Source organism: Stegastes partitus, unplaced genomic scaffold (genome assembly GCF_000690725.1).
Source record: "Stegastes partitus isolate 25-593 unplaced genomic scaffold, Stegastes_partitus-1.0.2 Scaffold568, whole genome shotgun sequence".
Lineage (NCBI taxonomy): Eukaryota > Metazoa > Chordata > Actinopteri > Pomacentridae > Stegastes > Stegastes partitus.
This window is the reverse complement of record NW_007578299.1, coordinates 1-58,175: the sequence shown is the minus strand read 5'-3', so window position 1 is coordinate 58,175 and position 58,175 is coordinate 1. Positions and strand designations below refer to the sequence as shown.

At 40.3% G+C, this 58,175-nt stretch overlaps 5 protein-coding genes across 6 annotated transcripts; 2 read left to right on the top strand and 3 right to left on the bottom strand.

Annotated features, from left to right (window-relative positions):
* Window positions 1–1,065: 1,065 nt before the first annotated feature.
* On the top strand, window positions 1,066–24,672 carry antxr1a (ANTXR cell adhesion molecule 1a). The gene is made up of 18 exons (XM_008288632.1): window positions 1,066–1,555; window positions 4,678–4,749; window positions 4,855–4,926; window positions 5,491–5,572; window positions 5,748–5,781; window positions 6,398–6,477; window positions 7,147–7,215; window positions 7,839–7,919; window positions 8,760–8,820; window positions 10,454–10,552; window positions 13,583–13,652; window positions 13,742–13,820; window positions 14,110–14,205; window positions 15,851–15,892; window positions 16,865–16,960; window positions 17,164–17,331; window positions 18,178–18,258; window positions 22,777–24,672. Exons 1-18 carry the CDS (start codon window positions 1,398–1,400, stop codon window positions 23,200–23,202), a joined length of 1,866 nt encoding a protein of 621 aa, XP_008286854.1. The 5' UTR covers window positions 1,066–1,397; the 3' UTR covers window positions 23,203–24,672.
* A 3,593-nt stretch (window positions 24,673–28,265) lies between these two features.
* On the bottom strand, window positions 28,266–42,809 carry gfpt1 (glutamine--fructose-6-phosphate transaminase 1). The gene is made up of 19 exons (XM_008288631.1): window positions 42,746–42,809; window positions 40,633–40,740; window positions 40,121–40,228; window positions 39,876–40,001; window positions 39,687–39,745; window positions 39,472–39,606; window positions 39,322–39,383; window positions 38,945–39,024; window positions 38,752–38,860; window positions 38,437–38,600; window positions 36,622–36,717; window positions 36,042–36,139; window positions 35,717–35,837; window positions 35,151–35,308; window positions 32,656–32,770; window positions 31,999–32,126; window positions 31,436–31,603; window positions 30,636–30,797; window positions 28,266–29,482 (listed from the first exon to the last, which is right to left on the bottom strand). Exons 1-19 carry the CDS (start codon window positions 42,750–42,752, stop codon window positions 29,438–29,440), a joined length of 2,049 nt encoding a protein of 682 aa, XP_008286853.1. The 5' UTR covers window positions 42,753–42,809; the 3' UTR covers window positions 28,266–29,437.
* A 777-nt stretch (window positions 42,810–43,586) lies between these two features.
* Window positions 43,587–49,794, bottom strand: nfu1 (NFU1 iron-sulfur cluster scaffold homolog (S. cerevisiae)). The gene is made up of 8 exons (XM_008288630.1): window positions 49,704–49,794; window positions 47,724–47,824; window positions 47,002–47,137; window positions 46,329–46,395; window positions 46,121–46,238; window positions 45,950–46,013; window positions 45,685–45,859; window positions 43,587–44,090 (listed from the first exon to the last, which is right to left on the bottom strand). The coding sequence occupies exons 1-8, from the start codon at window positions 49,760–49,762 to the stop codon at window positions 44,055–44,057; spliced, it is 756 nt and encodes a 251-aa protein (XP_008286852.1). The 5' UTR covers window positions 49,763–49,794; the 3' UTR covers window positions 43,587–44,054.
* A 33-nt stretch (window positions 49,795–49,827) lies between these two features.
* Window positions 49,828–53,179, top strand: cunh9orf78 (chromosome unknown C9orf78 homolog). Its single transcript, XM_008288629.1, has 9 exons — window positions 49,828–50,010; window positions 50,189–50,248; window positions 50,369–50,420; window positions 50,729–50,799; window positions 50,927–51,004; window positions 51,305–51,502; window positions 51,664–51,800; window positions 51,908–52,012; window positions 52,145–53,179. The coding sequence occupies exons 1-9, from the start codon at window positions 49,934–49,936 to the stop codon at window positions 52,240–52,242; spliced, it is 876 nt and encodes a 291-aa protein (XP_008286851.1). The 5' UTR covers window positions 49,828–49,933; the 3' UTR covers window positions 52,243–53,179.
* Window position 53,180: 1 nt separating this feature from the next.
* On the bottom strand, window positions 53,181–56,945 carry med22 (mediator complex subunit 22). Of its 2 annotated transcripts, XM_008288627.1 has the most exons (5): window positions 56,854–56,945; window positions 56,478–56,630; window positions 56,216–56,296; window positions 55,424–55,632; window positions 53,181–53,934 (listed from the first exon to the last, which is right to left on the bottom strand). In XM_008288627.1, exons 2-5 carry the CDS (start codon window positions 56,598–56,600, stop codon window positions 53,742–53,744), a joined length of 606 nt encoding a protein of 201 aa, XP_008286849.1. In that variant the 5' UTR covers window positions 56,601–56,630; window positions 56,854–56,945; the 3' UTR covers window positions 53,181–53,741. The 2 variants fall into 2 exon arrangements, with proteins under 2 accessions (XP_008286849.1, XP_008286850.1); XM_008288628.1 differs by lacking the exon at window positions 53,181–53,934 and having other exon boundaries at window positions 54,315–55,632.
* Between the last annotated feature and the right edge of the window lie 1,230 nt (window positions 56,946–58,175).

The following is a 58,175-nucleotide window of genomic DNA, read 5'->3' as shown; positions in this document are numbered from 1 at the left end:
GATACTTTTTCCATTGTTGTGTGATTACATATACATTACCTCTAAATCATATCCTAAAAGTATATATAATGTGCACAAAAAAGACTACGCCTTCATACTGTTGCTAACTTGCAAGAGAAATGAAGAAGGCTTTGTTGTCTCATATAGCTTAAAATATAACCACCTGCCACTGTTCTAGGCAAGACTGGAAAACGCTGATTTCTGATTAAAGCCTATTGAGTCTTTCCACTGATCTCTATAATACCAGTTGTCCTTTTAGAGAAGAGCAACCGAGTATGATGAAGTTGTTTTGAAGCTATTTCTAGTCGACACTTTTCCACATACAGAATTTGAAATTGTTGCTTGATTAACTAATTGCACTGATTTATTATTTACTTTTTCTCATTCTTGCATAACTGTAAATATATTGCGGATACACAAAACTTCTAAACCTGAACATGATCACATGATAAATGGACTGATCAGGTTTGTCAACACAGAGTTTTTTTTACTGTACAAAAACTGAATCCGATATTACTGACAAGTGACCATATTCTACTCATATTTTGATGATACAGATTATTTGAATGGCGCCCCAATAAATAGTCATATTTATAACACAGTGTTGGTGGCAAATAACTAAGACTATTGCTAATCAACAGATAGTCTTTCCCTTCCTTGTTATCTTTGTTTGCTTGTACATACAGATTGTTAACTTGTTTATAGCTCACCTTTTGTGTTTCCAAGGTATTGTGCCCCTTTTTAATTCAACCCAGCACTTAAGCAATTTAAAAACAAAATTACAGGTGAGTCATTCCTTCAGAAATCATCACAGTGCTACATTGCAAAGAGCATTTGGGGTCACTGAGTTTATATTTGCAATGGCCTCATTGTTAAAGGCAGCCACTTGTCACCACTAGGTGGCATGACGGGTCAGCAGATTCTGGAGTTTCCACTGTATTGTCTTCATCACTCTTTCTCTCCAGGGAGAAAGAGGAAGGAGAGAGAGAGAGAAAGAGAGAGAGAATTGAAAACACAAGGAGAGTTTTGCAGAGAGTTAGACATCCCGAGTTTGAGGATCTTTCTGTTGCATGGCCTTTTCATTAACTAAAGGCAGCAAGAGTGGGAGGTTGTGGGGCTCTTCTCATCTTTGTGCATGCTGCGTTGGCTCCACTGATGAGAAGGTCCCAACAACAGAGAGACCCTCAAAACTCATGCTTTCGCTCTCCCCCTCCTCTTCAACCTCAGAGCCACACTCACTGCTCTCCTTTGGATTATCGCCTTTTTATTCTGAAGATCTCCGTGGAGGATTGAAAGAAGAACCTGCAAGGAGGATTAATTACTTTTTAAACGTTTTTTTTTTAACTGAAGGTGGTTTTCTTCATCTGACCTGTATGAGATTTTCTTGAGCTGGAATAATGTCTTTGTGCTGGAGTAGAAGCTCCTGGTTTCCAGTGGTGTTTGGTGCTGCTCTGGTTGTTCTTATTGCTGGTAATGCTGGACCGAACCAGGACAGGAGGCAGGCTCAGTCGTCCTCATGCTTTGGAGGCTTTGATCTCTACTTTGTTTTGGACAAGTGAGTTACCTGACACGCTTTACTTGACACAGTTACAGGGAATGGATGAATATCATGGTTTCTGTTGACATATCAAAGCCAATACTGCTAAAATCTATAAGAAACATTATCTAACGCACCAGGTTGAATGAGTGCAATGTTTGTTTGTTTTTTCTCAATTTGTTATTTGTCTCCAGTGACTGAGCATGACTTGAATATTCCACTAACCTGTTACATGTTGGTGGACTTTAAAAGGTATCACGACTAAATGCGATATGCACAAGTGTACTTGTATTCTGTTCTTCTTCCAGCAAAACTCTCATTCTGGCAAAATATTTTTGTGACGTCATCACCAATCCTGTCCTCATTATGTTTCTGGTGTCATGTCAAATGGATGTATTGATGGTGCAATGCTCTGACAGGTCTTAATGTACATTTCAGCATGGCATTTGTCTACAGATGGGAATGATTAGTGGTGTGTTAGGAGGTCTCCCATTCATCAGTTAGATGCAGGATGCACAGGCTATGAGCACTGCTGCTGACTGCTGTGTTTGGTCCTCATCTTTATGTCATATGCCATGTGGGCATTGTTTTGAATTCAGAATTCCCCTTCAGAAAACATTTTCTGTCTCATTATATCTTCATGGATGTTAAACATGGTCTGTGTATCTTCAGTGGAAACTCAGATGTTTGGCCTCCCAAAACAAGAGGTCATTTGGATACATGGGTCTGGATTTTGAAACCGTTTCCATGTTTATCTAACCAGGATTTCAGTTGTCTTTGTGTTTCCTTTCAGCAATGCAACTTGTGAACCAGACTTTATCTACCGCTTTGCAACGTTTGCTTGAATCAATTCATTGATTGTGTTTTTGATGTGGCATGATATGGCTTTCAGTTTATCATAGTTACTGAAGTTATCTGGAGGGAACAGATGATACGTTTGTAAGTGAACCTTTAATTATCGTGCTCTACAAGTTTAGGTAAACAAGAAGTGAGCAGTCTCATTTATCAAAGCCAGACTCAATTAGGACTTGTAGGAAAAGAACTTCATATTGTAGGTAAATTAGCACACAGCTCACTTAGCACTGAGAATTCTTTTACCCAAGCTGTTGCACTTGGACTCTACCAGAGAACTTACTTTATGACATTTGTGTTTTGCAAGTCTGGCTTAAAACTATTTGTTCTTGCCATAAGCCAAAATGCTTGCCAATTAGGTCAAGCACAAATTTATCCAACTCATTAAACTCATCATTTTTCTTATTTGAAAGACGTGATTGGAGGATTTCTCTGTAGCTCCACTGTTTATAGAGTTTGTACCTCCAGAGATGGAGATATATTTTCCAGTTGTCCTAAAGTGCATGTCAGTGCCAGCTCCAGGCACACTGCTGCTTTTTGAAGGAAAAATTAGGCAATTCTGTGTAATAGAGAGTAATTGATAGTGTTAGCTATGCTTTAACTATGCAGATTTATGTGCAATCTGACAGCATTTATTGTCGGGCATCTGTGCAAAATTAGTTGCTTCTCTTATTTTCTCTTACTGTCTTTTCTCCAGGCGGGACCTTACATTCCCTCTAAGCAGTGATGCCCTCCACCTGCCCTTACTGTCCTCTGGCAGTATGTGCCTGATCTCTCTTCTCCTCTTCTCTCTCTTCTGCTTGTCTGCGCTGCCTTTCTCCATTTGGTCCAGATGTTCCAGCATTTCAGCCTGCTGGCTGGGCTGTTTGTGCTGGGACTTGTCTCATGGTAACAATGGAAAAATTGGAGTTTGAGAATTGGGGGGGCTTATAAAAAAAACACAGTTTAAATGAAAGCCATTTTGACAAGAATCAGCAGTGACACAGTACAAACTTAAAAAAGCTCACAAACTGTTCATGTTATTGAGCAGATATCGTAACTGTATACTGATACTGATATGGAGAGCTAAATGATTAGATAGATAACTGCACTGAGAAGCTTCTCTGCCACGTTTTTAGTCCCTTTGTCTTTATTTCCTCACAACACGGCAGGATACAACCAAGTTTTTAGCCAATTCTGTACAATCAACTACAAACATAAGGTAAAAATGTGTCATGCAGCAGCTCGGTTCTGAATCTATTAGATATAAGGGAACAGAGTGCAAGACGATTAACATCCACACTGACCTAGTTGTGATTACACAGCTGGTTGCATGAAGAGTACGTTCAGATTCCAATAACACAGAAATAATTACAGGTGCATTATGAAGATTTGAACAGTAATCTGAAGAGTGCAAGATCTCTCCCAGTCCTTGGGAGTAAACCAGCTGGCCTGCCAAAAGCATTTGCTCATACAGAAATAATCTTTGGACTCTTTCTGTTCAGCTGTTTCCTTTATAAGCAGCCTACCCCATGCATGGATTGTGGAACGGGCAAACTGGGCACCACAGATAGTATCTTGAAAGATGGTGTCTTCAGGTCTAAAATGTAAAGCCAATGCAAAATGAACTTATAGCAGCATTCTTTCCAATGACCAGCAGGGGGCGACTCCTCTGGTTGCAAAAAGAAGTGTGATTCTATGGAAATCTATGAGAAATGACCATAATTCTCACTTGATTTACTACCTCAGTAGACACTTTCCTACTTAACTGATGGTCTCGTCACTAGTTTCAAGTCTCCTTCAATACAGCATGATGGCAATTTTGTAAATTGTGGTTCCATTTAGAGTAAAATGGAAATCAACGCAAGATATGTTTTAGGGCACAACTAGCTTCTGATTGGCATGTCTCTACCACATAGACGTACATAGTGTCCTTGAGTCCTCCGTCATATCCACCCCTCGCTCATCACTTCCGGTGACAAATGCAAGCTACAAAAAGATGAAACACGACTACGAAAACTGATTGAAGGGAGATGCACAATTACAACAAAGAGACAGAAAACAATCACAAACAGAAAAATCACTAATTCAAAAAGCCATTAAAATATCTACAAAGACACTCAAAATGACTACAACCAACATGGCTGCATCCCTGTTAGTTCTTTTGTCTTTCAGGGTGGGAGTCCTGCTACTGTCTAAGAGGGGTGGGGGGTGTTTTACATGAGTCAGAGAAGAGGTCATGTAGTTCAGATGCACAGCAGTGGTTGAAAAAAAAAAAGTGCACATGAATTTGTTCTTTCCCTTCTCAGATCTGGGAGTGTGCAGAATCACTGGACTGAAATCTACCACTTTGTTGAACATCTAGCTCATAAATTCATAAGGTAAAAACATTACAGCTGTGTAATATCAAATGTCTGTGGGAACACAGGTACAATGAAATGATTACTGATCCAACAGAGCGTATTTTTCTCTTTACCTCACCCCAGCCCACAGTTGCGGATGTCCTTCATTGTGTTCTCCACTGAGGGACGGATCTTAATGAGCCTGACAGAGGACAGGTGGGTGCAGATCCCCCAAAACTGGTTTTAATCCTTCGCCTTTCGATCATCCAACTGAAAGGAATGAGTGTAAAACCAGATTTGGACAGAGGTCACATACAGTTATGATCCACAATTTTTATGACCACAAAGAGATTCCAGACAGATACTTTCCCTCTCTGTGATCTGTCTGTAGTGTCATCGGTCTGGACAACTACTTAATCGTGTGGTTTTCGACACATTGCGGACAGTTTATGCATCTATCTTTCCTGAGCCACAAGATCTTGTCACAATTTTAGTGCTTCCTTCATATCTTATTCTGGAAGGGCTCATTTCCTTTCTATCTGCATGATAGCGTCTTAAGCCAATACACACCAACACTGTTTCAGATTGGTCATCTGTTACATATTGCTTGTATTTTCTGACAATACTGCCCGTATGGAAACTATTATTCTGCTACCACGCCTCATAGTGTCTGGTTTTTATTCACAAATATGTTCACAAATGAGTCTGACAAAATAAATTTTTCAATTAGACTAGATTATCAACAATGCGGATTACCTTGTTCTCTGTATGTCTGCCCAGGGAACGCATTCGCAAAGGTCTGGAGGAGCTTCAGAGGGTTCTTCCAGGAGGCGACACTTTCATGCACGAGGGCATCCTGAGGGTGAGTGGCCTGCATGTCCAGCTGTAAACTGGCGCCGACTCTGGCTCCAGAACAAATGTTAAACAGGCCAGAGCATAAATGACTGTTGTGTTAGAGCAGGGAGGAGTCCCTTCATTCACTGTATACTACTAAGTAGAGAAACCACAGTTACAATCCAGCTTCTCTTTTTTCACAGGCAAGTGAGCAGATATACTACGGAAACACTGAAGGTGTGTATTACTGGTCTTTGCTCAGACAGGCAAACAGGTAATTTTTTCTGTGTAATGTGAGCCAAAACTTTGAATTTTTGCATTTAATCAGAATCACAATTTCTAGGACACCTAAGTGGGTCACAAGGTCCACATGAGGTGCTCACTAGAATATTAAAAAGTCAGGGGAGAAGAACTCTAACATATTTCAGCTGCACAAAATTGCATTTTTGTTTTTCCACATTTAAAATACTGGATGCTTTTACTGCCTCGGGCCTTCAAATTATTGGGCTGAACAAAGCAGAACAAATTCTTTGCTCACAGCTCAAGGAAATAGCCTTCAATGAAGGGCTTTGATTTAATTTGATTTAAATGTCGCAAGCCAAAAGTGATGATTTAAATGCATTTGCTTTTTGTCTTGGACACACCTTCGCAATGGCTTAGAATCAACCTGCTTATATCTGAAATAGATGGATTTGTGTATATAATGTGTGATGTAGATTACAACAAGAACTGCAAAACAAACTGTGAGCTATTTGAATGATTAGATTTTGTATCATGTTACTACAAAATATCTTCCTCATAGGATAAGACAGTAAAATTGCAGCAGAGGTGACCAAATTGTTTGTGCCTGCAGGTTATCGCACTGCCAGTGTTATCATAGCTCTGACAGATGGAGAGCTGCACGAGGATCTCTTCTACTACGCTGAGAGAGAGGTGAGAGACAAAGAGAGGCTAAATGGGTCACACTAATTATAACCAGGTGAAACATGTGACGGAACATGCGATGGACCAGATGAAAGCTGCCACTCGACACATCCGCACTTTGATCCCATTCCTTTTGTCGGCAGAAACGGGGTCAGAGCATCTGTCAGATTTATACATCTAAACCCAGTCGTTCTCCTCACATCTGCACTGGGTTCTAATGATTTATCAGCTCCTCAGACCGCTCAGAGTGTCAAAGCCTCAGGCTTTATTCAGCTTTAAGTGCCCTCAGACACATGTTGACAGCAGGGATGAAGCGAGGCTGGTGTTCCTAGTAGCTGGACATGTTCTTCTTGGAACATGTGGGAGGTCTTAGTTTGTCATTCGGAGTCAACACAAACTCTACAGGCATCATTAGCTGGAAAAGAATTATCAGGCTTATGTATTCTACTTGGCATTCAGGCATCTGTATGACATTTCTATTGTTATATGACGTCTGAATAATATTATTTAGTTGGAACATGATGTTGCCCAACTCCTTGTAAAACCTTGTCAGAGGCCAGACAAACAGACCCGTTCTGACTATGCTTTGGATGATGTTGTGAAATGCAGAGGTGTAATTGAACCCAGGTGTTGAGCTTCTTCCTGTTTTTCCTGTGAATCTGTGTGCATACCTGGCAGGCCAACCGCTCCCGAAGTCTGGGTGCCTCAGTTTACTGCGTGGGGGTGAAGGACTTCAATGAGACACAGGTGTGTGTATTTAAGTTTAAGTCAGACCTTTAATGACTCATGACATCCAAGCTTTACAGTCAAATGTATATTGTACATTTTAAAATTTGGAAATCAAAACTGTAGCTTGAAAATACTGAAACCAATGTTTTTTGGGAGTTGAATGCTTTGATTACATAAAGTCACAATTCGATCCAGTTTAAACATTCTGTCGCCGTCTACCTCCAGACAAACAGGCTGCCAACTATGTTCCAAGACAACTAGAGTTAATGTACTTCAGTGAGTTAAGTGTTCCAACAAGGACATGAAATGTGTTTTAATTTATACAGCATTGTCCAACTGTTTGGTAGCCTAATAACTGCAATGTGTCGAGTCAAGAAACCTATTTTATTTCATTGTTTGGTGTTAAAAATCGTTTTAGTGTGCCCTCTAAAATAAGGAAATTAGGTAATTTGGTAATTGTGTGCATATAAACTATCCTAGTTTAATGTGTCCTACAAACTTAACTAAGTACAAGTCTGGTCAGACAGTTTTGGAGAAGTTTCAGATGACATCTCAGCAACAAGAGAATGACTGAATAGAAGTCTTGGATGAATGTGTGCGCAGTTGTAACTTGTTATTGTAATAATTTGTTTCCTCTTTAGCTGGCAAAGATCGCTGACAGCAAAGACCACGTCTTCCCTGTAAATGACGGATTTGAGGCTTTGCAAGGGGTCATTGATTCGGTAAGTGTTTGACTTCTATCCACACACATTTTATCCAACACAGATGCTGATTATATTGCCATTAATACCAGCAATAATCAAGTCTTACAGACAGATGAAAGATTCAAGGAAATTATTTGGCTTTAATGGACTTCATGTAATCTCTCCCATCACTTATCCTTTAACCTATCAGCATACTGATCAAGTAGAAGGCAGGGAAGAAGGTGAAATAGGTTTAAGTCATGGTAAGTCATTCTATTCATGCAGCCTGTCTAGGGACAAAATTCCAGGAAAACCTGCTGTGACTCGACTGGTTTTGATCAGGGTGACTTCCATCGGGCCAAACATGATCAAAGTATGTGCTGGGTCCCCTAACCTCAGTGGTGTTCACTCTAGAGTGTGTATTTGCAAGCACGAGAAATGAAAAACAGTTTGTTGTGAAGGCGCTGTTGTCACTGGGATACAAAGTCTGTGAGCCGTCATAAAGGTCAGGCAGCTGACTGTCATCTGGAGCAGATTAAGCAAGCTGAAAACTGCCGGCTCTTTCTCATGTGAGTGGGGCAGTGGGTCATGAATCATGCTCCTTCAAGTTTAGAGTCACGGTAGGTGTGTTCCTGGACAGCAACAGATAGACAGTGCAGTACATTTGCAGAAGAAAAATGAGTAAATGATAGCTGAAGTGGCAAAAGGTTATTTGATAAGCACATCAAGGTCAACTACAGTTGAAACTGGCCATTCAAATGGGGAAAAAAGAAGTTACCATGATAGACAGACGCTCACACTGTGAGCCTAAGATGGACAGCACCAAACTGTTCCCAGTAGAGAGCACAAACCATGATGCTTTTCTCATCATCTCCTCAGATCCTGAAGAAGTCCTGTATCGAGATCTTGGCAGCAGAGCCCTCCAGTATCTGTGCAGGAGGTACGACAAGCAAGATTTACCTCCCGTTCATCTTCCTCAGACCACTCAGAGAAAGAAATCAGACAGTTGCACAGCTGAACTGATGCCCTGTCATTTATCTGTCATGGAATGTATTTTTCATGCTGGCCCCACTCATTATTATAAGTGCCAAAAACCCATTTCTGCAGCTAAAAAAATGCAAAGTCAACATTTTTTTTCTCCTAATATATATATATATGTTTATATGTTTTCTTTTCTTCTTACTTTGTATGCTGTCAAGTGGTAGCCCCTCCATTTGTCAAACAAACTGCAAACTGAGCTTAAAGGTGACAAAATACAAACATGATTATAAGGTAATCATGTTACAGTATAGAATACATAATCATTCATTTATTTATTTACTTTTTTTTTGCAATTATATGGGTTATTTATGAACAAATAAACCCTTTTTGTTGGCAGTATTGTAATTAATTAATCTTTATTTAACTTTGAAGTGACTTGAGAGTACCATCAGATTTTGAGGGAAACCTGGGAGTAGTAATTGCATTCTTCAGTTACAGCAGTTATTTTGAAGAACCAAAGTCACACCTGCTGTTGGTAAGAGATAAAATATCAATAATCAATATGCCTTTAACTGACAAAGATATTTCTAGTATATTATCCTATGCAGTGACTTTACTCCTAAGGTTGATTAGAGCCCAGAGAGGTCAAACTTACTGCATTCAAAATACTGTCAGGACGTAAATGTAGAATGTACAAAACTTTGCTATCTTTAATAATATTTATCAGTCTGTCAGTCACTTCTCAAACACTGTGAATTGCACTAACGTGTGAAAGGTGCTATTCAAACAAACTCTAACTGATGGGTTGACTAATGTTTTGCAGCTGAGGTCTGTGAGAGTTCGCACAGAAGTATTGTGTCACTTTCTGCAGTGAAGCAGTCAGTATGAGTTCAATAACAAGTTCATCCTCTAAATGGTCATAACGTACCAAGCCTAAAGACCAGATCATTAAGATTAATATTGACATTAAGCCATTTTGTCACAAATATTTTCCCACTTTTAAGTGTTTACAGCTAGTCAGTCAGAGTACATTGTTTTATACTATACAGTGTTCTCCTAATTCTAAGGATATATTTGCACAGCCTGGGTTTGGGTTTGTATAATTGGGTGCAATTAAAAAAAACATCGGCATAAACTGCAGAAAGTGGTGTAAAATGTAGATTAATGTTTCATAAAGCCCAAGATGATGTCCTCAAATATTTTGTCCACAGCCCAAAGATATTCAGTTTACTGTCATAGAGGAGTGAAAAAACAACAGAAAATATGCAAAATTATGAAGCTAGAATCATAGGATTTTACTCAAACTGCTTAATCAGTTATCAAAAAATAGTTGCCTATTCATTTATTAGTTGACAACTAACTGATTTAATTGTTGCTGTAACAGTTAAATGTTGACTATTCAAGTTTTTCTGACAATAAGCTCTCTGAAGACATTTCAGTCAATAACACTAAAACATGGCAGTAATGGTTGTTCCATGTTAGTGATGCAGAGCTTTTTCTTTAGACCAAAAGAACAATAAATATCTGGTTCATTTTAAGTTATTTTAGCTGTTGTGGTGACATACTGCCTGTGTTTCTCTTCTTGTCCTTAGAGTCCTTTCAGGTGGTGGTTAAAGGAAATGGATTCCTCCACGCCCGCAATGTCGACAAAGTGTTGTGCAGCTTTCGAATCAACGACACCTTAACTAAGAGTGAGTGAAACATCGTTGTTGTCCCAGATTCACTACATGCACCATTTCTGCACACATCAGCATTTAAACTGAGCACACATGGACTCAGAGCATCAAAGCTGATAACCAAGTTCATTTACAGTAAAAGCAGCTGGAATAAACAGCATAGTGGGCAGGCCATTGTAAAACACATCTAAATTACACATAGCAGAGTTTCCCAAAAGTCAAACAACAAGTCAGCTGCACAGCTGGACTCCTCTGTGTTCAAACAAGCTGCCGTGCTGGTGTTGCTGGTATCATGGCCTTTAAAAAAAACAAAAACAGAAATGCATTGTGTAATTTTACAGCGTGGAAAAAAGCCAAAATCAAGAGATAAAGGAGCAGCAATACCACACACAAGGCAGAGGGGAAAACAGTCCCTAAGGATACAAACAGTTTCCACAAGAGTCTTTACAAGCAGCTTACTGTAACAGTTGTGAAACCACTTCCTCTGCCACAATAGCTGCAGGAGGTGCTGCCCTAATTACAAAGGAAGATATTCACCAGCATTGATGCACAAATAAAATGTCCGCTGCTGTGAAGTAAAAATATTGAAAAGATGTGTTTCTCTTCTAACTTGATGTCAGGGTTTTTTGGACCATCTTCACTTTTTTATCATTAATATGAGATTTCACCTTATGGTTTGCTCCACGGTCCATGACAAGATGTTACATGCCATGTTATCTATCTTCTCATATTTTTAAAAATCAGATTCATACAGATGCTACTGAGAGGATTCTCTCAACTTCAGAATTGCTTATTTTGTTGACATTCAGCACAAGCAGTTTGCCTTTTAAATCAAATTCTTGTAAATGAGTCTGAAAAAAAATTCTCAGTATTAATTGAATGTTTTATGTTTTCTCTGAATCATAATGGTTTCTGCGTGATACAACATCTAACTCCCTTGAAACTGCAGACATGGAAGCAATTTGAGTAAAATTATCTCCTTATGTCAATCCCATTATACTCCAATGCTCCTCCTCCAGATTCATTCACTTCTCTGGATTGTTTACACACAATCTTCTGGCATTTGTTTGCTTCACATCAGGGGCATGCTTTAAATGAAAATAATTAGGCCATATTTGGCTCGCCTGGAGACGAATGTATGATGTGCCATAAAGAAAAGCATTTTTTTTTTAGATAATATATCCTCTCCTGCCCTCCCTGACTCCTCTGCTCCAGCCTGATCTGCACATTTTGAAAATATGGCAAAATGGTACAAAAGGAAAGCAGCAATATGCAAGTACATGTGTTAAGCAGATGAATCGGTGTTTGAGTTTATGTCTCCAGGAAAAAGTAGCAGCAGCTACAGTCAGGCGCGCCGGGTTTTGGCAGGTCCTGTCCTGAGCTGTTCATTGTTTTGTGACAGATGTTGCAGTGGACAGCTGTGTGAATACTGGGAGACTTGAAAAATGTTTGTATATGCTTTTCAGCTTTCTTGCCCAAAGTTGAGAGATGAGAAGATCCATACAATTTTCTTGTCTGTGTGATAAATATGAAGCTCTGACTGGAAACAGGGGGAAAAGGAGAGTCAAAGATAAAAAAAATCCACCTCCCAGCACCTTTAAAGCTAACTAATTAACATGCCACAAGGTGTTTGTTTAAACTGGACCAAAAAAAGTGTCAAATGGACAACTGGGGATGTGTTTCTGGCCAACAATATGTATAAAACCAGAATGTGACATTTGTTTGCCTTGCTTCTTATATGATTGGACAACAAAGGATGGAACATGAGCATCAGTTTGCTTTAGAGAGCTTCCTAGGCAGACGTTTGTTACTTTTTGACAGAGCTAGGCTCGTTGTTTCCACTTGTTTCTAGTCTTAATGCTAAGCTAAGCTACCCATCTCCTTCATATTTAACCATGCAGACACACTAGCGGTATCAAGCTTCACATCTTGCTCCTGGCATGAAAGTTAATAGGGGTATTTTCCAAATAATTGAAATGTTGTTACAGATATTATACTGCCAAAAGCCTGATGACGTCAGCCAATCAAACCTAGGCAGCTGTTTTCCCAGAATCTACTGTATAATGACGAGTGTCCCGAAGACTGCACATCAGCCGCCATCCTCAGCAATGATTCAAAATAATTTAGCAGTTCAAGCTGAACTTTGGACATTTGTCTGCACCTCATGGTAAAACATGACCTCTATCTGTGCTTGGGGAATAAACAGTCCAATAAAACATCATGGCATGGACTTGGGACGTTTGCCAGCATCTTTATCCTCGAGGGGTTTGAACAGTGAAAATCTGCAGACTGTAGCGAATCCAATCCTGTCACTTTGTCCTCTGCTTCAGCAGTATAAGGCTATTCTGAGTGCAAGGTGGAGGCAGAGATGTACTCTGCTATCTGGCCCAGTTTATATTGGCGTGGAGCTGTGTTTGGCAGCACTGACCTCCCCTCCCCTCTGTCCTCCATTGTGTTGCGAAAAAAAAAAAAAAGAGCTGCCGCGTGTGTTGATTTCCTCAGTTCTGGGGTATGCTCTGAGCCTGCCAGGATAAGCAGACAGGCTTGGGCGACGATGCTTGTTGGAGCCACTTTTCTAACAGCCAGCTGGACAAGGCGAGGACCTAGATTTTGCCTGAAAAACAACAAAAGAAAAATGTGGTGAAAAGCTTTGTTTTGGGCTTTCTGCGAGGGATACAGCTGTCTTCAGATGGTGGACAACAAAGCACTTGTTTTGCAGAAACTCTCCTCTCAGATAGTTTTTTAATTGAGTTACAGTGAAAGATGTGACGTCATTGAACTCCTATAAACATGTGCGTGGTTTCCGCTCAGTTACTGTCCAACATTTATTGACCTAAAATGAAGTCATATGGCATTATTCAGTCAACAAACTAATCCCACTGTGATCAGGCTAAACAATGACATAATCTGAAAGGTGATTCGACTCATGATTTATGGTTGTAACCTACTGGTTCAGGAGCTTTGGATGCCTGTTAACCACAAGGCAAGTCTGGAAAGTTTGGCTGAGGTGGTTTTTTCATGACCTCTTTCCCTCTGCCTTTTCAGTGGTAAAGCCTTTGATTGTTGAAGATACGTATCTCCTCTGCCCTGCACCGGTGCTTCAAGACGAGGGGATGTAAGTCATAAAACGTATTTAAATAAATGTCAGGTTTCATATAACACCATCTCCTTTGAGACCTTTTTTTTTCTTTTTTTCTGTTCCAGGACAGCAAATCTTTACGTCAGTATGAACGAAGGTCTCAGTTTCATCTCCAGTTCGGTCACTATTACCACTGTGAGCTGTGTGAGTACACAATCACGTAGCAGCGCTTTGTGCTTAAGCTTTTTTATTTTTTACGAGTGTGTCACAGCACATTCCAACACAACAACAGCAGTCAAAAATAGATAGCAAACAAGAGGAAACAATCCAATTTTAAGATGTCTAAATGATGGATGCAAATTAATTCAAGAACTTCAGCATCAGCAGAATCACCGTCTTGAAGTGCTGCACAAAGCATTCAAGCCTTGAGAAGTGGTTCGCATCTATTGCTCCACATATTCAGACAGTCTGTGTTGACGTGTCTCTGTTCCAGTCTGATGGGACCATCCTGGCCATCGCTCTCCTCATCCTGATGCTGCTCCTGATCTTGGCTCTCCTCTGGTGGTTCTGGCCTCTCTGCTGCACTGTGGTGAGTTCCCTAAAGCACAAATGGATTAATAGCATGCTCACGTTCTGTTTCACAGATTCCTGTCTACTCTTATCACATTTTAGATGGTTTTGTACACTTTTCGGATGCTGTGATTGTTGCTTACAGACCACATGGTAGAGAGTGATGCTTTCTCGGGTCTGTCTTGTGTAGCTAGTGCCCCCTAAGGCATCTTATTAACCTCAACAGCATTCACATGGTGAGAAGGTTAGGCTCTGTGAGTCAATAAGGGCTCACTGCCTGATTCTTGCAGCTGACTTTAGTCCACACCCAGAAGAGGTCAAGACCAACAGGTGAACATGTGTTCAAGTAATTATGCTGCTGCTGAAATAATTTGTTTCCAGAGGTCACAGCAGGTGACCTTCAGGTTTCACCTCTCAATACTCCGTCTGCATATTCACTGGAGGACTTTGTACATTTTTCCATCAAAATGTGGTTCTGAATAATTTGAATTTCCAGTTAGTGAGGTGGAAACAAAAACTCACACAGCCTGAATGTTTTGAGTTAATATCTTTGTTACTATGAGATTTTTTAAAAGTAAGATAACTCACCAGAAGTAGAATGCCTCATAATAAGTGTTTTTGTGCACGCCATCTGCTCTAGATACAGTAAAAAGAGGAAATGCTTTTGGAAAAAACACGTCTTTGCCATTATTTAGACAGTGGTCAAACTGCCAGCATCACAGTATTTCAACAAACTCTCCTGGTACCAGCCATCCTCTGTCAAAATCTGTATTTCTCCTTTCAAATAAAGAGCATGGTGGGTCTTCAAAATCCAGTTTAATGTTTCCAGCGCTGGAAACAGGAAAGTTGAGTTCTGCCAGTGAGAGATGTCAGCTTTTACAACATGGCTTTCTCTCCCTTTGCTTTTTTCTGTTCTTGTCCATTTACTTGCAAATTCAGGTCTGCGCAGCAAGTGTGTTTAGGAAAGCGATGCTAGGTTACCATGGGGAATCATTTGGTGTTCCAGGATTTGGAAAAGCATGCAGGAAAATCACAAATAAGAATCAGAATCACTTGATTTGCCAAGAGCATTTAGTGCAGCAGAACCCGTCTGCATTACACTGGTGACAGCTCATGTGGCGACATACGGAGGCAAAAGGGCACAAGGGGAAAGTGCAAGACTTTGGCTAAATTGGACATTCTTTAAAAAAAAAAAAAAGTGCAGCCAGACAGTGTTGCAGCTGTAAAGGATGACCTGAAAATGAATAAAGAGTCTGCATCAGACAAATAGGAAAAACAGGAAAAAGCAACAGTATAACAGTTTATAGATAGCATTGCTCCAAAAGAGCATGAGAGCACATAATACAGTATTTAAAAGTCTGTTACTCTTCCCTCCTCTTAATCAACAACCTCAGGCCCAAAAATCTGGATAGCAGATTTCTAGGTCAGCGCATTGCTCTTGTAAGTAGTAGAGACTAAGAGGAAAAAACAATTCCTCAGCCATGTGTTGTTGTGTAACCATCGTGTTGCACATAGAGAACACATTGCTCTGACATGCAGAATATATAAAAATACCTGTTGATACATGTGTTTGTGACTTCTGTCATCATCTGATGTAAAACAACTCTTTCCTTTTTTTTTTTTTTCGCCTCTCTCATGAACTTTTTTTTTTTTTTTTTCCACAGATCATCCATGAACCCCCGCCGCCGGTCGTGGAGGAGAGTTCGGTAGGAGCTGCTCCATCTCCTCCTCCTATCTGTTTCTAAACACACATAAAACAGAACTCATGATTTAAGATTTCAACAGCTGCCAAAGTTTAGGTTGTGTAATTGTTCAGTTTACTTTGACAATTCAAACCTCAATGACCATTCGGCATCATTCACTCACTCCCTGGCTGAAAGCTCTGCTCTTGCTTTGCAGTTCATTGAATATGATGTGAGTTAACGCCCTCTTAGAATAACAATGAAACCCTGACTTTTACAGTTTTTCCCCCCTTTTCCCCTGATTTAAATGGAGCAGATTTTGTGTCCAAGACTTCATCTCTCTGCTCCTTGGACTCTCATTGAACATCATGTGAAATTAAACTCCCTAATAACATTAATGTGCTGAGCATAAATCTAACAAGCACCTCACGTGATTAAAACACACGCTGACATTCCAAAAACAAAATGCAGTAATGGCGAGTTAACATGCAACTGTGGGACATATTAGGCTGCATTTATTTGCATCAAATTAAACTCAGAATTAGGTTTAACTGGTGAATTGATTAGAAAAACAGACTCCAGTGACAGCCATGGCCTTAAAGACAACTTTCAGCCTTCATTATGGTTTCCTCTGACATGCTGGTAGATTATGACTCAGACAGGGTGTATTAAAGAGCTGAAACATCACAAGTTCAGCCAGTGGGCTTTGTAATTTTCTCTGATCTCACAACCAGAGCAGAAGGGACAAAAACTAAGGCTGGGGTTGGATTAGGGAGGGCAGACAAAGAGGTATTTACTTCAGATGAACTGCCTGGTGGCCACTGAGAGGGTATTTATATGAGGTAGCTTATAGGTTTCCATTTGATCTAAACATTTATTTTAAAAACAGAGAAATGATCCTACTTTTGTTCCACTAATAAAGATTAATTCCCCTTTTTATTACCAAGCGGATCATAAATAGCCACATAAAACCGGCTTTCTGTTGCTCTCTTGCAGGACGACGAGGACTTTGAAGCCCCGAAGAAAAAATGGCCGACTGTAGACGCCTCCTACTACGGAGGAAGAGGAGTTGGGGGAATCAAAAGGATGGAGGTACGATCTAATAAATCTCAAACAACCAACTATCTGCAAAAGATAAAGATGCAGATGTTTTATCTGTTAAGATATAGTAGGTTTACCACTGAGCTTGTTGAAAAACAGATGCAATTAAGGACCACAGCACTTCTCATTTAGTATTGATGGAAAACATTAAAGGTAGTGCGTGGCAGCTGACTCTCTATACTCTTCATTGTCAGGTCCGCTGGGGTGAGAAAGGCTCCACTGAAGAAGGAGCAAAGCTGGAAAAGGCCAAAAATGCCAAAGTAAAGATGCCTGAGCAGGAGTATGTGCTGGCCCCCACTCGAGTTCTCAACAATGGCATGCACAAACCCCACGGGCCACGCAAGTGGTACTCACCCATCAAGGTACCAGAGCAGGCAGCCGGGAGGAGACTGTGTTCGGTCTGCACATGCATGTTGCTACACTGCTAATGTAGGAAAAATGGGTTTCAACGTTAAAAAAAAAGAAAAAGTAGAAACATTAGAGGATTTGCGAGTTGTTCAAGACATCTGTGAATATAGCTCAGCTTACATTTAATTTACAAAAGCATTCTTGATTGTTTAATAGCTCTGCCAGGAGAAATGCCTCTTTTTTTTTTTTTTTTTTAGCTTTTAGCATGTGTGGTACATAAAGTACAACATCTGATACAAATTACTCCATGGTAATCTGGCTGAGGAGATGTGAGTAATAGTATTATTAAAATGTCGTAGTGAACGTAGCACAAGATGTGTTAAGGTAATAATGCTTAGGTGACTACTGGCACACGGCCACTCCCTCCAGGGACACGGGGTTAAAGGACTCATTCTGAAGCCTTCCCAGTCAGCAGGGGATTGCTAATAGAAACCAGACTGCTGCTGGACTGACCTCCAGAGAGAAAGGCTGCACAGCCAGCAGTTTTTTGAGGAAAAACAGCTGCATTTTCTGCTCTTATCCTCAAAATATTTGCTGTTTTTAAAAAACTATGAGGAGTGAATCCACAACGAACTGACACCATTTCAGTAAGCCACTTGTCACTGAAATATCTGTATGAATGAGATTGCTTTTGTCATTTTTATTGCGGCTGCAGCACTGAAATGTGCAGCCAGGAACTGTTTTTGAATGACTATAAAAGAAAACAAGAGTTTTTTTCCTTATCAATATAAGACATGACCTCGCTGAAGAATTTAAATCTCTGTGAAAGTAATGTTTTTATTTGTTCTCTGTTTCCTCAGAGCAAACTGGATGCATTGTGGGTGCTTTTAAGAAAAGGCTACGACCGTGTGTCTGTGATGAGACCTCATCCAGGTGACAAGGTAAGAAAAACACCAAAGCTACACTGGTAGGCACTAAACATGCATAAATAATCTGTCTTTTTTTCATGAGCTGACGTAGGTTTTGGGCTACGGGTTAGCATTTGTCAACTGAGGATTAGCATTTGGTATTTTGTGTCTGCAAGTGTTGAGAAAATGGACCAGCTGTAAGCAATGAAGTGTGCACAGAGAGACTCATGGGAAAGCTTGCGGTGAGTTGGGGTTTAGACGGCAGTGTCTGGCTACAGCGCTGCGCAATGTAAAGGCATCTGGTGAAGTCATTATAAAACGGCAAATATAATTCCTCAAAAGGCCAGCTGCAGTGGGGGGTAACAGTGAGATGACCTCTACAGTTGGCAGCTGATGTCTAGTCTGAGACTGTGGGATCTACAAGTGGTGAAACAATAAGTCTGAGGGAATTCTGTATATGATGATCCCTCATCACAGGAGTTTATGTAATGCTTCATATTTCTCTGAAAACCGTGTCACTGCAATACCATTACCTCACAGTTAGAAAAGAAAATTTGTAAAGTCACTCCACTGTCTTGCCAATTGTACATTTTAACAAGTATTCAGCATCATTTCTGGGTTAATTTACTCTTTTGTGTAATCTGCAACATAGGAAGTGAGCTTCAGCTGCAAACCAAACCAGCCCAAAGACAGGCCTTTATATAAGGTCTATGGAAGAGCTGTATCTATTGTTTTCACAGAGCTGCATAGGGTGGCACACAGCTGTGTTGACACTTGGAAGAATATACAGATGAATTTGGAAGATGAAATGTTGCCCATGTGGCCATGACTTAGGGATGAGATCATCTGCAGCTCTGATGCCATAGACAGACTATGAGGAGCCCAGTTTCCAGGGATAAAATGTGATTTCTTTGAAACCTATTGTGAAGACACCAGTTACAGTATGTCGAGCTGATACTGTGGAAATATGCATCCAGTTATGCACAAAAGCAAGAAAATATCTGATGATGTCACCATGAAAATATGATTATTTTATTCACTCTGTGTATCATATTGCTACAGATGATGTATGATGCTGCATGTTGTAATGAGCTGACAAAATGCCAAAAACAAAAGCCTGTTTTAGGAGTCATACTCTTTATTAATTTTAAAATCGAATCTGATCTAATACAAAGCAGCATGGTGACTGTGACAGCTAGTCAGCAGTAATGTTACATTGACATAATTTGTACTAAACTTACTACAACAAGCAAAAGTTACAAAACTACATTACAAAACCAATGTCTCGGCTATGACATAAGCTTTGTATCTTTTCAGACTGATCTAATAAGCCCTTGTTTATTTATCAGTCAGTCATGGCCACTTCAACTTGCCCCCAAGTAACATGCGGCTCAGTTAGAAGTGCTCATCGAGGAAATGTGCCGACTGTGTGGCAATATGCTGCAGTTATGCGGAGGAGGAGGATGAGACGCTGCATTTGGGGCCTATAGCCGTTTAGCGGACATTTAAGGTGAACTAGCTCACCTCAAAAGACTCACAGTCAACAAGCTCTGGAATTATATTCAGCGGGTTGTTTTCCATGCTTTCCTGGGCACTATACAACAAACACACACCACTCTGTAATTAGACGTGTACAAGTGAGTCTTCCTCACTATAAAAGTTGTTCATTAGTGCACTGGAAAAAAGAAAAAAAATCTTGGTTGTAGTTTCCTTGAGCTGTAAACAGCCTTGTTCTCATTGCAATTAGGGATGCCTTGCTTTTTATAAGTTGCCATAAATTAATGCAACGAGAAGGGACAGGAACCCAAGTCAGGTTTCTGTCTGGTGTCATATATTTCTGAGCCGTAAAAGACTGGTGTGTTTTTAGAGTTAAGTCAGATTCAAACAGAGGGAACAAAACATGAGGTTACTGTGCTGTCACATATTTTTCTTCGGTACTGACTGACAATGAGCTTAACTATGATACAGTACAGAAGTCCAGGAGATATTAGGATCCATAATATTGAGTGTCCGTTGGGAACTAAGGGATCAAGTATGCAGCAGGTTTTGTTTCTTTACTTATCCTTGCCAAATGTATACCATACATCATTTGCCTAGTTTTGTCTCAAAGGTGATTTTTTTCCACTTGTGGTAAATGAGAGGCAGAGCTGCTGTCGTTCTTTATCAGTCCACTGCAACTCCACAGTCCGCTCAGAGCAGCTGCTCCAGGGGTGTAGCTTGTTTCTGGAATACGATAGTCTCTGTCTTGCATGACCTCATTTGAGTTTGGACGAGGAGAAGTGATGGCAGGTTACCTTGTCAAGCTGAGCAGTCGCACAGTTGCTCCTAACTGAAGCTGCGACTGAGAATTACAGCACTCTTAGAGGGTTGTTGACGTTAAAACACATGTCATACAGCTGTGTGCGAACAATAGGAAATAACTTTTGTAAGTGAGAGCCACAGCATCATCTGCTGCAGTCATCAGTCCATGCAATTTGTAGGAGAAATCAGCGAGGGACATTTTTATATCTTCGACTAATTCAGCTGTCAGGGCAGGAAAACTGTGCATTTTGTCAAAGAAAGACAGTTTAGAAAAGCAAAGGGCCTCATTCTCAAGCTGCACACTCTGAAACTAGTATGTTTGACCAAAGAGGCACAATGAGAGCACAGTAGTTAGAATGCATAAAGGCCTGTATTGTCCATCTGAGGTCTGTGCAGTATCTTAGCTGCTCCCAGGTTGTTGTACTTGAATCTGCAGGAGTCACTCTCCCAGTTCGGGGGTCACAGCACCCACTGCTCCTTTTACTACTGGGACCACTGCGGACTTCCACATCTGTTCCAGCTGTTAACTGATACTTCTTGATCTTCTCATGCTCCTTCTTCCAGATGTTAATGCCAACGAACATTGTCACATCACTCACAACTATGGCAAACGTGACAAGTCAGTGGCTTGACAAAATAACGTTAGCCACAGCTCAAATCATTGCTCGACTAAAATATTCCTCTTACTGTGCGGTCTCTGAATGTGTTGTTTTTGGGGATTTGTCTCCTGTGCGTTCCAATGGGAGAGGCCAAGGCAGAAAAGAAAAAGAAAAAAAAGATGAAAAAGAAAGAAAGCGTCATGGACTCTAAGTCAAAATCATTAAAGCAGTTTGTCAATTTTGTGTTTTCGGATTAGAAATGATGTATGTTCACAGAAATGTTGTCTGTCGTGTTTCTCAGACTGTGTGCTGTATTTGTCAGTAGTGAACAGAAATATAGAGGCAGCATTCAAATGGTCTTCTTCTCTGACTTGTTATGAGTAGAACAGGGTCAAGTGGTGACACATTCTCAACCACTGAGTTAAACCACACCCTAGTCAGGTGTGGCTTTAAAGGACAATGATCAGACAGTGTGACCAGCAGACAGACACTCCTCTAATCAGTGACTATAAAAGGTCACCTCAAAATGCAGCGTTATTCAAATGAAGCGACGCCACAGATGACAAGAGAAAGCTGAGAACAGGCTGTTGGCTGGATGCTGCGTGTCAGCTGTAGTAGCCAGACACTTAAATATCTGACACAACTGCAGCATTCGTCCTCTGAGGAAGAAATGATCTCAGACAGCACGGTGAGATGGACAATCTGCCGCAGGATGCTGTGGGATAGGCGAGTCCAACAACATGATCCTGTTCCTCAAGAAGTATGCCAACTCTGCAAAGCATCTCAGTAAAAGTGGGACAACATTCCACAAGCCAGAATCAACATCCTCTTCAACTCCATGTATCACAGATGTGTTACTCGTTACTGATTTGGCCACTCGTCTTTTGGCCATTTCAATTTCCTATAGAGTACATCTTTGGTTGTGTCACTCATCCACTGAGTTGGATGGATGATGTGTGTTGAAATAACAAAGACTTACACCTTCACGTGAAAAAGAATGTTAGAATGCAAATTAAAAGCAAAGGGTTAGTTATCAGAATATTTCAATAATATATATTGATTCAATATGTTTAAAGCTTTGGTTCTTACCAGTTCTGGTCTGGATTGTCAGTCCAGTAAATAGTACACAACACAGTAACCACATACAGTACAGCTGAATAATACTGATGGTTAATTTGAGTGCAAATTTTCTTGTAAACGTTTACACTTAGAACTATTCCAACTGTGTTTAGCTACCAGAGTGAACCAGATCATTTACTGTCAGAGTCAGTTCTATGCGTCTAGGGTCCGAGGTTCTTTATACTTTCATATACCACATTTGGGAACCTGGCAAGCATGTTACCAGCTCTGTATGTCCCCAATATGATATGGACTCGAGTTGGAACTTGTCCAACAGGGTTTCTGTTCCCCAGCACAGTTTAGGGTTGGGCTTGTTCCAATTTAAAAAAAAGGATCATATTTTATGAAATAGTTTAACTTTAAATGGGTTAATTATGACACGAATACAGTACAAGGTTTAGTGTGTTAACAGAATACTGAACACAGGACCCCGGCAACATTTACTGCCGAATGACTTGAATGTCTGAATTCTCAGTCTGTGGCATGTCCACTGCTTTCTGCTAATGATATCTGGTCTGTTTTTCATTTTCAGGGTAGATGTATGAACTTCACCCGCACAAAATCTCCCCCTCCTCGCTACCCAAACTTCAACCCTCACCCGTCTCCCATCTACAACCCTTCCTGCAAGAATCCACCTGCCCCACAGGGCACCCTCCCACCGACCCCCAGCAGCCCTCTATCAACTCAATCCTTTTCCTTCTCCACCCTTCCATCGCTGCCTCCGACACCTCCTCCCACTTCCACCACGCCGTCACCTCCCATCACTCCTCCTCCTTACACTCCACCTCCCAACCGGGCTCTTCCTCCGACCACCCTGTACATACCTGCCGCACCGGAGCTCCCGCCCACCCCTCCACCATGTGCCTCCCCAACTGGCTCGCTGCCTCCTCCCCCACAGGGACCTCCTCCCGGGCGAGCCCCTCCACCTGCCCGCCCACCGCCTCGCCCCGGCCTGTAAAGCTCTGGCAGGAGACAAGAGAGCGTCACACAGGATTGAAAACGGAAACGCCGAGTCTTACCAGCGTTCATGAACATCCTTGATTGCACCTGCAAGCGAGGATATGTGAGTGTCTTGTGCCACGCTCAGCGGGCTGTGGACTTTCTGCCTTGTGAAGAGGAGCAGCGAGGGGCTTGTTTTCAGCTATTTGTCTACAGGGACTTTTGTACACATCTAGCCCAACAGTGCAATTGCTTGGATGCTTGAATTACAGAGACATTCCCTATAAATGAGGCCATGTAGACCAGCTCAAAAACATTTGCCTCCATGGTCCTCAGAGGTGCCACAGGCCCTGTTGCCCCCTCCATGAACACACCAGATTGGATGAATCCCGACCAAGCAGAGGAACAACAGCTTATGCTTCCGTACATACGGCCACCAAAGGGAACACCGCTGTGCTCCAAATGTTCACGACACTAAAACACGTGCCTCTGTAACATTTCTATTTGTCCTAATAGGAGATAAGAGACTCAAATTGCAAACGTTCCACATACAGCAGATTTAGGATAATGTAGAGGAACCTGAAAATCCCTGTTTTTGAATTCTTGAATGTTGAGCAACTGCATGCAATAGTGCTTGAGTCAGCATTTGTGTTCTTTTTTTATAACATTTGTATTTGTTTTATACAAATTAAATACTTTTTTATTTGTATTTTTATTGTCGTGTAGACTACATTCTCTGAGCTTTAATGTTGAGATTAGGAGGACGATCATTAAACACATGCACAGCAAGTGTATTAAAACAGCAATGCAACATATCTGAACCTCTTTTGTTCAATTATTATTTTTTTTTATCGTACTCAACAAGCCCAGCCTGAGTCATAGCTGGACTGGTTTTTGTGCTCATCAAAATAAACAATAAATTGGGATTTACAAGACACCATTAGCTCTATTGCTATAACTGAGCTGACCAAGATGACTGCAATCACAGCTGATCTTAGCAAAGCATAAGCTCGATCTATCTATCAAGATGTGGATGAATATGTCGGAATCAGGGAAAAGCTTTGCACATCACCCACAGCTTCTTGCCAAGTTTTATGTAAATAATATAACCATGTGTGTTCAGATATCTGTGTGCCTGTGCGTGTCAGAAAGAAACTGAGAGTCTGGTCTACTATCACAGCAACAGTTTTATCACACTTAGACAAATTTTGCTGTTTTGTTTTTTTCGCAGAAAATGTTTTCAATTCCTCCGAGCGTGGATCATGATCAAAGCCGTTTCCCGTGTCATTAATACGAAGCTGTTCTTTGATGATGATCAGATGAGTCTCGGCAGAATGCGAAGCAGATTTCAAGACCGTGTTTAGCAATCAGAAAGGAGGAGAGAGTCTAAATGCCAAAACTGAAAAGACAGTGTGTAACCTTCCATCGGTGCAGCATCGAGACACCTTTATCTGCTTCATTCAAAATGCAAGTAAACATTTTAAGAGTATAAAACTTGACTCTGTCTTTCTGTACTTATCTTTAGATACAATTACTGACTTGTAAATCTGTTGGATTTATTTCCTGGCGAGGTGAAATCAGCCACTGAGCCATTTGTTTGTTGTCTCATCAGGAACCTGTAAAGACTTTAATGACTCATATTCCCTGAAGTCACTTTTACCCACTTTGCTCCCCTTTTAAAACTCTCCCACATGCCATTTGTCACATAGCATAGCAATAGTCTGTACCTCTCTGATGGAGTTTCTACCTGTTCTATTTTCTTTTACTTAGCTGATATTGCCACTGGGATCACTGGGTTCACACAGTGGAGTGGCTGTTTGCAAAAAGCACCTCACTTTCTCTCTCTCTGTGATGGGAAATAAAAAAAAAAAGGAAAAAAAGAATAGAGAGTGCACGGCTTACTAATTCCAGATGTCCATAATGTTGCATTATGTCACATGCACGAATGGAGTGAGCAAGCTTGGAAAATATTAGGCACAATCTAATCCTTAGGAAATGTGGACAGGCTGCTGGAAAGGCGTGCTGGTGCTGATCGGTCATGACATAATTTGGGGATGGGGGAGAGGACGGAGCTGAACAACCAGCTATAGTTTTATAGTAACTCCCTCTTTTTTGTTATTTAAAGCTGACAATGCGCAAGGGCATTTAATATTGGGCTGTTTCCAGTGGCTTTCCCATGTCAGACAAACTCAATGCAAGATGTCTTGGCTCTGTTGCCAGCTTTTCTTTTTACATTACAGCACAGATGTCTAACATATATAAACACCACATCGCAGATTACTAACTGTTACACAGACATATAAAAAGAATTCAGCAACAAGAGGCTCTAGTAAATCAGTTTTGGGTGGCTCTCATAAACCCACACAAACCCTAGACTTTAATTAATGACTGACAGTTTAATGGAAAGATTTCTTTAAGTCTTTGCCAGCGCTATAGTTGAGGCCAGCTTTATGTTTAACCAACATTCAGCGGTGTCTGGCCCACATAGATTAAATAATTGAAAAGAAGCTGATTCATTGGGTCGCATGTGTAAGTTTTGCACTGATAGATCCAAGTGTTATTGGAGAAATCTGTGTACTCTTCAATGCCTTAAAATTATTCAACCACTGATAATCAGGGAGATTTTAAAGTCCATCATCAGGAGGATCGAGCCGAGTATTCAGGAAGCATCTAACAGATACCAGGTGTGCCAGCTTATTGCTCACTTCCACTGATTATGCAGAGGATGCCACGCTTGTAAGAAAGAATAAACACGACATCCAGCGCTGGAAATATCTCATAAACAACGGCAGTTCCTCAGAAACCTTTTGAGAACTTTTAAATGCACGTACGTCTGCTAATTGCAAGTAAGAGGCTCCAGTATTGACAGAGGTCAGTTATTTCTGATTTTGTATAGTCTGGAGGGATGTATGTGGCAAAACCTTTTAATACTAATCCTGGTGGAAGGGTGGCAGAGGGTCATGTCAAACGTAATGTAATGTAAGTCTGAATAAATAAGCACAACTGACTGATTAGTTAATATCTAAAAATCCTAGAGAGAGCATTTTCAGAGTGCCTCCATGGGGGAAAAAAAACATGCTGGTACTTTCTTCTTTTTAATAAAATTAGATGCATGATAGGTCACAGTTTGTTTACTCTCCTTTGTTTCATTCAGGTCAGGCTCCTGTTTTTGTTTTTTGTTGGGTTTTTTTTGCTTTTTAGGGCCTTTAAATTCAGTGGAATCATTATTGATGTTTATGGTTCGATCTGTGCTTTTCCTGCTGTAAAAAGTAACTACTGCCATTAAAAAGGCCTGTATAAAAAAATCCCTTAAAACTCAGCCTCAGAAAATGCACCCTCTTCAAAAATAATTGATGATTTACTTGGCAAAACTATATTCATGCCCTGTAGCTGCATCAATTAAGGTCACAGCAGTAACCCCACCTGTTAGTTATTTAATCTCACTCAAGGCACCTTGATTAAAGCTGCTGTGATGCTTCGCTTTGCACTGATTGATGAAGGACCTGCAGTGGATGTTACTGAACTGCTTCACATGATGCTGTTTTACAAAGAAAAACTCCTCGTGGTTAGCGCATGGAGACTATTCTTAAGAGCCATGGCCGTCCTCTGCAATTACCCCGCAGCTGCATGTGAAGCCATTGTAGTGGTCAGTAAGTGCAATGAAATCCTCCTGAAAGCTGCACTTGCTTTCACCAACAGCTTAGCTCTTTACCTTTCTGCTCTACTGAGGTTAAATACATTCCTCAAGCTGGCAGGTGTGCTCTTCTCACGAGAGGACTTGGACCAACGTGGACGCCCGAGCTGCTCCACCTGGCCTTCATCACCAACCTTAAGAAATAACAGCTGCTCCCCTCTTTGCTGTGAAGAAAGGACATCTGTGCACTGGTTCAAGACAGCTCAGGTGGTGCTGAGGGCTGTGCCTGGGATCTGCCGGCGTTCGTGGTCTGCTTTTGTGGCCATCCTGGACCTCATCTACGCGGCAGCATCAGTCCTGTCGGCTCTGCAAAGACAAAGCGTCCCCACCGATACGACTTCACGTGGATACATCAGAACATTAGTGACAATCTTCCAGGCGCTTGGCATTGCTGGAGGTGTGTTGTCACTCTAAGCAGCACCTACAGATGATGCACATAGAAACAAAACTAACCAGAAATGATTTTTGAGCTTTTATTATGTGTCTGTGACTGGATATCCATTGCCTACTTATTTTAATAAAATAACTTGTGAAATATTTGCTGACTAGTCTAATCAAGCACAATATTTGGCACCATTGTCAATATTTATAGGACATGTAGGCTCAGGACAAACATGCACACCCTGAATCTCTGCACTTTACCATTAAATGACCTGAGACACTTCAAAAGACAAATACTTGACACTTTATTGCATCATTTCCACTCATAAATAGTGCCCCACTCCCTAAGTAGCCCTACAGATTTCAACAGATGGTGCTAAGATTTAGTGCAGCATCCGTTAGCAATGCATCCAGTCTAACAAAATTCAACTTTGCTCACGTATGTGGATTGCAAAATTACCTGTAACAACATTATCCAGTTTTCAAACCTTTTCACTGGCTCAGAAGAAGCTTAATGTCGGGAAGAAGAAATGCAAAACTAAAGTTAAGGCTTGATTGCAATAGCGAGATAGATATCTTCAGAACCAAAATATGAGGTGGATTTTTTTTCTTTTTTTTTTTTTAAAGAAAAAAGAAGCAGCTCCTATTTCTTCTCTTTTGAGCAACTGCGTACAACATGACTCTTGTCTTGGCTTTTGAATAAAAGACATCTGGGATCACAGACACACAGATGACATTTGACTTTCTACCCAAGTAAACATCTACAGTATGACATGTAACTGTGTATATGTTCAATTTGGCCCTGAAAACATCTTCATACCACACAGTCTACCAGCATCAGTACATGTTTGGCTACAAAAACAACATTGGATAAACATATAAAATATATATGTTTTGGTTTACAACTGCCAAAGCCATTGAGAGATTTTTGGTTTGACACAACATTTTAAATGACAGTAACATTCACTTTTCAAACAAAAGAATAACTTCAATAATAAAAATGATCCTTTTTTTTATATATATATATAAGGAAAATCAAACTAATGGAAGAAAAAAAAAAACCCAGAAACAAGCTACAAATGGTCCCAGTATTGCAACTGCAGTAATGTGGTGGCCAGGAGTGGGCTGGCAACTGTGTGCAACTTCTCCTTCAGGTTAGTAACTTTATCCCACTTGAATGACTGGACACTAGAAATAAGCAGCAACGTCTCTCTTTGTTAAGTAACAGAATCAGCCTAAAAATTAAAGACAGTTAACAGTAGAAGCCTCATGTATAAAAGAGAGCAAAAGAACACACAACCATGTTAATAAAGTCTCGGTCTCTGTTGTAGGTGGCCGGTGAACGGAAACTATTCATATTAGTGGATTACATTAGATTGTAGTTTGTGATCCAAAACACTAGGTTTATATGCAAGAACAAGCTTCGCTAAACTACCCAAAAAGATTTTACACAATAGTGTATTCACAAGCTTTTTTCTGATCTGACCTCTGATGCTGCTCCTGCAGTGCACTGCGTGTCCTCAGAACTGAGTCCAAGAGGAAAACTGTGTCGAATTGCACTGTAATTATGAAGAAGCGATGACCTGTGGCTTGGAATGATTCAAGACTGTGGCTTACTTCAACAGTGGAGTAAAGACACTTCAAATGATTAGCTGCCAAAGAAAAATATCTCAACTAACCTACAAATTATTGCACTAAAAGAGAAAATGAGCCAGTAAGGTCTATAAAGCCTAACCTCTGTCAGTCAGCGGCTTTAGCATCAGCTCCCAGAGAGACCAATCAGCACAAATAAACAAGGAGGGCTTACTCACAAGTTTTGAGCATGATTGTGCAAAAAAAAAAAAAAAAAAAAACCCAAATGATCATTGTCAGTTGCTACAGGGTCACAAACCCACAAAAAAAAGAGCGATGAAGATGCGTCAGAGCCAGCCCAGTCCTTGCCACCCCCAGACAAAACAACTTCTCTAACAATAATATGACAATGATGCCAAAGGTTTCTGAGAAAAACAGAGAGTGAGATACACAACTGTTGAGTAAAAGATTGCATTAAAAGAGCCACGACACGAGACACATAAACAGGACATTTTCTTCTCTTGGTTTCTTCGTACAGACGCTCTTGTTGGTGTCTGTGTTTGAATGTGTGTCTGCCAGGCTTTTGTTATGTGATGAATATTGCGGTTCACTCCACCGTCACGGACTTGGCCAGGTTTCTTGGACAGTCCACCTGCATTTAAATAGAAGAGGTCATTTGCAACATGACAAACGGTCGTATAAAATGTACAGCAAGCAACAGAGGATTTCTGCTGTTGACTAAATGCTGTCAAACTATCAACTACAATTTAGCACAATCATAACAAAAACACACTTTAATGTGCGAGCCAGTGATATGGCAGCCTGACAGGACTGGTCTTATTAATTCCCACATTCCTGGCTAGAGCACATCTCATCCCTCAGACTTCACTTGGACGAGAAAAAAAGAAAAAAAAAAAAAGGAGTGTGGGCGGGCAATAGAGCTTTGTGCTATTAAATGTTTGCCTCTACTGCGCTGTCAGGACGTCGCTCTGAAGTGCTTTAAAAGCAGCATCAACACTGACTGTATTTACATGCATTGCTTTGACCTTAACCTTCTACAATACAACAAATCCAGTGAATTATACATAAGGAGAGACAGCTAGTCCGGTTCTATTTAAATAGTAAGTTACCTCTTGAAACGGAGAAAAAAAGCACAAATAAGAAAATAATAGTAACAGTTTGTGTGCTATGCCAACCCTGTCTTCTTTTATTATGACAAGTCAGAATTTGTTCAGAGGGAGGTGTGTTCACTGTAATTCTTTCATCATGGCAGCTCACGATCAGAATCTCACCTTCCCCACAGTGTTCAAAGTTTGGAAGCTCGCATCCTTCAAAAACTAGGTTACTTTTTAAGTGGATTGGGAACACTCTGTCCTGCACATATAAACACTGCATGTTTATTCCTGGCTGTGGTTCTCCGCTGTGTTTGCCTACAAAGCAGCTCAGAGGTAAGCGACCAGATGATCAGTGACACTGAGCTTTTAATAACATCTCATGTATATTGTGTTTCTGAATCTTTTGGGATAATACACCTCTAAAGATGAAAATTGTCATCAGATTTATTAATTTCACTTTACAGCCCTGTAAACTTCGTCTTTACTTTCCACATTGAGCAATATATATATTAACACTCCAACATCGTGACAATGAAAGTTATTAGAATGACGACTGCCAATGCAAAGGGTGGAGATGTGGGACTTGGGGAAACTGATATCACACTACATTTTTTTGTGTCTTAAGTGACAGATGAGATAAGTAAGGCAAACACTATCAGTTGCCGCTGAGCCTGAAGGGACAGTACTTACATCGTAGCCTCGGAGGACAGCCAGGTGGAAGGAGAGCAGCTGCAGAGGGATGACGCTCAGGATGCCCTGCAGGCAGTCCACACAGTGAGGCACTTTGATGGTGCGACTGGAGTTTTTGATGGTCTCGTAATCGTCCTTGTCACAGATCACAATGGGACGACCCTGTAAATCAAAACACAAGGCTTCATAAATGTCACTTGAATACGAGTCGCGAAATGCTGAATCTTAAAAATACAGTTCCCCCCCCCCCTCAGTTGATTTTCACACCTCCTAAACCCACATCTGCTGCGGATTATTGGCAGCAATGATGTCACGCTGAAGCAACCCCTCCCTTGTATTTACTGAGGTGAAAGATCAGAGGTGCGGCACAGACAGGACTGTGAAAGTTAACCTAACATGCAAAATGTGCTTTGGTCACCGAAAGTTCAGGGTGTTTAAAAGTTAACATTGAAATTGTAGGTTTGAAGGTTCTGATTTATAGTGACAGCACTAAAACAAAAGGGAAAAACTTACATGCAAATGTTTGTAATTCAAATAAATTTAGTAAGTTTCCACACTATAAACACATGTTTGCATCAAATCATCAGATTAGCTTTCTATGTGTGTTTGAGTATTTTAATGAGTGTATAAACAGTCTGCAGGGTTGGATACTAGAGACTGGACCATAATTTTAGGGGAAAAACAAACATCCCAACAGGGCTGATCACACGATACAATTTCTCTTTGTAAAAATTACCATCTTAAACATTTTGCTTCAATATTTCCTCTGCATATTGACAAGTGGTGCGTATAAGTCTTACCTGGCGGGCGACAACTTGCTGCAGGGCATTCTGACATTTAATGTAGGTATGGTCTCTCATGATGATCATGATAACTGGCATGAGTTTATCCACCAGGGCCAGCGGACCGTGTTTCAGCTCTCCAGCCAGGATGCCCTCTGAATGCATGTACGTGATTTCCTTGATTTTCTACAGAGGATGAAAAACACCCACAAATGAAACAAATCTAAGCTGACACTGTAGTCAATATGGCTCACAGTTGCAAGCATAAATTCTGAGTGGAGCTCGGCAGTAACAAGACTTGAATTTGCTTTGCTCAGTGTTTTATTATTCAAAGGAGGAGTGAGACGTGCAGTTGGAGACAATTATCTGTAGCATAACTCACTATAGAGATCAAACCCAACCTTTGAAAAAAACAAGCAAAACATTCAGCAGTCTGCTTTACTCATGCCTTTTTTTTTTTTATAAACCCCTAAAGAAATCTTGTGAATAATATATAAAATAAAAGCAGTTTTAACCGTGCTCCCATCAGAAGAGAAAGAAGTAGAAGAAAACTGTCACATAATTAGGTTATACTTGCTCACCAGTGCTCCTTCCAAGCAGGTAGCGTAATGGTAGCCTCTGCCCATGATCAGCACACTCTTCTGCTGGTACAGCTCCGTCGCCAGCTTCTGGATTTCATCATCCAAACTGAGGACCTCCTTAATCAAATCTAACACAGACATAATAGAGAATTCAATACGGAATTTTTTGTAAAGAGGCTAAATGGAAGCCACAAAACTTGAAAAAAAAAAAACATGACGTATAATCTTGAATAAAATAATGTGGCAACAAACCGCTGCTGTCACATGCTGGAAGCTGGACTAAATCAGCTAATAATGTTGTGGAGGGAGTGGCAGAATAGCCAGACATTCCTCATTAGGGACCATAAGGGACATGCCATCATGTGCTTTAGATCCAGAGAAGCATGCAAGGGCCTACAGCCAAAAGCTACAGCCAGTCCTCCCTCTGACCCCCTTCCCTCCCACTCGGCCTGTTTTTCTGATCCCTCTCTCATCACCTACTTTCCTCTTCCAAGAGGATTGTTTGAAAGATTAAAAAACAAACATACATAAAAAACAAAAGTGAAACAGGCTTTGGATTTTCTTGATCTCTGCTTGAGAGCTGGCTTTCCATCCTTTACACATTTTAACCTCAAATGGGATCAGGATTTCCCCAGCTGAACCAGAATGCCGAGTTACCTGGAAGCACTCTCAGGCCCTGGATTATCTCACGGCGTCTGGGCTGCATGGAAATTCTGTCATCACACATCAGGAGTGCAAACATGATCAGAGCCACAAACTGACTGGTGTAGGCCTGCAGAGCAAAAAGTCAGAAAAAAACAGAGTGTACATGTTAATAACTATTAGACTACACTGAGAAGAAGGAGTGTGCAATTTCTGAGCCATTTTTTCCATATTTCGTTGTTTTTCCTCATACAGTGATTAATACAAACAAACATGGCTGTTTAATGATGTGTGCATGAAGGTAAAAATAGCCACAAGCCAGACCACCACCATTCTACACTGAAATATTGCTCGTTGTGACCTGATTACTGAAGTTTTTGTGCTTTGCAGCATGATACTGAACACAAAGAGCAGCAATCAGATCCTGACTGGAGCATTGGAGTACAGTTTGAGGAGGCTTGTGCTTCTCGTCTCCCTGTTTTGATAGTAAACTTTGTCTCCAGCTAATAATCTGCACCAGATGAGAAATGGGAGGAGAGGTGGGTTTAAGTACACGCCAAGCAGTATTAAAATGCATGCAGCTGAGCTCAGTCAAGCTAGAGCTGCTCATCCTGAAAAACTTGGTCACATAAGATCACGTTGGAGAGTGCACTCTCTGATCATTCTGGAAATGTCAGCGCTCATAACCGCAGCACATCTGAGACTCCGTGCCTGCCGTCATCACCGCCCACTCGCTGTTCCTTCATCTACGAGCACGTTTGGAGGCTTTCCATGCCCATTTGGCAGATTTAATCAGTGTTTAAGTGAAGCCAAGTCAATTCACAGGACCCTTCGGACTCAGAAATGCCAATGTGTAGGGCCAAGAAAATAGCTGTAAAACCTTTACACAGTTTTTTTCCCCCTGACAACACGCAAAACCGCAGTCCCTCACAGCTCTGACAGTCCATGCTGTGAGCTCAGATGTGGCAACATATTTAATCCACATAGTAAACTGTGGTGTTCTTCTATGTTCATGTCACCAACTTGTCAGTGTTTTTCTAAGGCAGAACTGTTACCCTACAAATATTACCGTCCTTACATACAGCTCAGACGGCTGAAACACAAAGAAACTTCTCTAAAACTGCAACGCTTGCGAACTAGAAAACAAACTTTGAAACCCTGTAAATTCCCTGTGGATACTATTATGTAATTCATAAAGCATTCCCCTTCCATTTACTGTCAGTTGACCTGCCAAAAAAGATTTGCCTTATGATAACATCAAAGTATTTAGTCTCTAAATCTCAACTTTTTCCATGAATCTTGAATACGACCAAAGGAATTGGAAATGCTTTTTTTCCTTTTTTTCTCTTTTCCACTCAACAAAAAAAAATCTGATTAGGATGACACCGAAAATATACTGAGTATAAGAATTTGGAGTCATTCAGCAGTTGGGTGCGATACATGTTCTCCACTGATTTGATGAGCTCGATCGTAAATGAGCAGCATTTGGTTGAGGTGGGTGTGGGTGTGTGGCCCAGCCAGCCAGGCAGTAAATGATGGCGTCTCTGAGGCGTGCTCTGGGGCTTTTTCTAGCAGCACAAGAGCCACCGAGCCAAGCCCAAGGGCTGGGGCAGGGAAGGACTTGCTCCACTCTCTGTGCATGCTCACTAGATAGAGCTAGGGCTTTTACTTTTCTGCTCCGAGCCCCAGCTGGCAAATCCTTTTGGTTACGAGAGTGAGAAAGGGGGAAAAAGGCACAAAACCAAGTGTCCTAGCTTTACATGAGTCAAAAATGAGAATATCAGGCTTCTTCATCTCCCTGTGGGATCAGAATGGAGGACAATGTCAGCTTCCAAAAGGCGGGACCAGGCTCGCGATGGAGTTTTCATCTGGGTTTCATTCAGTGTCAGTGGCTGTTGAGTTCATTTATGAGATGATGCAACAAACCGGTTTACAGTTGCTTCAGGCCGAATATCAAAGGGTCAGTTCATCCAAAATAAAGAAATACGTTTTCTCTAACTCGGGTGCCATGCGTCGATGCAAATTCTATTCATGCGACTTGAGGTTTAGCAGCTAACTCAGAGGAAAATGTTGAAGCTCTGATGGACAAATGCAGAAAAATGGACACACTGTTTTTCTTAACTGGGCACTAAGCATCCCCTTGAGCGTCATCAAACAGTGTGTGTGGACTAACCGTACAGGAAAACATTTTTCAGTGATTGGTAAGAAAACTGGAAGGTCAATTAAAAGTAGTAGCGTAACTAACAATTTTTTTTCAAGCCAATCAAAAATGCTTTCAATGAATCCAAGTTTGCAACAGCATGCTGGAACTTAACCCAGCACATTCATCTGTGCCACGAATGCAACCTGACCAGAAGGAGGTGATCAGAGAGAGTACCGTTTCAGTCACTTACTGTCTGGTAGAAAGTGTGTAAAAACTCTGTGTTGTAGTCTGCAACTTCCACAGGCAACTAAAGCTGCACTCAAGAGGTCAACGAGAGTTTATCGGAGCTGCAGTTGTCATGGTTTACCTTGGTGCTAGCTACTCCAACCTCTGGCCCAGCATTGATGTGGACTCCACAGTCGGTCTCCCTGGAGATGGAGCTGCCTACTGTGTTGGTGATTCCCACAGTCAGAGCCCCTCTCTCCTTACAGTAGCGCAGAGCCATAAGGCTGTCAGCAGTCTCCCCTGCAGATTTGGTATAAATGGAAAACATAACAGTTTATGCAATGTAACAACTCAGACAATAAAATTATGTTGATTTATTAGTTTGGTAGGAAATTGCTTTTGCACCATGCAGGACTCTATTGAGACAACTTCACAGGAAAACCACAAGGCCCGCCGCAGAAATACACACACATCACACAGACACAAAGAGATCACTAAACCATATATTCATATGGTTACAGCAGGGCAGCATAGATACAGAAAACTCAACTGTACAGCACAAGTTTTGACTTAACAATTTGCTGAAACTCAGGCGAGGCACACAGAAAGATAAATCAGGAAGAGTAAGAGTGGCTCTTCTGGAAGGAAAGAGGAGTAAAAATGGGGAATGTGCACTAGATCAAATCCAGATGGCATCGGCCTCCACACCTGACTGGCTGATAAAGAAGCAGACATCGTCTCGGAAGACAGGCGTGTTCCTGTCCAGGAAGTCGCTGGCCAGCTCCACCATGACAGGCAGCTCGGTTAGCTCTTCCAGCACCTGGCGGGTCTGTGAAAACAACAGAGGACAGATCAGCATCATTCTGTCAAAACGAGCCAGTCGAGATCAGAGCAGACAGTGTGCCATGACACCAAGCCTGCACCTGTGTCCACAACACAGACATTTCTATTAGTTTGATAGGTTTAGTGTGGATACTTCTATGATGTGAATGAACACCAAAGGAAAAAACTTGTTTAGCTAAAGGCTACTCACTGCTACTCCAGCATGGTAGCTGGTGCCACAGGCAATAAGGATAAGGCGCCGACACCTCTGGATCTCTTTGATGTGGTCCTTCAGTCCACCCAGTGTCACTGAAAAGCAAACCAAACAGCTAATCCGTCATTCTGCTCTATTATTTTCCACCTCATTAAAAAGGCCACAAAGATCTCAGGAGAGTGCTGAGAGAGAATGTTTTAACAATCATTGACAAGGGACATGTCAGGTTTTGCTTTATTAAATCAATGCAACTCTGCTAATGTTATTCAAGCACCATGAGAAAAAAGTAATTATTGCAACATTAGCCCTGCTTGTTTTAAAACTCACTTTATTATAAGATGTAATGGTGTGCAAGCAGTGGAAATAATGTGTTCATGTGCTTTCCTTTTGAGAAATCCTGAACTTAAGGTAGTTGCGCATGTACTTAAAGAAAATTGAAGGTAAAGAAAAGAACAGTAGGAGCTTCTGTTAACATTTAGAGGCAATTGAAATCCTGGCAATCGCAGAGTTCTGGAGATATAAAATGACGTATTGCATCAATGCTTCACTGAGAAAACTAATAAGACACCTCTCTCACCTGTGTTGTCGTCGAAGTTGACTCTCCCTCTCATGGTGTTTACGACAGACTCTGGCTGCTCAAAGATCTCCTTCTGCATGAAGGAGCTGTAATTGCCTGCGATGGAAGGATCAGGTATCAGAGGAACAATTCCAACACTTGTAAAAAAAAAAAAAAAAAGGTAAATGCCTCTTAAGTACACAGTGATAGACTTTTTATAAAGTGGGAACCCACATGAGGTCGTCTGAGGAAGGTCTCGTTGACACACATTAAGCTCCTGAAAATGCAAACCACAGTCTCCCAGAGGAACAAGAAAGGTCTTTACAGTGTTTCACTAATAATTAAAACCTCCCTAGAAATGCAGGAGTTACAGTCTTTTTGTTTGCTTTATGAACATATATGGAGTCACGAGATAAGTCTTTCTGCAAGTTAAATAAAAGAAACAAAATGCATCAGGGAGATTCTGTTTTCCCATTAATAACAAACTGTGACAGTGAAAAATGAAAGAGTTTTTCAGCCTGCCTCTGACAGCAATTTGGGTCATGCGAATTAGGTTATTCAGCAGAAAGGCTACAGAAAATGAGACGGAGAAGAGAGGCTGAGTAATGACAGGACCACAAAGGAATGTCGAGTGCAGCCAACATTAGTTCACCTCTGCCCTCTGCTGGTCAGCCGAGGAAAACCAAGTGGCATAAATGGAAATTTTAAAAAAATATATACCCAGAGTTCTAATCAATAAAGTATTGAGTGATATTTTTTTTTATTGTGCTGGCGCTGCACCACAGCATATTTGATTTGGGACTAAGCAAAGACCATATAAACACATACTGGGTGAACATTGCCACTCTTATTATATTCTATTCAAATATTTGGACAGTAAACAGCATTAGATTACTTGATTCAAAAAAAAATACCAGCAAATATTTTGATAACTGATTAAATGTTTCAGTCACGTTTTCAAAAAAACCACAACAACAACTAAATGTTTGCTTGTTCCAGTTTCCGAGATATGAGGATTTGATGAGTGTTTTTGCCTTGTATGATAGCAGTATTTCTTGTACTGAAATGTTGATAAAATAAACAATTTAAAGGTACTACTTGGGATTTTGGGAAGTGGTGGTGGGTTTTTTTTTTTTTTTTTTTACTACTTTGGGCATTTCGTGGTCCAAATGATTCTCCGGTAAGGAAGATAATATAATAATGACAATGTAGCTCAAACATTTTAGAGGAACAGTTCAACTTTAGTTATTGTGGGAAATGTGTAAATTCATGTAACAATGTAAAAAGAGCTCTGAGACATGCAAACTAATCTGCTCATCCTTCTTGGCAAGAAAGCAATTTAATGTATTTCTCATAATGTCCACTTCTTAAATATCAGGGGATTCTGTATAAAAGCAGGCATGATTCATACACTGCTGATGTGATCTGAAAATAAATATTCTTAAATTAAAGCCTCTGTTATAATTTCCAATCCTGTGTGTACAGAAAAAAACAGCAAAAAAATGCTTTACTGTCCTGCTGCACACTGAGGAGACAATATGTTGACTCAGGCACACACATGGAGGTTTAGGGGAATAAGGTCCTGAAATTCAGGGGTCATTTTAAAACCTTCCCTGAGGGTGAACCTGATCCAGCACGGTTGTAACTACTTGCATGATAAAAGGGATGGCCTCGGGGCTTGCCGTTAAAAGCCAGGTCAGTTATGTAAACATGTAATTAAGAATTCTAACTTACACAATGATAACAGGGTTACATGACAGAACATGAATGATTTATTTGCATACACGGCTGGGAGTAAACTACAGCAGGGGAGAAAAATGTGAACCATCCACTCACCCTTCATGATCTGCTGAAGCTCCATCTGTAAGGTCTGGATGGCGCGGGCTGGGTAATCTCCGGCCCTGCGCTTTATCCTGTGGATGGACAGCCGGCCCTCCATCACGGCTGCCACATCGTCGTCCTCCAGGAAGATCACCCGGTTTGTGTGCTCGATCACTGCGCTGTTGCGATGAAAAAGACGCGACATCAAACATTTGATTTATGCTGCACAGATTACATGAAGGTGCATGGATGTGAGGACAGGTTTCAGGGAGAATCTTTGCATGCTGTAAAAGGCATAAGGTCGTGGCAAAGACGCAGGTATCCGCTTACCTTGCATCAGATGCAAAGTAGTACTCCACAGCTTTCTCATCCACAGGGAACAAGCAGGTGTCCTGGTCCATTCTGGGAAGGGCACTGCAGCCCTTCTTGTCTTTGCCAGCTTGGAAATAAAAGAAACCGGGCCCTTAGTTACACTCATCCAATGACGTGGGTAAATCAGACTAGAGACAGAAATTGTAACTACAGGAGCGGTAGAGCACAGGAATATGATCGGTGGAAAGCTTGTGGTCACTGCGCACTCCAATCAGCAGAGGACTTCCCCTCCTGCACACAACACAAGAAAAAAACATTCTTTATGTTAATCCACATCTTAACAGGAGATATTACAGTACATAGATCTCGATATACAGCAAGGAAGACCATTAGAAAAAGGTCCAATGGAAGTTAGTGTGTAAAGTACATCAAACTCAAATGCATTTATATATATGTGGAAACAACAATAAAACAATTAGCATTACATAAGTTTTAAATTTAATCAGACCTAAAACTTGAATGGGATCTTTCTCTGTTATTACAAGAGTGACAGTAAATAAAACTTTGGCAGCATCATTGTGAGTGTACCTTGTGCCAACTGCCTCTCCAGGATAGTGGACACTCTTGAACACAAGTGCAAAAGCTCCCTCCTGGTGGGTGGAAGAACAAACACATCAGACAGGTTCTTTCACCTTCAGATTTCCTCAGTAGTTGTGGTGTGCATGAGCGAGTCCCTACTAGTTGCTGAGTCACACGTTCAACCAGTGTGGCAAAGTTGATGTCGTCGCTCTCGCGGTTGTCGTACATGTACTTCACCAGCTTGGCGATGGTTTCAGTGTCTGTCTCTGACTCAAACTCGTAGCCTTTGCTCTCCTGCAAAGACAAAGTGAGAGAGTAAGTCTTGTTTATAAATCAGTGACGAAAAACATGATAAATGAGAAACTTTTGCTCACCAAGAATTTCCTCAGGTCCTTGTAGTTGGTGATAATTCCATTGTGAATGACGATGAACTCTGCAAACCAGAAAAAGTAACTTAACTTTAAGACATCAAGATACCTGCTCAGAAAACTTGCTGAGCTGTTGTGAAATACAGAATAAAACAAGAAGACTGTTTCAGATTTGCTATTTTTAACACAACTGACCATTGCTCTTGTCAGATCTCTGTGGATGACTGTTGAGTGGGCTGGGTACGCCGTGGGTGGCCCAGCGGGTGTGAGCAATGCCAAGGTGAACGTCAAACTCCACGTCCAGGTCCATATCCTGCTGTTCTAAATATCAACAAACACAGACAATATTTAGTAGCTCAAATGCAACATTGTAAGCAGGATGGCAAATCAAGGATTCAATTATGAATGCCTGACAAGTGGGCAACTTAATCTTTGCTTACTGTTGATCTCCTCATCAAGAACCTTTACTTTTCCACGTTGCTTGATCAGTTGGATAGACTTGGCATTAGACTCCCACTCCTTGCCGTTACCCCCATCAATCCCCACACCTAATGAGGTCAAAAAGTAGAAAAATAAAAAGGCAAATACAGGGATGACAAGGTTTAACTAACCCAGGCCTCAAGTAGTGAGTCAAATGCTAATGGACTAAACAAACAGTAAACTGGCTGCACTGGTGGTGCAGTAGGTCTAACCAAGCAAAATGACATTGACTGTGAAATAATTGAAATTAAAGTTAATCAGTCTTGTTTTATGTTCATCGGAAAGAAAAAACAAACAATCAAGTGTGACTGTCAAGAGAATATTTATGCTGTGTTAATATTACATTAAACTCGGTCAAACAATCAGCAACTTAATGACAATGTCTGATTAGCTCTCCTACAGGGAATCAGTGAGGAAAAGAGGCCTGATTTAAAAGAAAGAAAAAAAAAGATGAGCCTTTTTAATCTCTCACCGGCTGAGTCGTAGCCTCTGTACTCCAGTCGCCGCAGACCCTTGAGGAGGATCTCAAGGATCTCACGGCGAGTCCTTGGTACATGGTAGTTGAGATAAGCAAAGATTCCTGGAGAGAAGAAAAGAAGAGTCAAGATTCACAGCTGTTTTTTTCTTATGCTTAAATTCAGTTCAGATTTGACTTTTTACTTCACAAATCTGCTTAGAAGTACAGCTGAAAGCACAGACGGATTGAAATGTCTGCCAGACTGGTGTGTGTACAGTATGTGGTAGTGATAGCTGTTATTATGAAATGCTTTGCAATTGGCCAAATGCATGTAGACTTAAAAATCAAATATAAGTACAGCTGGGTAATATAGCTAAAACCAACATTACAATAATACAGTTTTTCTTTTCATTGAATCAGACAAAACTGTTGTCACATCTAAAACAAAAATCGTTACTCTCCATGTTGTATTCTTAATTGCAATATCTCAGATTTGTTTGTTTGGATGACAGAATGTTACTGTGTTATGTCATTTTAAAATCAGACCTAAAAAAGGCAATGAATATGTCAAAGACGACTGCCAAAACCAAGAAGAATGTAATTGGATTCCTTCCTGTAAAGTGGGGCAAGCATTATTAGGTGATGCTGGTCTTGGCTATTTAGGATTCTTTGTCTTACAGGAGGGGTTAGTGTGTCGGAAAAACTGATATAGTTATCTGCTCTGGCAGTAAGACCTGCTTAGAGACAATGGAGTGTATATAGAAGTTTGACGCTTTACAAGATAATGTCTTGTCTGGACAATGTAACGGGGTGGGGTGGAGGTAATTATCACAGTAACAACAAGACAAAGCTCATCCCAGATGTTTTGGTATTATAATTGTACATAATTTCAGGGTGTTCACAGCGTCTTTGTCAATTAAGCTAGATTTGTTTGTGTATGATTACAAGACCTACCTAAAGACCTGCTATTAGGGTGCTCATAAATCCAGACATGAACATTTTATTGACAAATTCCATAAGTAATCAGCCCCTCTTCCTGCAATCATTTATCATCCAAAGTAATGACTAACACTCACTGAGGGGAGTGACACAGTAATTGGCCAGAGGGGGGCATGAAATACAGCCCTGTGTAGCACAGCTAAGCACTAACAGACAAATGCAAATGTGGAGTCAGTGGAAAGCCTGATTCGACAGAGGATTCATTCAGAGCTGCAAGCGATGGAGGGAGGCACTGAGGGGCAAAGTGCTGCAGCAGGGGGGCAAAAACACACTCACAAGATCTACACACAAGATTACCAGAATTTAAAATTAACCGAAGCAAAGCCGCACCTTACAATCACAGCAGATATCAGTAACATCAAACGAATTTGTTTACTTATTCTAAAAATACCAACTAGTCTATCTGGTCTGATTGGTGTGCTCTGATTGTGCTGACAGTGATGAGACACAGAGAGATGCCAGTCACAAGAGTAAGGAGAGTGAAGGAGACAGACAACACAGGACAGAGACATACAGTTCTAGCAAAGCATCTCAGATAAACTGACCAAAGACATCATACAGCCAATGACAGCTTAACGTTAATTCACCATGACAGCAATGCACGAGTGGATCACTTGACCGGAGAGCGACTCTAGCTACGCTTTATTTGATAACACCACAGTGAAAACATACTGACGATATAAAAACCATGCCATTTATCAATCGTTTACACCAACAATGAATCCAGACAGACAGAGGGTTTAGCGGGTGGAAAGTTACGCGATGAACATAATGTCACCGCAGCCCACGTTAGCTGCCTGACGTTAGCAGGAAGAAAGCAGGTTACGTTTTCATTTTTCAAATATCGACTTGCTGTTTGACATCGTTAGCCACGATGTAAGACCAGAGTATTACGGTAAAACGAAAGACGGACTGTTTTATATTTAGCTGGCTAACAGCATCAGCAACACCAGCTCATGTTCGCTAACCAAACTCAGGTTAGCCACCCCTAGCTAATTTCCAGCCTTTAGCCTAAAACTAACAACGCTGGCAGCATTTAAGATTTAATTTACTTCCTCTTCAGCTGCTATGGGAAGCACATATACTTCCCCGCTGAATAATATACACGAAGAACAAGCCCAGTACTCACCACACATGTCTGCTGCTCGGCTGCCAGTTTCAGCTACTCGGACTCTGAGGAGCTGGGAACGCCTGTCAGCAAGCCCCGCCCCCTCTGATCTCACTGAATCACCGCCAACCGCCATATTTCATGGCGCCCTCTGATTGGCCGAGCGCCCTGTCAGTCAAGTTGCACCTACGGACGTACGCTTTCCTGACGTGGCATCAGGATGCGATCAGGGGGCAGAGCACGCAGCACATCCTGCAGCCAACATCACTAAAACCAACATCACCGGACAGAGGCGGGCCTGTGCTGTAAGCCTGCTGTTACTGAATATACAGGCAGGTCAACTGATGAAGGCGTTAATGACAGTATACAGCAGCTGATAAGTCATTACGTCAATAAAATATCAAATGCACTCATATTTGCCATCAATGCAATGCTGAAGTCAGGATTGTAGAAATGCTGAGGACTCTGAAGTTAATCTACCCACCATTTTTAAAAGGTATTTTGACCAGTAAATGTACTGAGGATTTAAAAAATAAATTTTATTTAACATTCCTCAAATTTACAGAGTTGTGATTTTAAAATATGTTGTGTCTCACTGGAAAATGAAAGCCATTTAAACCCCTAAGGGAAGAGTACAGTTATAGTTAGCCCCACCTTATTTTTAAAAATTGTTGGCAAATAGTATGATTCTGGCAGTGACTTCTACAAACTGCTGGATTTGTATGTTTGCTATGGAAAATGCTTGTAAGAAGGCATAGTTCTTCGTATAACTATTTCACTCAAAATGCAAAACGGGAAAAATTGCCGTTGAATTAATTGAGACCCAACAAATCCACAGATAAAACATAGGTACACACAGTCATAAAATATTTCAGAAAATTTTATTTATATACATACAGTATATATGCATTTTGACCCTAAAGGCTGTGTTTGACTGCTGACTGATTCATCCATCCATTGGTTATACACCCACCTCCTCGTGGGGTGCTGGAGCCTATCCTAGCAGACACCCTGAACAGGCTACAGGTCAGCAGACAGATTCAGAAAATGTCAAACAATGTGAAATAATAAATATCAGTCATTTCAGCCTCACGGTCATCCGTTCCTATGACCAGGGTTTTCACACCTACATTTTGCGAAATACTGTCGTTGTACAGAAAAAAGCTACCAAAATCAATAATAACATCTGGATAAATAAGGGTGACAAGATCTTTCACACAGCTGTGTTATACAACAGGTCATTTTATTGCAACTATGACTTGCATTAAAGCAGGTGGCTGGCAGAGAGAGAGAAAGAGGAATGTGTAAATGTAGCTGTGGTTTCAGTAGTTCAAACTTGAGCAGCCTCCTCCTCCTCATCTTTCACCTGTGGAAAAAACACGTAACTGGTTACCATTTTCAAGGTGCCATTTTTCTTGAGGTTATTTTATTGACTGCATTTTGTAGAGTTTGGTTGCTCTGTAACTGCATTCTACTTGACCATGAGGAATGAGGAAAAGGAGTAAAGCTATGTGTCAACAAGTATGTTATAAAAGGGAATTTAAAGATAAACACAACCAGTTTTACAGGCTTTTAGACATTCCAACAGGTAAGACAACTGCTTGTTTTTGCAATACGAACGATGAAGTGACAACTAAACCTGATACAATATGATCATTATTTACAGCTAAATGCAGTAGTTTTGACAAATTACATGTTTTGCTGACCTTTGAAGCGATAAGAAATAAATATAGCCTCAAGGTCAAACTAACATTAATAAATGTTAATGTATTGTCACTATTATTATTTATGAACTAATAACCAGAAGAAAATGAAACAGAAATTTTGCTAGATGCACAAGTTTGGGCTACTTGTATAGTCTTCATTAACTCCTTAGGCCTAAGTTGGCTTGTTTTGAGTCTTCAAATCTCATGCTGTCATTCAATATTGATGGATTCCCTTTAAGCTACTGACAGAGGATCTGAAAATGAAGCCCAATGATGACTACAAAGCAGTGACAGGACAGAAATGAAAAGCAAAACCCCCACATGAGAGCAAACAAGCTGCAGAAAGGTTTAGCAGAAACAGAAGTGGTGGCACACCTTTCTACAGTGTAGCACCAATAAACAAACAAGTCACCAGAAACAAACCTTCATCTGCAACTTCATCGTCTCTCGGGCAAAAATTCGCCAACGTTGTGTTGTTAGAAACTAGATTGTTTTGCCCCTGTGGCTGTTTGCCTCCCCAAAACAGTCAAGTTGCAGTTTAAATCTGACTGTCCAGACTTGAACTTTGATGTAATGACTTCATCATTTTATCCTATTAGACATTTGCATGAGACGTAGTCATAGTTAGCATGTGAATGCTTGAGTTATATCCAAAAAAAACATTTTTTTTGGGGGGGGGGGAGGGTTATAGTGACCTTTGAGCACCAAATTCTACTCAGTTCATCCTTGAGTCCAAAAGACTATTTGTGCCAGATGCAATAAAATTCCACTCAGGCTTTCGTGATTTATAGTGTTCACAAGAATGGAATGAATGTGCGGTCACAGTGACCTTTAACAACTGAAATATAATCAGTTCTTCCTCGAATTCAAGTGAATGTTTGTGAAAGAATTTCCTTTTAAGCATTTAAGAGGCATCGTGTTCACAAGAACAGGACGGAAAGGTTTTCCCGGTATGGAGGCAAAAATAAGGAGCAGCATTTTATGAAACAAATATCTTGCCAGCTGTTAAACATGGAAGTGGGTTAGGGTGTTCAAGAAAACTCAGCATGGATAGAGGAATAAATGGCTTCTGCCGAATATGAGCAGATTCTGGATGCAAATGTCAAAGTTTTGCATTCAGCTACAGCTATGACTTTACTGTCAACACAACTGTGAAAGAGATCCTTTTACTCAACAGTCGAAATATGTTCATTGCACCACTGCAACTAATGTGAAGCAGCATGTGTAGAGCAAACAAAAGAAAAGAGAACAAACCTGCTCAACTGATTCAACTTCAGGGACGTAAAACTGCAGCATGTTTTGGATTCCACTCTTCAAAGTAATAATTGAACTGGGGCAGCTGGTGCAGGAGCCCTGCAGCTTCAATTTAACAATGCCGTCTTCAAATCCCCGATACAGAACATCACCTCCATCCTCCTGCACTGTTGGCCTGGAGAACGAGGGCATCGACATGTGAGAAAAGGACAAGAAGCCACAGCAGCAAGCACTGATAACAGAATTCCTCCACATGAACAGGTACCTTATTCGAGTATCCAACAGTTCTTTGATCATAGCAACTACTTCATCATCATCATCTGACGGTGCTGAAAAGAGAAATGAAAATTGGAGAACTTTGTCATTTGAAAAAAGCTTGCCCTACCAGTTCTGTCTATTTCAGTGTTTGCCTTGCACAGCTGATTGAAATTCTGACCTGTATCTGCACTAGGCTTGCTGTCCTCATTGACAATAGGAAGTCCAGATGTAAAAAAGTCCATAATGGCAGCATACACATCAGGTTTAATTACTTTCCATTCCATATGTGCATCAGACTAAGTGGAGAGAAAGAGGAAACAAGTTATTCCAAACAATGGCATTACGCAGTACGACAGTAGATTAAGTAAAACAAAACCTGTCTTTACCTTTGTGATGGTAATAAAGTCGGGGCCCAGGAAGACACTCTTGACTCCATCAATCCTAAACAGCTGTCTGAAGACAACACATAGCATACATGAGGTTTGAGTACATTTGACACAAATTAAAAAGTTAACTTTACATAACAAATCATTATATATATATATAAAATGGGTATTATGCTTAAAATAAAAAGATAAGTGCACATGTGCAAGTTTTATGCATATAACCCCAGCCATGCCCACGAATATTAACTAATGTTGTAATAACACAGTGATGCAAATATTTATTTCTGTTTATATCTGTTAGAATTTCTTTAGAACACCAGCTCCAGAGTCAAAAACACCCGGCAGTGCACAGAGTAGTCTACTGTTTTTGCTTTGCAAGAATTAAAATGCTATTTAGTGTTATTTTGTAGAAGTTTAAGGTTGCTTTGGTTACTGCGCTACTAATCTGCACAGATGACTTGCCAAACACAAGTGTAACTAATAACAATTACAGAAAGCTATTACATTATTTTAATATTACATTATTGTTATTTAGGTGTGAAATGGGAAAACATGATTGGCATCAACAGCATAATTTAAACCTGTACTTTTCATGCCACTCTACATCAAGATGTATGCTGTTACATAATGTATTACACATAATAAATACTCTTGCATGGAAGAAGTTGTGTACCTGGCTAAGGGTGAGCAATATGCATCACGAGGGCCAGCAAAGTTCATAGTTCCCTCTTCAAGAACGGTTCGACCAGGCAGAAACTTCATACTGTTTGGATTTGGTGTGTCCTGTGTCTGAACAAACATGGTCCTTCCTGGAAAGAGACAAAACAAAAAGTACAATGTCACGTCAGTCATGGCAAGCCACAAGGCTGTCTGAGCCAAGGTTTTCTGAGATAAACATTCTCCTTAGCAATTTTGATTTATAGAACAGCAGGACTGGCATCTGTTCAGAAAGAAGGGTAATTTCACACATCTCATAAGCGCGTCACACTATTTGAGTAGCCGACAACCATCTGCTACCATAAGATATGCTTTAGAGGGACGTTCAAGACCATCATTTCTGTATTTAGCATATTCAGAACTACAATCAGACTCTGATATAGTCAAGTAGGTTTTCACACCCAAGGAATTTCAAGGTATGATTTGGTGCATTACAGTAAATGCTGACAAGTGGAGCATTTTCAAAGAAGGATAAAAAGATCTAAGAAGAAAGAAAGTGTTGCTAGTCAGTTGATTGTAAATGTTCTCAGACAAACAAGGAACAAGTGGTACAGGTTAACTAAGCAAGTGCAGCAAATCCAGGAAATTTCAAGTGATAAAAAGTCATGGAAATATTTCCGTTGTGCAGGAATGTGCAAATTTACACATTGTTACATGCGCTAATTTAGGAATACAAACCAGGAACAACCCAGAGAGGGTTTTGTGGCCATCTGTTCGAGACTCCTGTAGTATGTGAAGGCCAGTGTAATCCAGTGCTCTGACACCCTCTGCCAGCAAGACTGAAATGGCACATATAAGAAAATCAAAAGGTTATTATACTGAAACTCACAAGTTTACAACTGTAGAAAACGAATACTAGCACAATGTCGGCCTGTTCCATTTACCTCTTCCTACTTATGGATATGGAAGTAATGAATTCAGAACATGAGGGACTGAGCGAGACTAATCTACTAAAAACCCTCTGCGTACAGTGCTAACAAGACATGTAATCTATTTGTAGAAGAAGTAAAGCCAGTTGTTATATAGAGCAAAACGTATACCAGCCCTACAATGATTGATGCAGTACATACAGCATTATACTTTATAATCAGAATAAGTCTTTTCTTGGCCCAGAACAAAGCACAAAACCCAACTTTTAATTTAATAATAACCAACAATACACTTTTTTTTCATAGCACCTTTATCTGGCAAAGTGTACGAAGATATTATTATTAGAAATAAAAACACATTCAGATATAGACAATGTAACTGGATATGTAATAGAACTGCACCTAACCATACTGATTAATGAGTTAGTTGTTTGGTGTATTAAATGTCAATCCCTGTTTCCAAAAAGCCCCACATGACACTCTCAAATGGTGTTCGTTTAAAGCCCAAAGATATTCTACTTCCTGTTACAGAGGACAGAGATTTATAAAGCTTGAATCAGAGACTTGTGACTTCTTCTTCTTCTTTTTTTTTTTTCAAAAAATGACAAAATGATTAAGTGACTATCAAAATAGTTGCTGACTGATTTATTAGTTGACAGTTAATTGACTAGATGCTGCAGCTTTACTATGTAAAAAATGGACATGGATAATACACAATGATGAAAAGAGAAAAAGACAACAAACATTCACAGTTATTTAGTATGGTGGTTACAGTACACATTTTTATTTTTTAATAGATATACACTTTGTTAATTACATGCCTATATATAGAATAGTAATGCAGAAACATTCCAAACATCTCATTTGAGTGTATATGCAATCTTGTGTTGACTTTTTAAAAATTTACTTATGTGTTTTTATTTATTTTATTCCTTTTCACTAGTTTACTTATCTTTTTCTTTATTATGTTATACAATCTTACTCAAGTGCTGTAAGTACCTCTCATTATCATTGTTTTTGTATTATTTATTTTGACTTTTTCCTCTGTTTGATGGGTTGTATGGCTGTCTGGGATGCGGACATTGTTTGGTGTTCTGTTTGTTAAAATAAAACAAAAACTCAATATAAAAGTAAAAAAAAAACAAAAAAACAAAAAAACAACAAAAACATAGCAAACAAATCCACAACAAAGTTAGGAAAATATAACGAATAAGAGACTAAAACTGTACATGACAGTGAACATCCCTCAGTACTCAGTTATGCAAACTACTAGAAATAAGCGTGATCACATGGAGGCACATATTCCCCCAAACAGGATGTCAAAGTTACATCAGAAATTTCCACTCAGAATCAAAGCCTCAGTCTAATCAAGAAACAGTTTCAAGGAATGGTGTTCAACCACGTTTTAGCAGTTTAGCAAAACATGAACTACACATGTGCAGTAGTCAACTTGTGACAAAAGAGACAGACTTTGGTTTAACGGGGGTGTGACAATTTGAATTCAACATTTTCTCCCCAAAATGTTGTAAATTCTGGTTTAGTAGGACAATAAAAGTCTCGTTTCAACAGTGCTGATAACTGACAGTGACTAAAAGTGCTAAAACAGTATAACAAGACGCTGCTTTCATCACATGCAGTAATATTGATTCTGCGTCACTCCACAGTTTAGCCAGCATGCTAGCCGGCTAGCTACCGTTAGCCTGACTGAGGTCGATGCATCCAAACACGCATAGAAGAAGCAAAACTAGAGGACGTCGCCAGCTCACAACTGACAGACATGTGGACTTACGGTAGTGAAAGTCTTGCTGAAATCCCCAACAACCTGCCGACCTGTCTGTACGTCGCCATGTTTGTTTTGCTTACTTAAACACAAGCGGAAGCGCTCGATCTCATTTCCGGACGTGACGCAGTATTATTGTACGTTGAAGTAAAGTTTCCCCCTGATAAGTAGCAACTCGCAGCTACCGTCCAGCGCAGTTTTCAAAGGCTAAAAAAAAATAACATTAAACTGCGTTTAAAATGCCTTGTGGCAAAAACTTCAGGAGAAGAAGAGGATCGTCAGATGTGGAGGAGGATGAGACGACCCAAGAAGTCAGGTAAAGGACTTTATTCAAACATGAACCGTAATGCTAAGCTATAGATGCATGTTATGTTAGCTAGCCAGCTACCGTCTGCGAGTGCATTAAAACAAAATTACATGTTATTTTAATGCACATGTAGTTTTATTAAGCTGTGTAGCTAATAATATTTAATTTGTGTGTCTTGATCGTTCAGATCGAAAGTAGAAGAAGCTAAAGAGCTACAGAGTTTGAGGAGACGACAGAACGGAGTCAGGTAACGTGAAGGCAGCACTGTTTCTCTAAACATGAACACGATTCAGCTGGTAAATTCTAAAGTATACTGATATATATGAAATAAAAACGAGTTTTTTTTGTTGTTTTTTTTTTCAAATAGCGTGACCGCTCTATTGGTTGGAGAGAAACTGCCACCAGAGGCTGAGATTGATGTAAGTGATCTGCTTGAAGTGTAATTTGTTTAATTTACTGTCAAAATGGTGTAGATAAAATGGTTTTAGTCTGCGCAGAACTCGAAGGCAATATTAAGCAGACAAAGCCAGAAAAATTATGAAACTTCTAACAATATTTTTTAACAAAGAAAAGCTGGTGCATTGGAATGGAAAGACGCGATGACACGCTCAGGTTGACTTGGCCTTTGTCTCAGTCTCTGTGAGACAAAGCCTGAAGATGTCGACCTAAATATGTTTGTTTAAATGGCAACTACTCTAAACTCCATTACAATAATGATTTGTTACAGAATGACCCTTTTAAACTGAAGACCGGAGGGGTCGTGGACATGAAAAAAGTGAAAGACAGAAACAGGGACATGTAAGTGAATGTTTAACTGCTTTATGATATTACCACACTGTATGCATTATGATTTCATTTCTAAATGCAATACATGCGTAATCTCGTATGGCACTGATTGACCCAAGATGATGCTTTCCACCTGCAGGACAGAAGATGAGACAGACCTCAACCTGGGCACATCGTTTTCAGCTGAAACTAACAGAAGGGACGAGGATGCGGACATGTATGTATGCTTTTCTCTCTTGTCACATATATATGAAGACATACCCTCATGCTTTTTGGGATTCAGAATGTGCTGATGTAAGTCCAGTGGCAACGTTAGGGGAATGGCTTTATCCTATCGCAAAATATCAAATGACAGACCTATAACCTAAGTTGTTTGCACGAGTGCATCTACATGTTAAACGGCAACATTCAGCAACTGCTTTATTTAAATATAATCCCCAAAGTGTGGACTCTCACACAGCTACAAAGTGCTTCTTAGGAATATGTTACAATGTGGGTTTTAAATCTGTCTTGGCAGGATGAAATATATTGAGACAGAGCTTAAAAAGAAGAAGGGCTTGGTGGAGGCTGAGGAACAGAAAGTGAAGGTGAAGAATGCTGAGGACCACCTGTATGAGCTGCCTGAGAACATCCGAGTCAACTCAGCCAAGAAGACAGAGGAGATGTTATCCAATCAGATGCTGAGTGGGATCCCTGAAGTTGATCTTGGCATTGAGTACGTACAGAAGATTCAGAAAATTTCATTTGTAGAATCTTCCAGAAGTGTTTTTTTTTTTTTTGACAGAAAAGACAGTCTGTTTTAAGAGCAGGCAGTGATTGGTTAAAGGAAAAGATGCAGCTCTTGGTGACAGTGTATTTATATGATTTCTTTTCTAGTGCAAAGATTAAGAACATTATTCAGACAGAGGAAGCCAAAGCCAAGCTTATAGCAGAACAACGGAACAAGAAAAAAGACCACGGCACATCATTTGTTCCCACTAACATTGCTGTCAACTACGTCCAACACAACCGCTGTGAGTTCTCTCGATCTGTGTACATTGGGGTGTGAATGGTGACATGATGACTCCTGAGGTTAATGAGAGGCGAATGGTTTGCTAATTGAGACAGTTTCTTCCTTTAGTCTACCATGAGGATGTGAATGCACCACAGAGGCACCACAGACACAGAGAAGAGCCCAAAGCAAGACCGCTGCGAGTGGGCGACACAGAGAAACCAGGACCAGAGAGTAAGAGACTATCCACAGCTATACTCTATGTGTTATATTCACTCGTATGAGCCACAGATAGACCTGTCTATAAACACTGTGCATGCTGTAAATACCATTTTAAAACATATTCTACGTTTCATTAATCCACAGCTTCGTCACCACCCAACTACCGCAAACGTCCAAACAACGAAAAGGCAACAGATGACTACCACTATGAGAAGTTCAAGAAGATGAATCGAAGATATTGAAGCGGTGGATGCTTTTTTTTTTTAAGAATTACAAAACATGTCAGCTTTACAGAGATTGAGCCATAATGATAATTTATGGACTAGTTTTCCTAAAAAGCTGTTAATGGCTGAACTCCTAAGCCACTGTTGTACTTTTTAATTATTGTATAGAGCTCCTGGTGGTTACCTGTATGCAGTACATTTGCTATGTAACGTGTCATGTTAATGATAATTTTACTTAACCCATCGTTTAATTTGGCTCATTTTGCTCAGGATTGTCTGATAACCAAGAAAAAAGGTGATAAAAGGACCAGAATATGTCAAAGTCCCTCTCCAGTCATTGATCACACTTATAAAAAGTCATCTCTGTGCATCAAAATTATATATTTAGAAGTTTTATTGCTTGAAAATATTTCCTCCTGCTTCCTCTGGGATGTGCAGATTTATAGTCCCCGCCTCAAATACACCAGCTCACCTATAACGCTTGTCAAATGCTGTAAAAGCACTCTACACTGCAGAATGGCAGCTTGTAATACTGGAGTAATTCAGCCACACGTTTGTAACCAGTTCCAAGACTAGTGATTCCTAAGCCCCACCTTACAAACAAACAATTTTGGTTCCTTACATTTGTTACTTAAAACCATTTAAGTCTGGATCTGTTTTTGGGAAAGTCATCAGTACACTGCAACGTCAAGGTCCAAATGCTCAGTTATGGTGTTGCTTATTTCACTCATGTCTTCCAGCTTAATAAAACATGTAACTGTTAACAAAAAAAACAAAACTTTCCATTGAAGGGGGTCTTCAAGGAGCACAAAAGGACATGGAAACTGTCAAACTGAGTGGTCCTCTTGTTCTGAACTGTTTAGTTTTGTCTTTTAGTTCACTGTCAAGTCTTGTAGTCATAGATTTGTGTTTTTCAGGCTTGTAGAAACAGATTTGATTAAAAAAATAAAACCAACAACATTTGACTTGTTTAATTTGATCTGAACTTACGAGTAAAAAAAGCAGACAAAACATATTACAAAAGCACACTTTTACAAGATAAATCTAATACAGTCGTATTCAATACATGAGCAAACTTCAGCATAGGAATACAAAAAAATGAATGTATATCAATGTTTCAAAGGTTAACTAAAAATTCCTAAAGTTTTCAATAGTTTTTTTTAAATGATAACTTCAGTAATGTGTGTATAATATAATGTATATTATGAATAAGCCAGTGTATGTATGTTTTTTCCATAAATTCCTTTAAACTGAGAGGAATGTCAGCTTACAATAAGGTTTTACTGGCCACCTTCTGCTTCTAATATGGTTTTTATGTGTTTTTGTTCAGTGCAGTTCATTTTACTTCTACCTTATTGCCTGCTAATGCAAAAGAAATCCTCATTTACAAAATTCTAGTCCAATTTCAAATCTCCAATACAATCAAACTCTAGTTCACAATGTGTAATGGAAACTGAAATCATCCAAACAACAGATGTCAAAGCAAAAGTGTCCTTTGCTCCAAACAGTGTCTCTTCTCATGGTTTCTCTATGGAGGCCGTCCCGTGTCCATTGAGGTGGTGTTGGGGGTTTGTCTCCTGTGAGGGAGGTCCGTCCACGTCCTCTCGGTCACCCTGGGTGGAACTGCAGCTGCTGTCTGGGGAGGCCCAACTGTCTCGCCGACGGTAGGCCTCGCACAGCGGCAGATCAGTGCTGTCCCACTGACTGTAGCTTTGCAGAGCAGAAACCAGTAGGAGGCAAAGAATCAGCGCAGCACAGAAAGAGAGGAGCAGACGAGAGCAGCAGGTCAGAATAAGCACATTCATACACATAGAGAAGACATGGAAGCACACATTCGATAGAAGCGTGGAGGTTATGCAGAAGCACTGGAAACGCCACATAAAACAGCTATTTATTGATTTGTTACTACTCAGAGGTATGACTGATCAACTGCTGATGTAAGTTCAGCAAAAGGGTGGGATTAGTTGCTGATGGAGGAGAAAGCAGAGCAAGTGCAGCGAGGAAGGCAGGCCCACACCCAGCATGCTCCAAACAGGACCGAGAGACACTTTGTGATACTTTCTCAAACAAAAAAACAAGACAAACCACTACAACGTTTTGTCTCTACTTTATTTCTCAATCATTCTGAGTCTGTTAAAAGAACTGGCACAAATTGGTACACATGTACAACTGCACCAAGTGCAACTGACACCGCTGACAGTTTGTGCTTTTACGGACGGAATAAACAAAATATAATCTCTTAATTGCTTTAAAAGAAAACATCTACTCAAACAACTGTTAGTTGATTTAAACTTTACCTCAAATAAATAAAAGCACGCAGTTGTGTCAAATTGTACAGTCCATTATTAAAATGTAGCACTGAGGCCATCACCATTATATTCATGATTTAAATACTACACATAAATAATCTTAAATGACTGTTTGCTTTTTAAAAAAATGTATATTCTAATATAGTTTTGTTTTTAAATGGTCATTTTTAAAAAATGTGTGCTCTCTTTTCCCACAAATCTTTGTGTTTGCATCAAATGCTTTAAATTCATGGATTTTAACGACCTCTTTTCATTACTTCCATTTAAAATATTTTGGATACAAAAAGACTAGGAAGCCTCAATACTTATACTCCTCTAAATCATGAATCTCTCTCAAGTACCTGATGATATTTGTTAAAGCATCGCTTACGTCCATTAGATGCTGCAGACCACAAAGCTAAAGGTCTGACCACCATTTAGAAATGAACCTGCAGTAAATCTACACAAATGTTTTGGTTCAGGATAATGAAATTCATCCTTGATACTGGAAAAACCTTCTGGCTTTCAAAGTGCAACAGTAAAACTGAAATGACTTCTCTCAGTTGAAGGGCTGAATACACTGACACAGCTGACATTTAGTGGTAAGCCCCTTTAAGACTGAAGCCCTCTCTCCATTGACCAATTATGTCACGTCATAGAGCAGAATAAAAGTCAAGGCACCTGCTAATGAGTAACAATGTAAAGGCACCGAGTGAGATGAGACAGATCACAATGACCCTCAGCAATTATTTGCGTCAATGAATGGCTCTATTTGGAAATCACGACAAAGGTTGCCAAGTGTCTGAACTAAATGGTTCCTTGAGCTCAGCAGTAAATGGTAGAAGGTGGACAGCACATGGTGGGACAACAGCGGGGCGGTGGGATGGGGGCAAGTATGAGCCTACTTGTACCTGGAGGAGTAATACTCTTCCTCTAGCTCATACAGGTCGACGGCAATCTCATCACGCAGCGACGTGAGCTTTTTGTCACACTCCTCCTGTAGTGAGCGGAGCTGCTGGTTCTGGAGGTTAATGGCTTCGTTCACGGAAGGAAAGTCATTCAGAATCAGGAACTGCTTCAGATCGGACACCAGTTTCATGAGGGACTCGCCGGCACGCACCTGACACAACGACAAAGAGGAGCTGGTTTGAAAATGAGGACTTTTTTAAAAAATCCCTTTGTCTACATGGAAGAGACTTTAGAAGCCACACAAAGTAATCCCAAAGTGTACAAACAGTTTTATATACATGGCTATAATACAAAAAGCTGAATTACTCCAATATCATAACTTGCCATTGTGCAGCTTAAAATAGTTTTTGGGTAAGAGTAGGTGGAGAAAGAGGTTGGGACTTTATAGATCTGCACAATCTAAAGGAGAAAGTTATATCAAACACATTTTAAGGCAGGAAAGGATTATTTTCATGTGACTTTAAAGGAAAGCTGCAGCATAAAAAAGGAGTAGTCTTGGGTTTAACTTAATTTGATCTAAATACTATACATGAAGAGCTGGAATCAGCTGGCAGCAGCATCAGTGAATGTCTCTGCTTCTAATTCACTTTAAGTTCTAAGTTAAGCATCAGGGTGTAACTAGCTGTTGTCCTCTTTCGTCTTTCTCTCTCCCCACTAAAACACTTACTAACAGGGTATCAACAAGCTATGAAGCTGAATGTGTTGTGTATTCTGGTGCTTTCTTTAATACTTACAATGTTGGCTGCTCTGACGTGCATCTCATAGTGGTCCTGCTCTGCTTGGGTCGCGCGAGACACCTGCGTCTCATCCTCTATCTGAACACAAAGGAAAGTATGACATCATTGTTTGGTAGACAGAGAGACAAAATGTTAAGAGAAAACATGATAAGACACGAGAGTGATGCTAATTATTGAGTAGCATTCAACAAACACACCGAAACGAACGGACAAAGTGGTAAAGAGCTGAAAAACGAGAGGTTGAATCTCTCTCTGTTACCTTGGCTGTTTTGATGATTTCTGTGAAGTTGTCCAGAATGGACTTGATGTCATCTTTGAGCCTCTTGTTGTAGTTCTGCAGCAGAGTCTCTTTGCTTTGAGGCAGCACTCTCTGAGTCGTCATGGTGCTCAGGAAAACACAGCAGACAGTTCCCTGTTCATATTAACACAGAAATACACTCAGCTGACCCTAACATTTAAAATGAACCAAACACAGCCACAAGTGTATTTCAGCTAGCAGCTAGTTAGCATGAAAAAAACGCATGCTTTCGTTACATACAAAGAGAAAAACGTAGAACTGTGCGTGGTTTACATATCTGTACTACTGTATAGATGCACGTATTGCAGGTTTTATTAAGAAAATGGTTATTACTTACTTCTTATCGCATAGTTATTTAACAATGTCGCTGCTGTTTAATACGAAAAATACGGCGCCTCTTATTCTTCTTCTTCTTCTTCTTCTGCTGCTGCTGTTGCTGCTTCTTCTTCTTCTATTGATTTGGCGGTAGGCATCCAACGTTCAAGTGCATTACTGCCACCTACCGGACTGGAGTGTGGAGAAAGCTTGGCAGAAAAAACAACAACAAAAGAAACCTTATTAGAAATTCTGTTTTTAAATACTCAGTTAGATCACTTAATATTCCCTTTCCTGTTCCCCCAAGGAGGTTCTGCACGGTTTGTTGTCTAATCTGATTTTTTTTTGCAACTTTTTCTTTGAGTTTTTCCTTTCTTCTTCTTCATATTGCTGGCATTCCAGCAGCACATGTTGAACTGTTTCTTCTTTGTCACAGTGCTGACATGCTCCAGTTGGATGTTTGTTTATTTTTTGGAGTGTGCAATTTAATCTAGTGTGTCCGATTCTTAAATGGGTAATGACTGCCTCTTCCCTCTGGCTCCTGCTCAGCCTTCTGCTCTGACCAATGTGTTTTTGGATGTTACAGAATTGTCTTCCTCTGTCATTTTAGAGTGCATCCATGATAGGACCAGGCGGGGGTGGCACAAGCCATCTCACCGATTTCAATGAAACTTTGCCAGTTTAAAGGGGTCCACCCAAAACTGCTTCAGTCTAAGTTTATGGAAATTTGGTCAAACTGGGGGGATTTCACCACCCTTCCTTGTTTTTTTTTCAAAAATGACCAAAAATCGCCTAAAAAATGTTCAGAAGTATAAAGCTCTACTTCTGTAAGAATTCAACCAAATCTTTTCATATTTTCAGTGAATGTTATCCTACCCAAGGACAATCTATTGTCAACATTTCCTTCTCCTACGACGAGTTCCATCACACAAATCATGTCAGCCAAGACCGCCTCTCTCACCCAACAGTGAAAACTGTTAAAATACCCGAAGTTTAGGCCAAAATATCTCCAGTGCCCGAGCATGCTTCAAAAAGCTGAGCATACCGTCTAAAAGGTGGGACTTCATACTAACATTATCTGCAATAAAATCTTTGGGCACTCACTAAATTATTTTACAGGAGGACTGCAAACTTGTCTCCCACCGCAGGTTACCCGCTTCAGTTTTTTTTCATGATAACGCGTTGATTCTGTAATTATGGCAACAGACAGAAAATGGTTACACACCATACACTTTAATGAAATAGAACCAATTATATTTAATTGCTTCAATAAAAACAAATACTTTTCCCACCACAAGGTACCCGTGTACATTTTTTTTTCATTGTAACGCACCAATTCGGTAA

Coding starts and splice junctions, on each gene's coding strand:
- antxr1a (XM_008288632.1), top strand. CDS start 1,398: ATGTCTTTGTGCTGGAGTAGAAGCTCCTGGTTTCCAGTGGTGTTTGGT. Junction 1,556..4,677: donor CTCTACTTTGTTTTGGACAA/GTGAGTTACCTG, acceptor TTCCCTTCTCAG/ATCTGGGAGTGTGCAGAATC. Junction 4,750..4,854: donor CTAGCTCATAAATTCATAAG/GTAAAAACATTA, acceptor ACCTCACCCCAG/CCCACAGTTGCGGATGTCCT.
- gfpt1 (XM_008288631.1), bottom strand. Junction 39,746..39,875: donor GAGATCTGACAAGAGCAATG/GTCAGTTGTGTT, acceptor TCTGGTTTGCAG/AGTTCATCGTCATTCACAAT. Junction 38,861..38,944: donor TCCTGTGCTCTACCGCTCCT/GTAGTTACAATT, acceptor TTTATTTCCAAG/CTGGCAAAGACAAGAAGGGC.
- med22 (XM_008288627.1), bottom strand. CDS start 56,600: ATGACGACTCAGAGAGTGCTGCCTCAAAGCAAAGAGACTCTGCTGCAG. Junction 56,297..56,477: donor AAATCATCAAAACAGCCAAG/GTAACAGAGAGA, acceptor CTTTGTGTTCAG/ATAGAGGATGAGACGCAGGT. Junction 53,935..55,423: donor GAAGAGTATTACTCCTCCAG/GTACAAGTAGGC, acceptor TGCTCTGCAAAG/CTACAGTCAGTGGGACAGCA.
- nfu1 (XM_008288630.1), bottom strand. CDS start 49,762: ATGGCGACGTACAGACAGGTCGGCAGGTTGTTGGGGATTTCAGCAAGA. Junction 46,396..47,001: donor TATTGCTCACCCTTAGCCAG/GTACACAACTTC, acceptor TGTTGTCTTCAG/ACAGCTGTTTAGGATTGATG. Junction 45,860..45,949: donor CTGTTGGATACTCGAATAAG/GTACCTGTTCAT, acceptor CTCGTTCTCCAG/GCCAACAGTGCAGGAGGATG.
- cunh9orf78 (XM_008288629.1), top strand. CDS start 49,934: ATGCCTTGTGGCAAAAACTTCAGGAGAAGAAGAGGATCGTCAGATGTG. Junction 50,011..50,188: donor GAGACGACCCAAGAAGTCAG/GTAAAGGACTTT, acceptor TTGATCGTTCAG/ATCGAAAGTAGAAGAAGCTA. Junction 50,800..50,926: donor AAAGACAGAAACAGGGACAT/GTAAGTGAATGT, acceptor TTCCACCTGCAG/GACAGAAGATGAGACAGACC.